The 72,089-nt window shown below is 34.2% G+C and overlaps 5 protein-coding genes across 6 annotated transcripts; 1 reads left to right on the forward strand and 4 right to left on the reverse strand.

Annotated features, from left to right (window-relative positions):
- Positions 1 to 15,276: 15,276 nt before the first annotated feature.
- LOC111984851 (large ribosomal subunit protein eL19y) lies at positions 15,277 to 17,879 on the reverse strand. Its single transcript, XM_024016469.2, has 5 exons — positions 17,670 to 17,879; positions 16,714 to 16,836; positions 16,048 to 16,361; positions 15,709 to 15,779; positions 15,277 to 15,628 (listed from the first exon to the last, which is right to left on the reverse strand). Exons 1-5 carry the CDS (start codon positions 17,779 to 17,781, stop codon positions 15,604 to 15,606), a joined length of 645 nt encoding a protein of 214 aa, XP_023872237.2. The 5' UTR covers positions 17,782 to 17,879; the 3' UTR covers positions 15,277 to 15,603.
- A 1,173-nt stretch (positions 17,880 to 19,052) lies between these two features.
- Positions 19,053 to 23,674, reverse strand: LOC111984895 (ethylene response sensor 1). The gene is made up of 6 exons (XM_024016525.2): positions 23,412 to 23,674; positions 21,394 to 22,321; positions 20,887 to 21,255; positions 20,510 to 20,776; positions 20,043 to 20,170; positions 19,053 to 19,707 (listed from the first exon to the last, which is right to left on the reverse strand). The coding sequence occupies exons 2-6, from the start codon at positions 22,294 to 22,296 to the stop codon at positions 19,467 to 19,469; spliced, it is 1,908 nt and encodes a 635-aa protein (XP_023872293.1). The 5' UTR covers positions 22,297 to 22,321; positions 23,412 to 23,674; the 3' UTR covers positions 19,053 to 19,466.
- Positions 23,675 to 30,747: 7,073 nt separating this feature from the next.
- LOC111984876 (ATP-dependent RNA helicase DEAH13) lies at positions 30,748 to 38,465 on the reverse strand. Its single transcript, XM_024016505.2, is given in 13 exon segments — positions 30,748 to 32,876; positions 33,455 to 34,608; positions 34,611 to 34,689; positions 34,788 to 34,901; positions 35,418 to 35,648; positions 35,753 to 35,998; positions 36,762 to 37,160; positions 37,302 to 37,362; positions 37,509 to 37,558; positions 37,647 to 37,718; positions 37,804 to 37,861; positions 38,006 to 38,082; positions 38,179 to 38,465. Coding segments are annotated over 12 exon segments (3,990 nt in total). The 5' UTR covers positions 38,062 to 38,082; positions 38,179 to 38,465; the 3' UTR covers positions 30,748 to 31,406.
- Positions 38,466 to 48,175: 9,710 nt separating this feature from the next.
- On the forward strand, positions 48,176 to 49,150 carry LOC111984862 (protein EXORDIUM-like 2). The gene has a single exon (XM_024016481.2). It carries the CDS (start codon positions 48,176 to 48,178, stop codon positions 49,148 to 49,150), a length of 975 nt encoding a protein of 324 aa, XP_023872249.1.
- A 1,361-nt stretch (positions 49,151 to 50,511) lies between these two features.
- LOC111984861 (fumarate hydratase 1, mitochondrial) lies at positions 50,512 to 57,226 on the reverse strand. Of its 2 annotated transcripts, XM_065762314.1 has the most exons (17): positions 57,115 to 57,226; positions 56,574 to 56,984; positions 55,882 to 56,031; positions 55,219 to 55,329; positions 54,972 to 55,055; positions 53,653 to 53,751; positions 53,516 to 53,566; positions 53,370 to 53,419; positions 53,007 to 53,088; positions 52,753 to 52,847; positions 52,608 to 52,674; positions 52,462 to 52,512; positions 52,163 to 52,258; positions 51,657 to 51,755; positions 51,517 to 51,546; positions 51,354 to 51,419; positions 50,512 to 51,041 (listed from the first exon to the last, which is right to left on the reverse strand). In XM_065762314.1, exons 2-17 carry the CDS (start codon positions 56,949 to 56,951, stop codon positions 50,955 to 50,957), a joined length of 1,596 nt encoding a protein of 531 aa, XP_065618386.1. In that variant the 5' UTR covers positions 56,952 to 56,984; positions 57,115 to 57,226; the 3' UTR covers positions 50,512 to 50,954. The 2 variants fall into 2 exon arrangements, with proteins under 2 accessions (XP_065618386.1, XP_065618385.1); XM_065762313.1 differs by having other exon boundaries at positions 56,574 to 57,226.
- Between the last annotated feature and the right edge of the window lie 14,863 nt (positions 57,227 to 72,089).

Below are 72,089 nucleotides of genomic sequence, written 5' to 3' on the forward strand. Positions count from 1 at the left end.
GGCTGACACATGCCTAGACTATTGCAGGTTGACGTCTTACTTTTATGTAAACTAGTTTGAAATTTTGAATACTCATGTGATGGTCAATTCTTTACTTATATAAATATTTTAATTTTTAGTACTTAATTCAAAATACTAAAGAGCTAAAAATAAAATGCATGGCATTTTTTTTTTTAATATTTCCACCAAATTATATTTTTCATATCTATTATAAATATAAGAAATTTATTTTTAGAAAAATCAAGAAGTTTATAATATCCAAGAAAAAAAATGTTAATAAAGAAAAGCACACATAAGTATATTATGCATATCTATTATAAAGCACACCATGACAATCTATAGTCCACACAACAATAAATTGAAAACATACATTGAAATGAGAAATTCTACATTGATCGGGTCTACTCTTAATAATAACTTTTATTATCAAAACAAAAAGATCAATTGGTTTTTTGGTGTAGGCAGAGATCAAATTTTAGATCTCTTATTTGACGATAAAAAATTTTACCAGTTGATTTAATTGACAACCACTAATGTATGTATTAATGGAGAGGTTAGAATCAAGTTATATATGGTATTATTTGTAATTTTATACTAATCTATGATTTTTTATAAGCTTCATATTTTGAAAATCCAATGATTTGAGTAAATATTTTTCTATTTTTAATATGCACAATTGTACACTAAATTTTGTGTTAATTGTATTTTTTTTTTTTTTTACTATTAAATCCAAAAATTCATATTTTTGCAAGCATGAAAGATATAAGAAAATAAGATGACCCAATCATTGATTCATTAAAATACTCTTTCAATAAAAATTTATGGAGTTATATCTCTAAAAAGAAAATATATATGAAGTTATGTGATATTGCAAAAAGTTATACCAAGTGTAATTTGAATTTGACCTTCCTTTTGGGTGTCACCAAAAAAAAAAAAAACCTGTTATAATAAATAATATATCCAAATTCATTATCTGAAAAGGTTTCATATTATCAAATTTATAAAATTTTGTTGAATGAATTTTCCTTTTTACCAAAGAAGTCCTCGATCGAAAGCGGTTTCAGATTATATGCTCCATTCTCCCTCACATTGAACCCTGGTTAGCAGTTTCACTTGGACAACCCCTCCAGAAAGCCCAAATTTTAGTTGGTTATCACGGCTCAAAGGCCTAGAAGCCCATAACCTATAAAAATGCTGAGTGTGAGTTTGTGCCATCAATAATAAGGGCCCGTTTAGCTCCCGTAAAGATTGCAACGTTCCATTTTGTCTCACATAAGATTTTAGGTGAAAGTTCCTTTCTTTTCAATTTGAGGCTTTTATATAGAAAATGACATAAATATGTTTATCCACAAGAAAATCTCACTCTCTCTCACACACACACACATACATACATATATATATATATATATATAAAAAGATGGGTAAAACCCATATTTTGCACTATCCAATAAGTGATCACCACATCAGTATTTTACATAAAATTTAATACATCCTACTACACCTGATAACATCTTAATAAATTCTTAATTTTGTTGGATTTATATGTGAGTATTAGAATTGATTTGGTATGATTGTGTTTATTCTTAAATATGTGTTAAGATGATGTGGCTTATTGAGATTGAAGAGGTAAAACATGGGTTTTACACAATGTCCTTATAGAATTTAATCTCTCTCTCTCTCTCTCTCTCTCTCTCTCTATATATATATATATATATATATCCACAAGTAACAAGATTAAAATTTAATGTCTATTTTTATTTGATAATGATATATTAACCAATAGGTACTCTTGTAGTTTGTAGCTCTATTCTTCCATTGAAAACCTTAGGTTAGGTACACTAATGTTTACCGATTACTTTAAGAGAATCAAAACTTCAAAGTTCAATAAATAGACTACTTGACAATACACAAATGTTTTTAGGTACACTACATGCTTGACCAATATTTATAGTTAAAAATTAGGTAACAATATAGCACTAAAACCAAAAATTCTAACAAATTAGAACAAAGTGGCAAATGAGCAATTATTAGGTATTCTTAGAGCATAGTGACGAGGTGCTCCCTCCACTCATATTCATGGTAGATCTTATTAATTAAATTTATAGTAGGATTTACCATGAATGTGAGATAAGAGAGCACCATATCACCATAGTTTGAGTATACCTTATAATTTTTCATGACAAAGTAAGACTCAATAATTGACTCTCCGTAAATACTCCCTACCTAAGGACTAGGACCAATTGATGAAAACTAATACATTAAACTAGACTTTCAAGTAGATAACAAATTATCAAAAGGTTTGATATGGCAAATCCAAGTTGTCAATAATGTATTGTGTTGGCCACTAAACTGGTACATAACTACGTATACCACCTGAAATGTATCAGATAAAATATCAGTTTGTTCAAGGTGATTTTCAAATGTTTCATGCAATACTAGAAGAAAAACAAAGAAGGCTATCATGCTAAACAAATAACAAACAACTACAATAATAGCAGTGCAGTTAAACAAAGCAACAATTACAATAATAACTCCAAGCTGACAAGTAACACCTTGTTACTAATGTATTTAAATTTTCTAAGCAGGCCCTCTATGAATTGTTCAAAAAGATTACCTCGGAATCTCCCATTAAATCTATTAACAAAAATTAACCTCATTTAAATATATACAAGAGTGATTAAAGAAAGAAAACAAAATGTAGGTGAACAAGTGTGTAAAATTCATGTGCATCATATATGATTATTTTTCAGTAATAATAATAAGAACCAAATAGGAACAGTTGATTAGAACAATTTAACACAAAAAAAAAAAAAAAAGGTGACATTAGAAATAAGAAAACAAGATTAGGTGAACAAGCGTGGAAAATGCGTGCATCACGTAAGATTATTTTTGAACATATTTTCCGTTATTTACTTTAAGAACTACAAACAGTTAAAATTGAACAATTTGACACTAAAAATTCTAAGACAACCACCATGCACCCCTGGCGCGATAGTTATTCTACAATTATTAAATGCTTGTATATAGGGTGTGGGAGGTAAGGGGTAGAGGTCAAGTTTTCAGGAATAAATTTTACACATATATACACTTAAATTAAATTATAATAGAATTTCTATCTTGTATAAAAAAATTTAAAAACAAATGCTAAGACACAACAAATATTGATCACCCTGGAAGTCATATGCAAATGCATCTTACCCATGTGATAATCACCTAAATTTTTTAAGATGAACTATTGCCTTCATTCAATTTGAACTCCAACTTATAGACTGAATGAATCCATACTTCAGTCATGGACGATTTGCTGCAAAGGGACATATTCGAAAACAATTGTGGACGACTTGCTTGAACCAGACAAACTCCATGCCCTCATTTATTTTAACAGACTACAGATAGTACAATTTGCAAGTTCTTCAACCTCTAGAGCATTCAGAATGATGTTCTTAAATTGCTAAAAAACTTTTTTTAACAACCCACACCACAAAAAATAAGCTACATTGATGATGCTATTCTTTTTTTTTTTTGCAAATGAGCTGCAGTAAATTGCCTTCTATGGCAATCCACTGTAACTCACAAGTTATAACAAATAATAATTCTTTATCTATTATCAAATAAAATAATATTTCTCTCTCTTTTTTCTTTTTTCACCGTTCCTCTCTTCTCTCTCTCTTTTTTCTGTTTTTCTTTCTTTACCGGTTCCTCTCTTCTCTCTCTCTCTTTTCTTTTTTCTTTCTTCATCGGTTCTCATTTTCTTTCTCTCTCTCTTCTCTCTCATCTCTCCTCTTTTCTCTATCTCTCAATCCTTGTGGGTTTAGTGTTGGTGGTTGATTTTAAGTATTTTTTTTTTGCAAATGAGCTGCAGTAAATTGCCTTCTATGGCAATCCACTGTAACTCACAAGTTATAACAAATAATAATTCTTTATCTATTATCAAATAAAATAATATTTCTCTCTCTTTTTTCTTTTTTCACCGTTCCTCTCTTCTCTCTCTCTTTTTTCTGTTTTTCTTTCTTTACCGGTTCCTCTCTTCTCTCTCTCTCTTTTCTTTTTTCTTTCTTCATCGGTTCTCATTTTCTTTCTCTCTCTCTTCTCTCTCATCTCTCCTCTTTTCTCTATCTCTCAATCCTTGTGGGTTTAGTGTTGGTGGTTGATTTTAAGTATGGGTTTTGTGGATTCTGACTGTGGTGATGGTGGTGAGTGATTTAGGTTGTGGCTACAGGTTTCATTGGTTTGGTGGTGGTGGTTGATTTTGGGTGTAGGTTTCTTGGATTTTGATTGTGGTGATGGTTGAGTTTCATGAATTTTGGTTGTGTTGGTAATGGCGGTTACCTTTGGCTGTGGCGATGGGTTGACTATGATGGCAGATTGTTGTAGTCGGTGGAGATAGGTTGTAGTTTTTTTTTTTTCCTTTCTTTTCTGTGGTGGGTTGAAATTACAAGTGGTTGTAACGGGTGGTGGAAGTGGCTATGGTTAATTTTGTAGTGGTTTTTTCATGATTTTAATGATATGTTTAAACTATCTTATTTTTATATAAAGTGGTAAAAATAAAAAACTTGTGTAAAATGAGTTGATAAAATAAATAAAGTGCTAAAAGCTAATAAATTTTTTTCACCATCATTGCTAGTTGATAGGCCAAAAACAAATTAACCCATTGTGATTAAATTAATTAATTAATTAGTCAAGTTATTAATTAATCAAATTAACTTGCAAACGCATGGTAGCACAAACAAATCACTAATAAACTAATTATGCAGCGGAAAATAAATAACACGATGATTTGTTTATAAATGGGAAAAACCTAACGGCAAAAACCCCACCGGGTGATTTTCAGGTCACTACTCCCGAAATTCCACTATTATCACAACAAACAATTATAAGTAAAGGAATCTCAGTACCTTATACCAACCTACAGTTGAACCCTTACTCCAATACCCAATTTGGCTTATTCTGTAGTGACAATTTTCCCTTTTGATGCACGGCTCTCAAGTACGTGACTAACCAATTTTGCGGATCCTAGTACGCGGCTTCAATTACCAACTAGAAAAGATTGTTGGCAGCAAAATTCTTCAGTTCATCCCAACGATGAAGATTAAGAAGATGCTTGGTCACAAAACCCAAAGGTGCACATACATAGCAATTTCTTCAAGAATGATGAATTAGGGCAAAACTTTGTCTCCGGTCATAAATTGCTTGAACAGACTTTTCTCAATGCTTGTACAACTTGTGTATTCTTTGACGGCTCTTAAAATAGTCATTTTATATATCTAGGGTTAGGAGAAAAGAAAGCCCAAACATATAAACACGGATCCTAAGAAATCATATCAGAATTCTAAATTTCATAAATCTCGACAGATAGGAGGTGTCGAGCACACGGGATTGGAACAGCTTTCTTAAGCTCGATAGATATAACTGTCGAGCTTTAATGAACTTGCAATTTCTCAGCTTGTTTCTTAGACAGACTTGATGACTTCAACACTTGATCTTGAAACCTTATTTCTTGACGTATTAAAAATACCTAGAACTACCCAATTACAAGTAAAATGTGTTTTGTCAAATGATTAACCAATTACATAAACGAATGACATATGTTCTTAACAAGTGAATCACATATGTCCTAACAATCTCCTCCTTTGACAATCCATGACAAAACCACAACAAACAAATGAATATATGAAAGAAGTCATAAATCACTCAACTCATATTCACTTGTTGAACACAATAAAATCTATCCTAACACAAACTCTTGAAAAACTTTGCAAGAAGATAGTTTATGGCAAGTAGACTTTGACAACCTGTATTTCTGAAACACTTTAAACAAAACTCATCAAGGAATCTTAGTGTGAAACAAAAATAATAGATTGCATACAAGTATAAGAAACATGTGTATAAAGAGAAAAAAGAAACAACACATGCAAGGGCAGGTGAAAGAAAAACATACATCCACATATAAAGAAGATAAGTACAATGCATGTCAATAATGATCACAAGACCCAATGTATCTATAAAAGAAAGAAAAGAAAAGATATATAAAATCCTCACTACCCACCCTCATATCAACAATACTTCCTCTAACAAAATGGTCCTACACTAACTCTCCCCCTAAGAATGACTACTCTCACATTCAAGACCACTCCCCCTTTTTGTCACGAGTGACAAATGGTAAGAGTGTCAAGTAGACATCTCATCAGTAGAGCTAGCATCTCAATCATCATCATCAGAAGCATCATCGTCATCGCCATCATCATCATCATCTTTAACTAGAGAATCAGAAGCTATAAGAGGTGGTGGAGGAGAAGACTTAGGAGCAAAACCATCCATGGTTGCCTGCTGTCGTGCAATACGACCAATATGAATGTTCACCTGATACAACTCAATAAAGTGTATCAAGGCGAGTATCCATGCGCTGCAGCTGTGTCATGATGTCTCCTAGAGTCACATCACCCATGGAAGAGGAGGGGGTGGATGTGGATGGAGCAGATCGAGATGAAGGAACCGAATGGGAGGAAGGTGCTACTGACTCCTGTCGCGACCTAAACTACGCCTTACTGTGTTTTACGGTAGCGGCATCTATGGCACACATAACAGTGAAATGGTCGAACACAGGAAAAAGGACCGAAAAATGGCGTAGAATCCTCGTGATAGTGGAAGAAAAATGAGTTTATCACGGGACACCGAATCTAGATGAACATCTATAATAGAGATAATGAAATGAGAAGGAAAATCTATAGTAAGATGCTCAAGTAGGGATAACAAAAATTGAGCACGAGGCTCTGTAATAGAGTTGTAGTGAGAGAGAGGATGGAGTACAAAAGTCATCACCATGTTCAAGAATCTAGGACCTTTAGCAAAACGCCGACATGGTGTAAACTGACACTCACCCCAATCAAAAGGGCGCTCACAGAAAGCAGATATGAGCTCATCCTTGGACACAGTGTTCAGACGCTCATAACTAGGATAGTCAGGAAACTCTACCTTAGGAACCCGAAGCATATCCACAACAAGTTGCGGTGTGACAAGAATGCGTGTACCTCGAACATGAGTGAAGAAAAGAGGTATTGAACGATTAATCCCGTGCATGTTGGAGTAAAACTCCTAGATAAGCATGAGAGGACAGGTGACCGAGACGTCACACAGTGACTCCCATCCCCAACTGTGAATGACATCGACGTCAGCAAAATCCGCCAAAATGACTTGGCGTTTTGAATGAACACCTCGTCTAGAAAAGTTCTCCGAGAATACCTTGTGGGCATCATCATCACAAAACCGAAGAGAGAGAGGAGCAGAATCAGAAGATTAAGAAGCTCTAGAACAAAGAGTGTTCCAATCCGGAGTAGATTTATACTTAGGTGCCATAGACACGACTAACGTAAACAGAAAGAGAGGGAGAGAGAAAGAGAGAGAGACAATCAGAAAAGTTCCAAAGCAATTCAAATATAACAAGCATATTGAAAAGAGAGTACGTATGCATAGGGAATGCATGAACATGTGACATGCAAAAGAAAATTTATCATGGGCTTAGCTCAATCCAAACCTTCCAGCACACAATTAACTTGCACGCATCTAAATGCATAAAAATACTATTATAATGCATATGTGATGCAATGCATGAAGTCTTAAGATCATTGAAGTGTAAACTCATCCCAGAATTTTAACAAACACTCATCAATTTTGAAAAACCCCAAAATTTTTCAAAAACCACAAAACCTAGATTTCAAAACATGAAATGCATGAAAAATGAGAGAATAAAAGCTTACCAAGTGAATAAAGACTTGAAAAAGCTTGAAGAAACCTTGAGAATCAAGATTGGAGTGAGATGAAAGTGTTTGGGAGAGAAAATAGAGAGCTATCGAGAGAGAGATCGAGAGAAATAAGGTTCGGATTGCACGAGGAAGCTTAAATAAAACCTCAGTAAATCTCGACAGATGTAGGTATCGAGAGGTGGCGAGGAAGGTGTCGAGAAATACAACGTCGACAGATTCAGGTGTCGAGGAACAAACCACCAGAACCAAGAATAAAAGCTCGATCGATTGACCAGGTGTCGAGAAGCTATTGAGGAGGCAGGAACTTTCTCGATTAATCCACCAGGTGTCGAGAAGCTGTCGAGATTGAGATAAGAAAAAGCTTAAGAAGCTCGACAGATAGCTAGGTATCGAGGAGGTGTCGAGCCAGCTTTTGAAAACAATTTTTCGAGAAGAGAAAAACACAAACATGAATGCAATCCAACATGCAACTCAACCAATAATCCAATCAACATATTAAGCTCTTAAAATTATCTCTCAATAATAATTTTAAGCACATGAATCTCAAAAACACACACACACACACACTAAACAAGTCTAACCAATTTTATATTTCAAAAACAAGTCAAGACAGTTTAGTGAGTATACATTAACACATGTAAAACCTTGTGATAGCCAAATCACATTATACCTGCACATGTATCAAGAGTAGCAAAGAATATTGCGTGTTGTGTGTAAAAAACATCCCAAGATTGCATAAGTGTATATATGTTATGATGATTTGAGATATGAGAAAATCACTTTAATTTACACACAATCATAACTGTTTGATGGGGACTATTATCTTTGAGGTACATCCTATAACTCCCATATCTCATAGAATACACGCTTGCAATCATATTTAACAACATTTTTGATCTTTTTTCTTTTTATTTTCTTTGCATTTTTTCTTTTTAATTTAGCATATCATGCATGGGCATATAAGAGAGAGAAAATAAATACCCAATGATATTTAACATTCCAATTTTGCTATGCCGAAGCACACAAATGTCATTGACATCATACTTTTGCTATGCCGAAGCATACAGATGTCTTTCATGATTGGCGGACAACAGTGGTGAGATGGTTATTTATGCTTTTCTCTTAGGATTTTCTAGTCCTTCCTATCAAAAAGAGTGATACGAGTGTTAAATCCAAGAGATAACTTAATTTTACTCATCACAAACAAGAGTCACAAAACTCACTTGCTTAATTATGCATAGAGATGCTCATCTAAGTTACAAAAGATACAAAGTTTAGAAAACTTTGTTTCAATGGCCATCCAAAGTACACAAGTACCAATGTACACAAAACACACACTGTTTTTGTATTTTTTTTATTTTTTCAATTTTTATTTTATTTTATATGAAAAACAAAAAAAATATGCAAAACTGAAAATAAACAAACAAAAACATGTTAAGCAAAGCAAAGCATAAAACTAGACTGACTCAAAATAGTAAAGCAAAACACATAAGTAATGCAACAAACAAAAACAAGAAGATATAAGAAAGTGATAGAATCACTCAGAGCCATTTTCCTTCCACACCTTGGAAGAACCTTTATATTGATTAAACCTTTGAATCGGCGGTGAGGGAGAAGAATTGAAACAATTCAAGTTTGAAAGGAATATGAGGGCTTTGAGAAGATCTCCAAGAGCAGCAAGAGAGGATTGAAACTGATTCTAGCTTCCAGATGCTATCATGCCGTTGCTCTGTTGAGTGGCTAACCACTTATCACAATTTGGTCGAGTATGACTGACAGCTCCACAATGATGACAGAGATGCTGCTTTTGAGAGTTAGCCTTCTTAGCCCTAGGGTTTTTAACATCTTTCTTATCCTGCTTAGGAGGTGCTTCTATGATAGATTTACCATTGTCTAAGTTCTCACTAGCTAATTCAGTGTTAACATCATTGTTCTCAATTTCAACATTATTAGCAGGGGGAACAAAAACAGTATTACTAGTAGAAGCAATATTAGAGGAAGAAAGACCATACCCTAAACCTGTTAGATCCAAAGCAAATTTCTAAATGCTAAGCATCTCATTAAACTTTGCACTTGAAGTCCTTTCCAATTGAGCTCTAACTTGAAATAGCTCCATTTCAAGCTTCTTGGTCTTCTCAGCCAAGAAATTGTTTTCAAACCTCAATACTCCAATAGTCTGATTTGCCTTATCAAATTTTGTGGACAGCTCTTCACGATCAAGTTCCACATCACTGAGTTTCTTGGTGGCTAGCCTATATAGTCTCTCATGCTTTTCAGAAAGCTTGTACAGTTTTTCATAGGCTGTATAGATTTCATCTTGATTATCCATTTGCTCACACTTAGAATCCACCAATTCTTCTTCTTCATCCACGTCTTCAACAATCCCTTCAGTAGGATTGACTGTGGTAGTGAAGGCATTCAAGATTTCGTCATCCTCATCATCAGAATCATCCTCAGGCTCAGTGTCACTCAATGTAGCAGCAAGTGTCTTGCTCTTCCCAACTCTCTTGAGATATGTAGGACATTCTTACTTCATGTGACCGAATCCATGACACCCAAAGCACTTAGGTCTTACGAGAACAGTGTACTGACCGCCATCCCTTGCATCATTCTTCCCTTTATCTTGACTCTTGAACTGAGAAGAACTAGATTGCCTACGATCCTTATCAAAACCCTTTCTATTGGCATTCTTCATAAACTTCTTAAACTGCCTTGTAATGTAGGACTTCATCTTAGAATCCTCATCATCTGAAGACTCATCAGTGTCACTACTCTTGGCCTTCAAAGCCATGCTCTTGCCTTTACCCGACTTGCCAATTCTTGATAGCCCTAGCTCGTAGGTCTGTAGATTACTAACCAGCTCTGTCAAAGGAATCTTGTCAATATCCTTTGATTCCTCTATTGTCGTGATCTTGGCATGAAATCTCTCGGGTAGAGATCTGAACACATTTCTCACAATCTTGGGTTCAGGAATGGTTTCTCCAAGATTAAAGGCTGAATTCACTATATCCTTTAGATTGACATAGAACTCATCGAATAACTCATCCTCCTCCATTTTTATCTCTTCAAAGCTTGTAGTGAGCATCTAAAATTTTGAACCTTTGACAGCCTTTGTACCCTCATAGGTTGTTTGAAGGCTGGTCCATGCGTCCTTAGCAATTTCAGTCGATGATATCTTCTTGAAGTCCTCATTGGTGACTGCACTGAATAAAGCATTCAGTGCCCTACTGTTGAAGTTTGCCGCCTTGATCTTTGCTTCATCCCAATCGGTCGGCGCTTCCTTTGGCTTGGTCCAGCCAATCTCTACAGCTTGCCACACCCTCTCATCTAAAGACAGCAAGAAACCTCTAATGTGTATTTTCCAGCATGCATAATTAGTGCCATCAAATAAAAGAGGTATAATTAACGACTGTCCTCTATCCATGACAAATAGGGGTCAATAGATCAACATAGTAAAGATTAAACCTAATCAGAGTGTGCCTGCTCTCATACCACTTGATAGGCCAAAAACAAATTGATCCCTTGTGATTAAATTAATTGATTAACTAGCCAAGTTATTAATTAATCAAATTAACATGCAAACGCATGGTAGCACAAACAAATCACCAATAAACTAATTATGCAGCAAAAAATAAATAACACGGTGATTTGTTTACGAATGGGGAAAACCTAATGGCAAAAATCCCACCAGGTGATTTTCAGGTTACCACTCTCGAAATTCCACTATTATCACAACAAGCAGTTACAAGTAAAGGAATCTTAGTACCTTATACCAACCTACAGTTGAACCCTTACCCAAATACCCAATTGGACTTGTTCTGTAGTGAAAATTTCTCATTTTGATGCACAGCTCCCAAGTACGTGACTAACCAATTGCGCGAATCCCAGTACGTTACTTCAATCACCAACTAGAGAAGATTGTTGGCTGCAAAGTTTTTCAGTTCATCCCAACGATAAAGATTAAGAAGATGCTTGGTCACAAAACCCAAAGGTGCACATACACAGCAACTTCTTCAAGAATGATGAACTACAGTAAAACTTTGTCTCCGGTCACAAATTACTTGTACAGACTTTTCTCAATGCTTATGCAACTTGTGTACTCTTTGACGGCCCTTAAAACAGTCCTTTTATATGTCTAGGGTTAGGAGAAAAGAAAGCCCAAACACATAAACACGGATCCCAAGAAAATCATATTAGAATTCTGAATTTCATAAACCTTGACAAATGGGAGGTGTTGAGCAGCTATCGAGCAGGTGTCGAGCACACAGGGCTGGAACAGTTTTCTTAAGCACAATAAATACAGTTGTTGAGCCAGCTGTTGAGTTTTAATGAACTTGCACTTTCGCAGCTTGTTTCTAGGATAGACTTGATGACTTCAACACTTGATCTTGAAACCTTATTTCTTGAAGTATTAAAAACACCTAAAACTATCCAATTACAAGTAAAGTGCATTTTGTCAAAGGATTAGCCAATTACATAAACGAATGACATATGTTCTTAACAAATAAATCACATATGTCCTAACACTAATCCTTTTTTTTTTTTTTTTGGGTTAAAAGGATAGATTCAAAAACTAACTAGCCAGCGTGGGCTGTGAGTTGGCTATAAGCCTCAAGGAATACATGCCAGCAATGTTTGCATCTAACAAAATACATAGTTCATTTGACAAGGGATTTTCAAGAACTACAAAAGCATCATTCAAGCAACAGCCTTCCCTAGCAAGCATGTTCACGCATTTGTTCCCTTCCCTTCCCTATACACATGCCTGATCCTTATGCCCTGGAACCGGGTGAGCAAGGTCCTACAGTCATTTAGAAGAGGAGTATAATATATGTTAGGGGTATTGCTAGCACAAACTAGGTCTATGACTACTTTTGCATCAATTTCCACTACAATGTTTTTTATCCCCATTTGAGATGCCAATATCAATCCATCTCTCAAAGCCAAAATTTTGCCTCTACACTAGTTGCCATGCCTATCTTCCTCCTGTAACATTTTACCCACTTCCCTTGAGAGTCACGGATCAAGCCTCCACCCCTTGCCTTTCCCGGATTTCCCATCGATGTCCCCATCAAAATTCAGCTTATACCAGCCTATTGGTGGTTTTTGCCAATACACTCGAGAGATAGAGAAGTGTTTTCCTTTTTGCTGCTTGCTCACACAGAATAAGTACTTTGTTGCAAGTTTGATGCAAGAGCGGTGAAGATTAAAATTAAGGGGTTTGTTGTCAAAGGCAACTCCATTCCTATGCTTCCAAAGCTCCCAAACAGTAAAAAAGGAATAAAGTGCTCCATGGAATCCCATTAATTTGAAACTGATTGTTGCATAAACAGTTTCTTTTCAGCCATTCCAACAAATCCAATTGAAATGTACTAGTTAAAGGACTCCAATATGTTCCCAAAGATTCAGTGCAAAGAAGCAATCTTTAAGCATATAAGCTATTGATTCATCTTCATTTCTGCATAAAGGGCATCTGGGATCACAATTAATCCCTTTCTTGGCAATGACCTGTCTGACATGAACACTGTCATGGAAGCACAACTAGAGGAAGGAAGTAATTTTTGGCCAAATGTCAAGCTTCCAAATCTAATGTCCTTCAAAGGTCTGGTTTTCATTATCCTGGGGTCTAAGTAGGGCATAAGCCGATGCCATGCTAAATTCTCCATCCCTTGTGAATTTCCACATCAAGGTGTCTTCTTTATCACCCCACAACTGCATAGGAATAGCACATATTTGTTCTTTAATCTCCTTAATAATCAACTTGTACTCCTCAACCCGTAAGGGTCCTGCCATCAACTCCCTTAAGGATTCACCCTTCACCCATTTGTCTTCCCAAAATTTTAATTTAGAGTTCCTTCCCACACTCCAACATATTCCCTCCACAAAGGTAGGAAATCCTTTCTTCACTGCTGTCCAGCAAAGGGAACAAGGAAGTTTGTCTGGATCTTTTGCTTTTTGCCGAGATTGAGAGCAATATTTCCTTAGCATTACCTTTGCCCATAAGGACTCTTTCTCCTGGTAAAGTCTCCAATTAAGTTTAGCCAGTAAAGCTATATTCTTTGCCCGTGCTGCCTGTATGCCCAAGCCCCCTTCCTCTTTAGATTTAACTACTTTGTTCCACCCAACAAGGTGCAACCTTCTTTTTTCTGCTGTCGAGCCTTATAGGAAGTCCCTATTAATTCTGTCAAGCTTATCACACTGATGTGCAAGTAGAGCCACCCCTTGTATAACATAGTTAAGGATGGCATTCATGACTGACTTGACTAGCACAGTCTTTCCTGCGAAGGACAAAAACTTTGTCTTCCACCCTACTAGCTTCGTGAGCACCCTTTCCACAACAAAATTAAATTGGCCCCAGGTTGCCCCTCTTTACTTCAAAGGGAAACCCAAATACTTTCCAAGATTAGATGTAGCTTGAATGCCGAGATTATCACACTCTTTCTCCTTAAGGCTGGTTGAGATGATTGGGGAGAAGTAGATTTGTGACTTTTCATAGCTAATCACTTGCCCCGATTCCTCACAGAACTTGTCTAATACCTTTTTAACAGCCTCCCTTCCCTCTTCACTCACCTTAGCAAAAAGCATTAAGTCATCTGCGAAAAACAAATGTGAAATTCCAATACTTTCACTCAAAGCTTTCATCGGAATCCACCTTTTCCTGATACACTCCTTCTCAATCAATTGACTGAGATATTCCATACAAAAGATGAACACGTATGGTGACAAGGGATCCCCCTGCCGGATTCCTCTCAAGGGTTTAAAGGTGCTAAGCTTGCCTCCATTGAAGTGACATGATGGTAGTAGAGATGCAGCTCATAATCAGCTCTATCAAACTTTGAGGGAAGTGAAAAGCAATCAGAACCTTGTGTATAAAAGTTCACTCAAGGCGGGATCATAGGCCATAGCCAAATCGACCTTTACAGCCATGAATCTCATCCTACCCTTTTTCTTATCAATAGAGTGAATAAGCTCCTGTGTAATGATAATATTATCCAACCCTTTTCTACCTGGCACGAAGGCAGCTTGGACAGTTAGTCATTCATTTTACAAAACAACAGCCCATTTAATTTAAAATGATAAAACATCGGCACGTTTACACATCAAGCAGGCTCGAACGCATTCGCTAGATGGAATGGACGAAGACTAGTATGAATTGCACTTCGGCCTCAGCATGTAAAAATAAACCCTCGAACCCATCAACCATAAAACCCCAAAAATACTTAGCAACAGGATTTGCATTCATTAGCTTAAATGGTGTCTAGTAATGGTATAGCACCCCAGACCACTAAAATATTAACAATTTTGCAACTAATCATCGTCACCGAAGCAATTTGTCGTCACCCATTATAGATTAAACTGTAAAACTAATGGACGTTCTAACTCATCAACCATAGCACCACCTCAAAGCACTAAGCAATAGGACTTGCACTCATTTAGCTAAAGGGTATGGAGAGGCTAGCATAGCACCATAGCACCCCAAACAACTAAAATATTTTGACAGTTCAGTAACCATATCTGCACTGAATCAACGTGCCATCACACATTAGATAAAACTGTAAAACTGTGACCACATTTCTGACGTTTATAATAAAATTCAGATTAAAACTGGAGACCTCAACGACCAACTCAGATTAAAATCGGAAAAATTGATAAACATAACGAAAGAAACCAAAATATTAACCAAGGTACCAAAATATTAAGCCTCCTTTTATCTAGGACGTAAACTAACATGTTCCAAAACCAACAAATAACACACAGAATGGTCAAAACTACTCTAACAAAGTAACTGAGGGCACATGAACCATCAAAAGTCATACATCCTTCAGCTCTCTTCATAATGGTCTCACTTCTTGGATTTCTTAGATGTCCTGCAATTATAATAAATCTAATTAGATCTCACAAACAGATTGGCCTAATTCACACGTGGAACAACATCTATGATGCTTACTGAGTAGGTTGAGATGCAGAAACAGCAGGAGCAGCTGGGGCAGCAGGTGCTGGTCTTTCTCCAGAAGGTCCCTATAGACATTATGCAATAAACAACAAAGTAAGAATCCTAGTCAATATAATAAATGAAACTCAATCCATCCAATCTTGGTCAACATTTGATAGATTTAAAACAAGATTAATCAAGGGTAGATATACAACATGAAAGACCATATATTTTCTTGTTTGATAAGATAAACTAAAGCTGGATTATCATATTTGCATAATGAGTTTCAACTGTAATGTCAAAAAGAAAAGCTTTTGAAGCATTATGAAATTGACAGGATGCTGAAAACCATACCTGGGCCAGGCGTTCCTCCCTTCTAGCGTGTTTCCTCTCCCTGCTGGCCTTGTTCTTTGCCCGCTTCGCTTCAAACTGGTCAGACAACGTCTTCTCCCTTGCCTTCTCAGCCTTGGACTTGTGGATGCTCTCCATAAGGACACGCTTGTTCTTGAAAACATTACCCTTCACCTTCATGTACATATCATGGTACATGTGCTTGTCAATCTTCTTAGATTCCCGGTACTTGCGGAGCAAGCGCCTGAGAACACGCATTCTCCTCATCCATAGCACTTTGGTAGGAAGCCTAGCCTCCCTTGTACCCTTGCGCTTACCTGACAGAAATTCAGAAATCAGTTTTGGACAATTCAAAACCATTCTGTCATATCATTCATCCACTGTACGCCAGCTCAAAAAAGTAACAAAGGATCACCAGTGCTTGCAACTAAAATACTGTTTTATACTGTTTCTAGTATGTGAGTTTTCTCAACATAGTATAGATGATTTCTCACCCATATTGATAGCTAGGTGGCATATTGATTTATGTGCACACATATAAACAATTTAATGTATAACCACAGAACAATTGTTAAAATGCACAATGATTTGTCTAAATTCTGAGTTCAAGACTAATTTCACCAAAACCAAATTCCTAAATTACTCATGAGTCGAGGAGAAAGAAAATACCATATCCAGAATGACGCCCCTTCCTCTTGGCTACCTTCATACGACGTGCACGAGAACGCGAGTGGATCTTGGTTGGCTTCCTGATGATGAAACCATCCTTAACCAGCTTTCTGATATTTTGGCCTGCACTTAGTGAGCAACAAACATCAATAACCAAACACAACAAAAGAAAAAATAAAATCAACACAAAACCCTGCATAGAAAATGTAGAATACTAGTAATAAAAATTTAACAGCATAGTTGTAACAGCTGCATGAAAGCACAATCTAGTATACAAAATACAAGAAATGGTACACAAGTTCCGTAAAGCACACATGAACAACACTATCCATTGATACAAAGTCCAACAAACCCGAACAAACAAGAAACTCAAAATCAACCAAACCCAATAATTTGAGTAGTTTTAAAAAGTATATTCGGCCCAGAAATTAAAACCTTTCACACATTTCCTGAGCAAACAAAGAACATTTTTCAAGTTAACCACTAAACTTTGTTACCACAAACAGTTCAGTAATAACTCCACGCTATGAAATTATAGAAAAACCGTAAGCAACGAACTATACAAATAATCAAATCAGACAACTCAGCTTCCAGCACAAATTTCATGAAACAATAACGAACTATACAAAACCCTAACGTTACAAAACTAAAGACCCTAGCGATGATTATAACAATCAGATTCAGATCTTAACGCCCCGTTTGGCAGCTCAGAAAAATCACACCAATACAAAAGAAAACCAGTAAAGCTAAAATGTTTGAAAAAGCCAAAGAAATCCATTCCATTTCTAATATTTTTCCGACGGTTTCTCAGCAACCAAACAAGTCGGAAGAGAGTAAGCACAATAAAATCAAATCAATCACATCGTAGCATACAAGATCAAAACCATATAAAACAAAAAAAAAATGAACAGAGAATAAGAAACAGAGATAGAGATAGAGAGAGCGTGCGTGCGTACGAGAGTTGGCCATGGAGATTTCGTTGACCTCATTTGGGTCGAGCCAGACCTTGCCACGGCCACACTTGAGGACGCTCGAGGCGAGCCTCTTCTGGAGCTTGAGCGAAACCATGTCTCCCTCTCTCTCTTTGGATCTCTCTCTTTTTCTTTTTCTTTCTTTGTTGTATGGTTGCTGCTAATGGCAGAGAGGATGAGAGTTTGGGAAAGAGAGGCTTTTATATAACCACCACTCAAATGCGATTTGCCCCCTCTAGGGTTTCTCAAGGGGTTCCGCATTTCTTATTGGGCCATTAATGGGCCAGCTCCATTTTTTAAATATTTTACACGTGTCATGGGCCTGGGCTACTATATTTGGGCTTCTAAATCTGCCTTTAGAACCTGATGTGCAAAAATTGGGTTTTAAAAAAAAAAAATACATATATATTGTTGTAAAATAAAAGAAATAGCAAGGAGGAGTACAGAAAATTTTGGAGGAGAGAGCATATGAAGTTTTAATATTTAAGTGATCAGCCAAATTATAGAAAATTTTGGAGGAAAAATCCAGTTGTTACAAAAAGTGGGGGAGAATGAATGCCAACCATAAATTACAATTCTCTTGATAGAATGGACAATTATTGATTGTTGATTAAAAAAAAATTGGAAAACTATTACTTTTTGTTGTTAAACTATATATCAGAATTTAATTTCATCAATGAACCGTGTAGATTTGTGTCTATTATTATTAGTTTATGAGTTTATGAAGTTTTGAAAAGAGGTTAATGTTATCCTTGCTTTCACCTTTTTCATTTTAATTGAGTACAGCTATAGATTTTTTTATTTATTTTAAAAAAAAACTTTACAAATAGAATTATTTATCATGTAGTTAACTTTGATCTTTATTCATAGAAAACCGCAAAATTTGGAGGAACAATTTGTTCAATTTCAACAATTAACTTATATTGTTAAGAGTCTTGTAGTCCAACGAAGATACTCAGTAATCAAATTCCCCTAACTATCAAATTATATTTTTTTTTTTAAAAAAAAGACTTATATTGCAAGTGGAAGTGGGCATTTAGCTAAAATAATAATAATCACCCTTTTGATGAACAATAATAATCACCCTATATGACAAGTAGGGACATGAAGTATCATTAATTGAACCATATAGCTCGGAATAAAATGGTAATTTGGGGTTTTTTTTCAACCTTGAAATTAATTTTAGGGTTGAAAATGTTACAACAATGTCACTTCCAACAATAATAAATAAACATGTTCACAATTCCCAAACTGTTCAACTGACCCATGTATCAATGTAACCCGTTTATCCTTAAAAACTGGACATGAATTACAACAGGGCTGATGCATCATGCACAACATGTATATATCACAGAAAAGTAGTCCCAATTTGGCAAAATTACAAATCTTTATCCAAGTAAACCACATTACATCAGGCAGGTAATAGTGTATAATACATGTAATTTCCGTTTCTCCATCAGCCAGAATACAATATTAACCCTCATAGCTCAAAATTATACTACTTTATTCTGGAATTATTTCATTGATGATCATGGTCTCTCACTGGGCCTTTCCATACAACACCAAATTAAATTTCAACATATATAATGACCATATATAATATCTATAATAAATACAAGTAATAATGATCCTATTCTTCAGTTGAATAATTAAGCAACCTAGCAAGTTATTATCAAGCTAAAATTGCATCTCTAGGCTATTTGAGATTCTATCAGTGCCATTGCTCCCAACCCCGATTAATATCAAAACGAAAAATATGCTGCATCCCTTAGGCCTTTGCATCTAAAAACTTCTTTGATAACGGGAATGTGAAGAAGCTATATCAACAATATCTCTAAATACAGGTTTATGTCCAGTGAGATCTGCACTTCTGTTATGAGCATAACCTTTGGGTGCAACCTGGCGCACGACTGAATCATTTGGGCCTTCACAAATCCCAAGTTTGACAATGAATGTGGCAATGCTCCCTTTATCAGGGCCCTCACTCTCTATCCAAATATTACCTCCCATGAGATTTACAAACCTAATTCAATCAAAAGAGAGCAAGTCATTTGCTGAAGAGTTGAGTAAACAATGCAGGGGCCATGAATAAGATGCAAGAAATGAAGAACAACCCTATTTGATAGCTCCCATGCTAAATCAATAGCTAGTTACTCAACATCTTCCTAGAAATGATAGCATGAAAGGTCAATGCTCAGTAATGTCCCAAAAGGAAAATGTAAATGCCCAACAGATATGGTGAGAAATATCTCTAAAACACTTCACATAGTTAGAGTGATCAAAAATATTATTAGGGTGGAAAAACCAGAAGTTCTACGTGCAACGTAGTCAAATGTAGGATCTGAATTTTCTAAGTACCGTTTACAAATGGCAAGTCCAAGTCCTGCACCACGATTCGTTTGATTGGATCCACTTCGAAACTGAGTAAATCTGGTAAATAGATGTGGAATATCTTGTGGGAGAATACCACAACCAGAGTCCTTAACCTGCAGTAACAAGGACGTTATGGTTGATAACAAACAAAATGGTATGCAGTAACTATAATACCAAGAAAAAAAAGGGCAGATAATGCATTAGGTTGTAACCAGGCATCTAGCAATAGATGCAGCCATGGATATACTAAACGAGTTAATCATGAAAGTAAAGCACTAGATCACATGGGACAAAAAACATAAATTAAAAGGAGTACCCTGCAATCACCAAAACATCATTTGTCCATAACATGGCAAGAAATACCTCAAACCTCATAAATGTAAAATTTTTAGATTTTAATACTAGTCAATAGAAACAAGCCAAATGAAAGGTCAAAAGAACTATTTACCAACCTGTACTCGTAGGAAGAAGTGACCATCACTTGATACAGGATAAAATTCAGGGGGTCGACAATCTCTAAAGGACTCTGGTTTTGCAATAGATGCTATAATTGTAACATAACCCTCCTTAGTAAACTTCAGCGCATTACCGGCAACATTTAAAACAGTTTGCATAAGCCGTCTCTCATCACCAACAGCACATACAGGTAAATCCGGGGAGATAAGCAAAGTCATGGATAACTTCTTCACAGATGCTATAGGCTTTATCAAATTCATGATCTACAAATTTAAGACAGATTATGCTACCAAGATACCCATATGTAAGTGCTGTACAAAATCAAGATTATTTTAATTCCATTTTGTAAAAATTGAACCACTGGGATAGTCACCTCTTTGAAAACTTCATGAAGGTTGAATGTTCCAATTTCTAATTCTAGGCTTCCATCTTCAAGTCTAGAAAGATCTAGAACATCATTAATAAGTGTTGCCAAAAGGTTGCTACTCTTTAGTACTGTCTCTATCACAACCCTTTGTTCTGGACTTAGCTCAGTCTCTAAAAGAAGAGAAGACAATGAAATCATTGCATGCATTGGTGTCCTCATTTCATGATTCATGACTGCAAGGAAATCATTGCGAGCATGGATAGCCCTCTCTGCTTCTCGTCGAGCTAAATCTAAAGCAACATTCTGCTCCATGAGCTGATCACGGGCCTGCATAGACTCTTCAAGAATAGCAGCATGTGAAAGAGCAACAGCTACCTATATGAGAATTGAAGAACATGAGCTGGTACAAAGTACACAAGGACACAACAATATTATTATGTATGATACACACACACACACACACACACACACACACACATAAAAGGCAGCTAATGACATTTAAAAAAAAAAAACCTGGTCTGCTACAACATCAACAAGTTCCAATTCATGGTCTCGCCACTTTCTAGCACCATCCGCAGGGAGAATTAAAACCATGATTGCATAGCTTTTAGCAGAGAGATCAGGCCAATCATTAATCTGGAAATTCGAGAGATCTAAAAGAGGTACGCGGACAGCAACAACATCAGGTGGTACATATCTTCCTACAAGAGGTCTGATCCTAGCCAGAGGGCAGTTGTATGGTATGCGTATTGCTCGAGCATTATTGAAAACGTCATTGACTATAGAATGGTTTAGTGGCACGGTGGACCCAACTTGTATTTGGTGGTTTAGGGTATGAGAAAGTTGCAGATTCATTCCAGTTCGTGACGGCATCCACAACACACATTCTTCTAGGGCTAAAGTCCTACCTAACTCAACAAGTGTGGTTCTCAATATAGTATGTCTATCAAGCGTGCTTCTAATTTCGTGAGTCAACATCCTAACATGCCTTCCAGTTTCTTCTTGTGTAAGAATAAGACCCATCTCCCTGTCAAGTTCTTCAGCCTTGTTCTTTAGAAATAGTTCCCGAGTTTTGACACTCAACAGATCAGGAATGATGTGAACAAGCATTAATGCAGTTGCACATGATACAATGGCACAAGCAATTTTTGCAACTGTCATCACAACAGCAACTGCTTTAGAGTGCATAGAGAACGTCCACAAACTAATGAAGTGGGTAGCTCCACAAAGAACAATAAAAGCACCAAACTGCATAAGCACCCATCTATATGGGAAGAATGCAGATTTTTGAACAAAATATATAAGCTCCAGGGGTATGGAGAAATATGCTATGGCGATTAAGAAATCTGAGATATACTGATATTTCACCAGAAGTTCATCATGCCATTGTGTGTCAATGCAATCACAGGACTCCATTACCCAATAAACTCTCTCAACAAATCTGAGAACACAATTAAATAATTATATTATTAAACCACTAAACAATATGAGTTCACAGAAGAATTGACAACTAATAATTAAAAATGCCACAGAACATTCATTGCTTGGTGTGTTTCAACAGATGATAATTTAATCACACAATGTGTCGAGTTCAAGTTTTTTTTTTTTTTTTTTTTTTTTTTGGATAGGTACAAATGTGTCGAGTTCAAGATTATATGTGCAAATTCAACATCAATAAGGGACCAATAAAGAAATTGACAACCACCATCACATTTATAGAAACTTGAATTGGTAAAAATGCACAAAATATTTCAACAAAGGGTCTAATTGAAATAGGTGTGGTAATGACTACCATTTAATTAAACGGACCTAAATTGGAGAACGAACTTGAACCTTGAAAGATACTTTCATAACTAATGGACCATTCAATTTCCATGTGATTTCCAAAGATACCTTTATAAAACATGTGACCATGCTTTCATTCTCAATAGAGAACCTACTGCTATCAGGAAAAAAGTCCCTAAAGCAGTAAGTGATTTCTATTATTTCTATTATTTTTTATATCACCTCCCCTCATTCAATTCCTATAATCAGATATTCTGTCTACCACTAATTTGCACTAACACTAGTGTTTCCAAAAAAGTGATGATGTTTAATCATGTTACTATTTATAACAAGTGCCGGGTAATTTTGATCATGATCAATTATATTCAGATAGAATTTTTATTTACATATTATTTTTAAATAACAATCAAGAAATGTTTTTCTTGGTAACATTATCCATCTAACCAAACAAACTCTAAAGTAGCTCAAAACCAACTCAATAATTTTCCTTCAAAAAAAAAAAAAAACCATATTTCCAAATACAAAGATTTAAATAATTCAACAATGATGCCTAACAAATGAGACTAACAATAATCATTATCCCTTTTAAAACAAAAAGTAATACAAAAACTTAAAAAACTCTTCTTTCTCAAATTTACACCAGACCAATCCCCAAAAACATCAAATTACAAAAGTCCCAAAAACATATACAAATGGGGTTTTAATCATTTGCCAAAAAAAAGAAAGGGAGTAGCATTAATTTTTACCAGGCTGAGAAAGAAAAAGAGGATGGCCAGAGACTAATTGCAGAGCTATGTGGGCGTGATCTCAGCTGTCCATTTCATGTGGGGGTTCCATAAAGTTGAAGTGGAACAGTAGCTTCATGGGAGAGAAGTAAGGAGCAATGGAAAACCAGTGTATGAAACTATGAACTAGGAAATTGGTAAAGTAAAGACTTTTTATTTTGAAGGAAGAGACTTTTTTTTTTTTTTTTGATACGAAGGGAAGAGACTTTTATGAGTACAGGGAAGCCAAAAATAACATTCACGGACAAGAAACTAATTAAAAGGGAGATACATTGGTTTCTATTTTAATGGGAGTCACTCGCTCGTGCCTCCACTAGCTTCGGTGTTTTTTTTCTTTTCTTTTCTTTTTTTTTTTTTCTTTTTTCTTTTAAATCGAACCAATTTCATGTGATAGTAATGCCTAAGAGCATCCGCATCAGATGTGGCAAAAATTATGCCATTTTGCCACACTAAAACCCTACTTTATTATTTTACCACATTATTTTACAACATTTCATTTATCAGATGTTTTATACTACAATTCTATATATTAAAATAATATTTCTTACACATTAAAATAATATAAATAACCTAATAAAATAATATACTAACCCAATAAATAACAACCACAACAACCACACACTGCTGCCGCCGCCGCCGCCGCCACCACCGTGGCAGCCACAATCCATCGGAACAAATCAGAACAACAACAACAACAACAAAAAAACCAGAAACCCATGGGAACTCCCTGATCAACCAAATAACAAACAACTGCATTGGAACTCCCTGATCAACAACAACAAATCGGAACAAACAACAAATCGGAAATCAACAAACAAACTCATAGCCCACCAAAACCTTGACCCATAATCGGAAATCAACAACCTCGACCCACAATGCCGCCGACCCAAAACCTTGACCCACAACCCATAGCCCACCAAAACCAAATCGGAAGCCCTACCACCGCCACCGCCACCACCTCAACCACAAATCCCGACAAACCCACCGCCTCCACACCCTCACCCACACCCACTTCCAAACCCAAAACCGTGAAGAGAGGTGAGAATGACAGAGAGAGAAGAGAGAATGACTGAGAGAAGAGAGAGAGAGAGAATAAAAAAGAAAAAAAATTTTGCCACACGCATCCGTACCGTGGCAAATTTGTCACGGTACTGTTCAATGTTGCAAAAAATATGGGATATGACACATCTGATAAATGGGGTCAAATGGTGTTGGTGTGCCAAATGTGCCAAATATTTAACATTTGGCACATATGGCACAGCTGATAAAGATGCTCTAATACCACACGTATTACCGGCACTTTAATAAAGTTATTATCGAGAGCAAAATATATTGATTGAAGCATCACTATTCAAAATAACTTAAGTATACAACTTTTAAATAATATTACACTCTCTCTCTTCTCTCATTAAATATATATTTCTCATTCTCATTCTCTTCCCGGCTTCTCTTCGTTTTTCTTTCTTCCTCCACTTTCCTCATCGTCTCTCTTCTTCCTCCACTGCCAGCCGGTCTCACAGCCCAGCCGCCAGCCTAGCTTCGACCCATCACCGGCGCCAACCCATCTCTCCGATCTCCCCACCCTTTCTGCCAAAAAACCCATCTCGCCGATCTCCATCTCGCCGATCTCCCCACCCTTTCCGCCAAAAAACTCATCTCGCCGATCTCCCACCGTTTCCGCAAAAACCCATCTCGCCGATCAGACCCAAGCTCTGGATTTCGTGGGTTTCATTCGTCGATCCAAGCTCTGGGTTTCATCATTGAAGCCACCGCTTTCTTCCTCCGCCCAGTGCTTTGGTTTTCCGTCGATCCAAGCTTTGGGTTTTTTTTTTTTTTTTTTTTTTTTTTTTTTTTTTTTTTTGCATTGCTTGAATTTGATTGCCGTGGTGTGGGTGTTGCCTGGTGGGTCGGGTGGGTGTGGGCTTGGTTGATTTTTTTTTCTTTGTTATGGGGTGTGGTGGTGGTGGTGGTGGTGGTGGTTGTGGGTGTGGCTGATGGTAGAGTGGGTTTGTTTTGTGGTGCTGTGTTGGCGGTGGTTGTGTCGTGTTTTGTGGTGCTGTGGTTTTTTTTTTTTTTCTCTGCTGTGGACTGCTGGTGGTGGTGGTGGTGGTGGATGTGGCTGTGGCTGAAGGTAGAGTGGTTGTGTTTGGGGCTTTGGTTGTTATTTTTGGGTAGTAGAATATATTATTTTATTGTAGTGATTATATTATTTTATTGTGATGTGTATATTATTTTATTGTGTTAAAAGCTAAAATAGATCCACTGCTGCAGCATGAGTGTAGGTAAAATAGATAAAGTGACTTTTTGTGTAGCTAAATAGTTAAAATTTTGCCTCCACTGCTGTGGATGCTCTTAGTTCTACCCATCTCTTCAGTAAGTGGTCCAATCGACCAAGCCCACTTACCCTTAGGTGGTAGAAGTGAAAGAGACAAAAAGTTATTATTGTAATGTAATTTAAAAATGTTTTATTATATGCCTTATAAATTAATAGTATGTAATTTTTGAATGAAAAAGTTATTAATTTGTGTTTATCATTATATTATTAATGTGTTATTAATTGCATTAATTATTATTTCAGCTTGTAAGTTTTTTTAATAATAAATATAGCAATATCGTCAACATTTTCAACCCAAGAAAAAGGTTGTCCACATTCTTTTTTTTTTTTTTTTTTTTGGGTAAGACATAACTTTTTCCTTTTTTTTTTTTTTTTTTTTTTTTGGGCTAAGTGTAAGACATGACATAGATATTGTTCTTTCTAGCTATGAGAATAAACTACGACAAATTATTGTTTTACTAATTTTGATAAGATTTCATCCTTTTTATTTTTAGCATATAAAACTTTATAACAGCTTAAATTGTTTAGATTTTTAGGATTTTTATGTAAGACATAATTAAGTGAAAAATACTAATTGGAATTATTTTTTTCCTACATAATTAGCTATTCTAATTTTGCTCGCATATATATATATATATATATATATCTTTATTCCCCATTCAAGTGGATAAATTAAAATTCTCTCTATTTTTTAAAAAAGAAAAAAGAAGAAGAAGTAGATAAGTTGTAAAACCACAATAATTGAGTCAAACCATCATTACGCCACGCCCTAAAAGTTTGAATACAAAACCATTGAACTCGGTGGTAATTAAGAAATCATTTTTCTTATAACATTTTTTTTTTTTTTTTTTTTTGGAGTAGAGAAAATTGATGACAAACAGATTGAATAAGTTCAAGTTATAATTGGAAAAGGGCATTCAAATCCCAATTTTTCTAATAAAGAAAAATAAGTTATAAGCTGCAAAGTTCTTACCTAACAATATATATATATATATAGACAAAATTTAAGTACAATACCTTATATGCTATTCTTTAAGTTTTCCTCTTAGAATTCAACCATGTGACTACTTAACATTTAAGTAATGTACCTAAGTCTTGCCCATATATATATATATATATATATATTAAAATTACATAATAGTATAATAAAAAACTTCATAAGACTTTTTCTCAAAAATTATGAAATCTATAGAGCATCCGTGGCAGCCGTTACAAAAATTATGTCAGTTTGCCACACANTACCTAAGTCTTGCCCATTTATATATATATATATATATATTAAAATTACATAATAGTATAATAAAAAACTTCATAAGACTTTTTCTCAAAAATTATGAAATCTGTAGAGCATCCGTGGCAGCCGTTACAAAAATTATGTCAGTTTGCCACACAAAAAGCCTACTTTATTATTTTATCACATCATTTTACAATATCCCATTTATCAAATGTTCTATATTTTTACCATTTCATTTAAATATTATTTCTTAATTCTTATTTTATTCTTTCTTTATTATTTTTTCAACATTAATATTTGTTCCTACAACCATACAATTCTTTTTCTCCCACCGGTGTCTTCTTCTCTCATTTCTTCTTTCCTTCTCTCACTAGTCTCACTTCTTTTCTCTTTTCTTCTTTCTCTCTCTTTTCTTCATTCACTAGCATCCACAACTGAAAACCATGGTGGTAGTGGTTCAGCGAAACCGTGAAGAAGATGAGGTTGAGTTTGTGGTTTGTGGGTCTCTGCTGTTGATCAGGGTGGCTGGGTTGCGGTGGTTCGGCAAGCATGGCTGGGTTTGGGTGGGTTTTGTGATTTGATTTTGGGTGAGAAATTTCAAAAATATGCTCTTTCTAATTTTGGGTCTATGATTTCTAACATGGGTTTGTGATTTGTGGTAGTACTGGGTTTGATTGGTGGTTTTGGGTGGTGGGAATCTCGATTTGCAGAGGTTGTGGGTGCCGTCGGTGATGGTGGTTATGGCTATGCTATGGTGGTTTGTGGTTGGGTTTGTGTGGTGGGTTTGTGGGTGATGGGTATGTGGTAGTTGTTGGTTGCTAGGTGAGGTGGCTATTGGCTATTGGGTGTGGTGGCTATTGGGTTTTGTTATACCGGTGGTGGTGGTGGTGAGTGGATGTGGTAATGTAGAAGAGGGAAGAAGAAAGAGCATGGGAGAGTGGAGATGGAGACGGTGAATACTGAATAGCTAAAGGAGAAGATGAAAGAGATATGAGAGAGAAAGAGGAATAAAAAATTAATAAATCCATATGCCACAACTTGCCATACAGTTGCAAATTTGTGATTTTACTATAGCATGTTGCAAAAAATATGGCATTTAGAACATCTGATAAATAGGGTCAAATGGTATTTGGTGCAGGATGTGTGCCAAATACTTAGCATTTGGCATATATCCCACATCGCTGTGGGTGCTCTAAAGAAATAATAATTGGCTAGAGCATACAACATTCTCATTAGATAATGTAAAACCCATCAAGATGCAATATACATGATACTATTCACAACAAATTCACAAAAACAGCCCACATTCAGTGAGGCATTTTGCATAAATTTTTACAATTTGCTAACGTACACAATCACGGTAGCCTTGTGTAAATGTTTTTTATTCATTTTTATTTTGAATCTCATCTCTTCTCCCTCCCATTGTAGTATTAATAAAGAATGAGATATATAGTTTGTTATAAAAGTGATTATATATAATAAGTAAAATGGCATTTTAGTGAGGTAAAATGGCACTAAATTCACTTTTTTAGCACCATCATCTCATTATGAGTGTTGTTAAATTAACATTGATTATCTAATAAAACCACTATTTTATAATAAAAAAAATTCACAAAAAGTCAGAAACTATAATTCGAAAAAAATAAACAAACAAACAAACAAACAAAAGACAGAAAAATAAAACCAAAAGGGTAAAACTAAAGCGCAATATATTAAGTCCTAAAATTAAATTTAAACAAATAGCTACATTGACTTTAATTTTCATTAGAAATGATAAAATTTGTGTTCTTCATTGTTCATGAAACTTATACCTAAGATTAACTCAAACCAATTAAATTCAATGCAACTATGTATTAAAATTTAATGGTGTGACAAGACTTCTAGATACCACATTTATTTTCATACTAAGAGCCACTCTAATATATATTTGAAATGCTTTGAAATACTTACATAATGTGTAAAAAAACCATAAAGCTCTTTAGTACTTGGGGGAGATACCAACTTGTTGGGTGGTAAGAGCCACTCTGAAGCAATTTGGCAAAAGAAACACTCATTAAGTATTTTAACCACATGACTTATTATTATTAAATAATTTTAAAAAATCACGTAACCATAAAATTAGTCACGTCATTAAAGCCATATCTCAACAATCATTTTATAGCCACCTAATATATTAGAGATTTAGAGGGACTATCTTTCAAATAAGATAACAGGAAAGTTCAGTCCCCCACCAGAATGAACCTATCCTCTCTAAATATGAAATAGGTTATGTACATTGCATTTGGACGATGGTGGCAAAACTGTTGTCCTTTAACACAGTCCAGATGTGACATTTACTCCAAAAAAAAAAATCCTTTTTGCCTCGAACCAAAATGCTTCCTTATATTCAAAGGCTTTGCATACTGAATTGGAACATTACTAGATACACACTGTCGCCCTTTACCAATGGCTGAACAAGACTACTGGTATTAAGTGTGCCTTTGTTTAGCTACGCGTCTGCGCTGAAGCCGGCGTCTGCGTTTTTTGGCTGGTCTCAGACACTATTCATAGACTAGTCAAAGTACAAAAACGCGTGAACAGTAGCAAGTGAACAATGTTTTGCTTTTTAAAAAATATTTTGCTACAGTGTTTTTAGTAATAAGTTTTCAGTTTTCAGCAAATAAGTAATATCCAAATAGACCCTAAGTGTCTTTTTGGCAAAGATTATTTTTGCCAACTTATTTTACTATTCAGCTTATTTTTACTACTATTTATAAGTCTCACCGCACTTTTTGGTAGTATTTATAAGTCCCACTATATTATTTCAACTAACTTTTAACTTTATTTACAATTCTTCTAGCAAAAAAATTTCAGTTTCAGCAAAATAAGCAAATCCCAAAAGGACCTTAAGTATATTCATATGACCTAATGCATCATGAACTTGTAAAGTGCAAAAAACCAGGCGGCAAGAATGCAGTTTAAGAATCAAACAGATAAAACAAAATTATAGTAGTATGATGCTAAAAAAATATATACACTCATAGCAAGAAAAGGTCGTCAGTAAAAACATAAACAAGTTTCACTAAAACTCACTTTTCAGAGAATCTAGAGATAAAACAGGACACTTTAGTGTGTTTTAGCCTTTTAGGTCTTCACCACTTGTCCTAGCACATAAAGAAACCATTTCAAGATGTCAAAAGCTGGTGTAATTTTAATTTTTAACCAGCACTTACAAAAACTCTTCTTTCAGCAGTGACTTTATTTCAAGAAATGTCTGTGCGAGTTCATATGCACAGGTTGTCCATGTCAACCCTTCAAATTCTAGTCAAATTATCATATAGTCATGCAATTCAACATTAGAAGCAAGGGGAAGAAGACGACACCTCACCCTAAAGAATCATACATGAAAAGCACACATCAGCTGACAAACAAAACCGACCAAAGAATGCATCAATGTATGATCATCAAAGAACAGTATAACGCTTCGATGAGCCCAAAGCAAAGAATGTAACAAATACAATGTTGTAGGCTTAAGTCAAGATAACAGGTTTTCAAATTTTTTAAAAAATAATAATAATTTGAGGCCCCAATTAAATAACATATAATAAAATTACTATAAAGTTCACCATAATAGCAAAAATAATAATATACTTCATAAAAAGTTAGTATTTGTCATTTTAACATTCATCCATTCTATGAAGTTCAATGTAAACTGTTACAAAACAACTCAGTTACGTGTTAAAAAGACCTTTTTTTTTTTTTTTTTTTTTTTTTTTTATTAAGTAATAATGAATTTCGTTAAAGAATGTGTAAGAAGTGGCACAACCTAGTAAATGGGACGTATACAAGGGTAGACCCCTACTAAATTCAAAAGATCTAAAAATTCTAAGTTGTGGAAGCAGCCTGCATCCATTCTCAAGACCTTAAAAACAAGGACTTTAATAATTAATATATCTATAGACATCACTTTTACCTCAAAAAGTGTGTGCATTCTTCTCTCTCCAAACGCACCAAATCAAACAAAGAGTGATTGCCTTCCATACTTCGCTGTCATGTTTGCCAAATTGTCCCTTCCAATATGCCAATAAGCTGACCACCATCTTCCGTATTACCCATTTAACCCCAAATTAGCATTACACCAAGCTCCACATATCACAAGGAACATCACACTGAAGTAGTAAATGATCCACATACCCTGTCTATTTTTAACTTCTTTAAATTAAAGGATGAGGAGCTTATAAGATTATCTGACTGCACTAATATCATACAGCATAATGAAGTTTTAGTCCAATGTACAGAGCTTCTATCCTTTTCCCAATTCAGACCTCACTTGAGCTCCTTCAGATACACCAAGAGCTACAACAATAAATAATGATAGTATTCCCTGTCCAGTTTCCACCCAGGAAGATTACTTCTTTCTTTTAACTGTTCTACTTTTGGGAAAGCGTTCTTCAGGCTCTAAAAGAACTTCAGTGTGCATTTGTGACCAAAGCACTTCGAAATGATTGTGGAAACTCTCCTGAAACCAGTCCAGAATTTCTGAATGCAATTCCATAGGATTCTCTATCCAAGCCTCTCTTAACATAGCACAGCTATTAATTAATTTAGTCTTTAACTTGTTTAAAAGATTTCCTACCCTTTTTTGACCTGATGCCTCTGGCCTCAAAATGCAACTAGGAGGGGCTGCCATAAACTTACGAACAGATTTTATGCATGGTAATACTTTGCCTTCAAGCAATGCATAAGCAAACACCGCAACTCGTTGCACATTATCTGTGATTGGCAAACTATGCAAGGGAAGTTCCCATAAATGAGGCCCAAAAGTAGGAATGACGTAACAGAATACTTTGTCAGTATGAGGCTCATAGTAAGGCTTGGGATCTGTAAGGGCCTGGGAGAATGTACACAAAGACCGAGCATGTTTAACAAGCCACTCTGATTTTACACTAGTCACACCGTGCATGTATGGTCGTTTTGTGTGTATCAATTCACTGTAAACCAAGAACTCAGGGGCCGAACTAGAAACAGATGACCAATGATGCAGGAAGACGGTTTCTTTTACCATACAAGATTGATACCGAACAGCATGTGCCTTTTGGTCCCCTTCAGACGGTCTTGAAACTCCTCGAATGCGTTTGGCAACCCTATCTGCCCATCCAGCACAGATAGCTTGGCCTAAGAGCTCTTCCTCATTCAGTAAGAGAGGGGGTTTATTGAAGGAAACCCTCCAAGCATGCTCTATGTCCTCTGGAGTTCCATGAATCCATGAGAAATCCTGCTCAGTGCCACAAAGGCCTTTTTCAAAGACCAGTTGAAGTAGCTGCCTTCGCAGATTGGACATTTCCTCCATGCTTTTCAGGTGTAATGCATTGTCATTGCAGAATTCCACTGGGCTTCCAGAAAGCTCAAAACACTGCAAAGCACGTGCTATGGTCAGAGCATCACTGCTAGGGTTGGAAAATTTAGCACGCGACACTTTTGCAATTTCTTTCAGTTTCTTTCTCCTCAATTTTTCTTGCTTGTCAATGACTTTCTCACTATCTAGGGTACCGGATTTCTCATCCTGCTCTATGTCATCTTTATTAGTGTGTCCTTCAAGCTCCATGACAAATGGATTTGACAAACTCAAAGCTGCAGCTGCTGCAACTGCATATCCTAGAACCAGATTTGCACGAGCATAACTTTTCACCATCCTCATAGTTTGAATAACAGTAAGGAGCATCCTGGAGTGGCGTGGACTCATGGGAAAACGAGCCATGGCCTTCCCTAAGGGTGTCAATTTTCCATTTTTATCAAGTGCTTCAAGAGCCTTCAAGCAATGCTCTGCTTCAACCAACGCTTTGGTATTGGGAGGAGTTGGAAACGGAAAGTTTTGAACCTGGCATAAAAGAAAGAGATAAACATATCAAAATAAGCAAATTTTCAAATTTAAAAGAGCAAAATAAAAGGTAGATCAGGTAGTTGATAATTTCCAAACCACCTGAAGTTCCACAAATCATATCTTCATTTGGTGAAAATATCAACTAAGAAGGCTTAGATATGAACAAAATAACTGGTGGCTACTGCCTATGGACAAAACAGCAGCAGTTCAAAACCACAAATAAAATGTTGGGCAAGAGAAAAGTCAACAACTCAACAAATTTCCAAGACCCAGTTCTAACCAGATAATACAAATCAGTCATGTCATTAATGATTTTCTAACAGTAGAGGAAAAGCATAGAAAGAATAAAAACCCCACCCCAAATATGTTTAAGCAAATAATCAGGTTGACATTTGACACTGGGGATTCCACCAGTAAGTCTACTTTTGCCCAGCAAAATCAAAACTCAACACATGTTATCTAACCAAATGTGTACTATATAGAAAGTCATGCCATAAAAGATTTCAGGAAAAAAAGAAAAAAAAAAAAAAGAAAAGAAAAGAGAGAAGGTAGATCAAGAACCAACAAACACATACCTTATCAATACTCATGGATTTCATAAGAAGGACGACACCGTCAACAGGCGTTTTAGATATTTGAGCAAGAGAAAAGTCAGGAAGTGTATTGGTAAAAACTGCAGAAGAGTAGAGACGGTAACAGTGGCCAGGCCCAGTTCTTCCAGCTCTTCCTGCGCGTTGAGCAGCAGATGCCTTGCTTATCCACTGTATATCATATGTTTCCATGCCATTGGTGGTATTGTAGATCTTCACTTTTTCTCTTCCAGTATCAACCACATATTTTACGCCTGGGATGGTTATAGAGGTTTCAGCCACATTTGTGGCAACAACAACAAGCCTCTCTCCTTCCTTGACATCTTTAAAAACACGAAGCTGGTCTGCGGCAGACAGCTTGGCATAAAGAGGCAGAACACTCAATTCACCAGCACAGAAACCATTGTCTCCTCCCTTTTTCTTCCCTGTGCTAGTGGATTGGTCTAAGCATCCTTCTGGACTAACAGGAAGAGCCTGTTTGCCATCAGAAACAGAGTTTAATGCAGTTTTTCCAGCCAAAGATTCAAAAGCAGCCTTTAGCGAAGCAAGGCTCGCATCCTCCCCTAAAATGTCTACAAGACTATGATCACCCTCTTGAATTGTCTGATGTGATGCTTCCCCATCATCAACATCAAATTCCAGTTCACTCTCAGTTTCCGAATCATATGAATCATCAAAATGATCCTCATCTATATCACACTCATCTTCCTCATAAGAGCTAAACCTGTCAGAATACTGGTGAACTGAATTTCCATCAACTTCAAATGCTTCACTAATATCCTTCATATTTATGTCCTCAACAAAATTTATGTCAGAGACTGCAGTGCCATCATTTTCTGCATCACCCCTCAAATTTTTCATAATCAGCTTCTTTGAAGCTTTACGTAGCTCCTGACACAAGTGATTGACTTCCCGCTGGCCAGTAACAAATACAAGTATGCCCCCCTGTGGCAACCTCTTGTGAATTGCCAAGACCTTTTTATATGCTTGGCCAATGTAATCCACAATCTCTGTTCTCTTTGAAAAGTGTATAGTTACTGGAAACTGTCTAGTGGGAACCTCTATAACAGGTGGAGGATCATGAAATATTCTTCTCCCAGAAATAAAGTCTTCCACTCGCAAGGTGGCACTCATCAGCACAGTTTTAAAGGATAAATCATATTTTCCGGACTTACATTTTGCCCTGAATGAACAATCTGTTGCTGCTTCTCATATTCATGCTGTCATCAAGCACAGGATTTTATAATAAGGAGATAAGATAGAAGAGCCAAGTTTTGATTTTTACATTTACTAATGATAAATACTTATCAAGGTTTACCTGACGGATTCTAATTATACGTGAAAGCATTCCAATTAGAATGTCTGTGTTCAAGCTTCTCTCATGAGCCTCATCAAGAATTATGACAGAATAACGCTTCAACAAAAAATCATTCTGCAGCAAAAAGGGTTTTCTTTTTAACCACATTGGAAAGAAGGTAACTCATTTAACTGAAGTGTACTTGATGTAAAACACACAGGCAAGGGTGGCATGCTAACAGATGGCAAAGCATAATCAATTGAGGTGAAATAGTGAAAGCAACAGATACTGGAATTTGGTCCTCAGCCCGTAGAACAACTATCAATATCTCATGCACAAAGCTGAAAAGCAGGTAAATTCCACAATTCTCTAAAAAATCCTACCCATACTTTTTTTTTTTGAGAAGATAATCCTAACCATACTTAAAGTAATAAATTAATAAAATTTAGGATTTAAATAACCAAACTCCATCAAAATAAATACGCAATTAGTAGCATTGATTAAAATTTTACCAATTTATCAGTTATCACTACTGTGAATGCAAATTCTTCTCATGAAAAGAAAAACATATTAATGTCATGCATAAGTATTGTCAAAATTGATCACTTTTATGCATAGTCGTTCACATCATAACTAGTCAGGAAAGCAAACCTGAACTTCTCGTAGTAAAATTCCATCTGTCATGAACTTGATCGAGCAACTGTCTCCAATCTTCTTGTCATACCTAACTTGAAACCCAACCTCTTTACCTAGATGGAGACCAAGCTCATATGCCACTCGCTTGGCTGTGGCAAGGACAGCAACACGACGTGGTTGAGTAACTCCAATAATACCACTTTTACCACCCAACTGGCTTGAACCAAAGCCAGCTTCATAAAGAAACTGAACAATGCCAACAAAAAATGCAGCATTAAGATTGTCAATCAAGCGGAAATATAACTTTAAATTCAGGTGGCAAATCTAACTAAGCATCAAGCAAAATCCACCTGCGGAACTTGAGTGGTTTTACCACACCCAGTCTCTCCACATATGATAACAGAGGCATGATCATTTATAGCTTCCATTATCTCCTGCTCCATCATGACTATTGGAAGATCCTTCCTAGTGTTCTGAACCTCATTGGGCCTAGAAACGTGCACTACAGTTGGGGCAATTTGAGGTCTCTGCACAGGAAAACCTTGTAGATTGATTGTACTTCTGTAGCTGGCCTTTTGGCTCTCATCTTCCTTATCCTATCACATGTCAAATGCCCAATCTTCTGTTAGTAAATAACAAACATACATAAAAATTAACAAACAGATATCATGTCAGTTCTTATTATTCTGTTATACATAAAATTACATCTTAAGGAAGGGGGCTTTTTAAGGTGATGTGCAAGAGTTATAAATGAAATTATAATTTCATGTGAAAGATACATAATGCTGAAAGCATAGTATCTTGATTGAATTCTGGTATACAACAGCTGTAAAATGCAACCAAAACAAATTGTATCTGCAAAGCTTGATTTATTTAAAATATATATATATATATCTATATTTTAAACTTCCATTCTGATTATCATCTTAAACAATCCTAAGATTATACAAATTCTTTTTGAAGACTCTTTTAGTTTCTCTTATTCTTCCATTCAGAACTGGCCAAGTGGGCTGGGAGATAAAGCATTACAATACTCACTCAGTTTGGTGCATGTGCAAACAAAGACAAATACTTTTGATACTTCGATAATTGGTGGGGGGACTTAAACCCTGGATGTCTCCGTTGGAAACACTAAGAGGTGCCAACCAGTGAGCTACAAGGCTCTTGGCAACAAAGTCACTGATACTAAATATCAAGGTTTTTTTATATACTTTTAAATTTTCCAACGTTTAACAATCCACAATTTTATGACCATGAGTTCAATTCATGCTATCTAAATGTCATGTATAAATCTTAACCCTTTACTCATATATCCATTCTTTAATATTTAACCAATTATAATCTGAGTATGAAGCATACCATTAACCTAGAGCTTTCACTGCCATCATCTATGCATGAACCGGGCAAAGAATCTAGATTTCCATCTTTTTGCATAGAAGTGCTGTTATCTTTTTTAAAAACTTCTTCAGCTTGTAAGCCAACAATGGATCCACTATTTTCATTGCCATAAACTGGCCCTTGAGATGATTCCAAAGAAAAAGATGCATTCTTTAGGGCTTCTCTTTCTACTATCAATGGTTGCAATGAGTCATCCTCACTGAAATCCTGCCCTGATGGAATTTCATCTATCTCGGGTCCAGTTCCAACAGCATCATCATCATCACCCTTCCTCTTGAATGGCTCGCTGCTCCCTGGAACTTCTAATCCAGCGTTAGAAAATTGTACAGCCCTCCTACGTTTTTCCTTCATGGTTTCAGGCTACATGAACATGATACTGTCATGTCAATACAATCCCACAAGAATTCACCAAAACATTAAAAATATCATCATTTTTCATAGTTTCAGCCTAAACATTCAATTACAGAGCACCAAAAACATCACTGATTTAACAATACAAACCTGACCAATATCTTGTACAGACTGCAAAAGAGGAAACGCATTCTCCGGAAGCTTGTACTTTCTGATAGTACAGATTTTAAATTATACATTAAAAATTCCACAAACTACTCAGATTAAAAAAAATTTAAAATTAAAATTAAAATTTTAAAAAAAAAATTAAAAAAAAAAACTAGAAAACAATCAATTGAGGAAATCATAACAACATACTCTAAGGTCTCGATGCTTTTTGACAGAAGAAGTGTTTTCTCCTTCTCCTCCTACACAAAACAAAATCTGAAGTCAATTTCAATCTACCACACACAAGAACCAAAACAAAAGTCACAATTGAATTACTCATGCAAGCACCTCCAACTTCCTTAGCTTTCTCTTTTGAGAGTTGCTCAGCTTCGGTTTCTTTTCCACTACAACCTTTTCGCGCTGTACAAACCAATTGCAAACTTTCTAAAAATTCAAAACAAAATCTAAACAAAAAACAAAAAACTAATCAGTTCAATGTGTATACCTTTTTATTCTTTTTCTTATCCGGCAAGATTAATGCATTGCAATCGCAACCTTCCAAACTATCAAATGGAATCACAAAGAGTATAAAATTCATTATACATACAAGAATTGTTTCTGTTTCCAAATATCAAACTAAGCTAAAATAGCTTAAGAGTAATCAGTATTTTCTCCAATTCATTGAACATTCAAAAATTTAAACTTACCTCCATGAACGTTTTCTACTATTCGATTCTGGCAAATTTTCAACAGACACCTCCATAGGTGCTCCTCTTTGAATAACCTTCAACAGAAGAAGAAATAAAAAAGCGTGTAAGCATTGTAATGAATCCTAATTTTCATGAAAACAAAATCCAAAAGAATACTATTCGATTTTTACTCCAATTTCAAAGTGAAGTTCTTGTTCGGAGAAGAAGATTCCAGAGATTTTTACAAGTTCGAGAAATTTGCTATTCAAAGTGAGTTTGAATTTGAGTTTGAGGGTTTGTGCATTACTGTGTTCGCGACGGCGCGAATATGGAGATTCTGAAATAGGTTTTTTCTTTTCTTTTCTTTTCTTTTTTTACAGTTTTCTTAAGTTAGGGTATAAAACCATTAAACGACCGTTGTTGCTGAAAACGACAGTGCGTATTTGGCGCTTAACTTTCTCAAAACGACTATTTTTTGGGTGAGAGCAGTAATACGGCAACAAGAGAGAGAAACTCACGAAGGAGAGGAACCAAACGATGATTCCGGTGGCGGTTGATTCTGCGGTTCTAACTGATGTGCCCTATACGGTGTAAAGGTGAAGCTATTTATTTCCCCTTTTTAGACAGATGAATGACACCTGGAAGCAAACTGATCCAACGATTAAAAAAGAAGAAGCCAACTTGGATAAATACAACAGAGAGTCAGTGACCTACATGCAATTGTTTGTGCAGCATCACCACACCACTCTGCAACTATGCAGCATCACAACGCCAAATTGAAAATGTTGAGCATAAATGGAAAGCCCAAAACCGACCATATTAGTCAAACTAAAGTCCCAAACCATCTGTGAAAAGTTAAATCTCACCATTGACGACCCTATCGTGTGCTTGCAAGAAAATCAATTGTTTTCCATTTTCGATTTTCAAATCAAGTTCGAAATCAGTAAGCTTTTTCGTCTGCATGTGTTTTTTCTTCTCTTTTTTTGCTTTTCAGATAGTGAAAATCGAATTTCTTGTTGTGTTTATTTCTCTAGTTTTAAAATGATGTTCAACTTGAGGAATTGAGAGATTTGTGAATTTTAAAAACCCCTTCAATCTTTAAATCTTCAACGGAGCATAAATAAAAAATCTGAATAAAGATTTTTGAGAGAGAGAGAGATAAAGGGAGGCGCGAAACAAGAGAAGAGAGACTGAGGTGAGTGATAGCCCAGAAAGCTCCATAGACGGATGGGTAGCTGTAGAAAGAGATAGAAAAAGAAAAGGGAAAGCAACGCACAAATTGAGAGAGAGACGTGGGCTTTTCTTTACCTTTGGATGGTTGGTGTGCCAGATGTCATTCATCTGTCTAAAAACGGAGAAAACAGGAGAAATAAAAACGGGAGGTGAGCCGCTTCCATTTAGTGCTTAACTTTAAAACCTGTTATGTGGCAGCATATTATTGGTGGGTGTAAACATCTAGTTTTACCCCAATACTTATTGAATTTTAACTCAAAGGGAGATGTGGCAGTGTAGTATTGCTGCGGCAAAAACATCTTTGTATGTTTTGTTTCGTTTTATTTTTTGTTTTTTGTTTTTTTATTATTATTATTATTTTTTTTTGCCAAAATGCAAAACTTAATATCTATTTCACTAAAATTCATTATAGTACCCTAATTTTGCTTTCGTTTTCTAGCTTTCAAGTTTTTTCTTTTTCTTGGAGAATCAATACCAAGCAATTTTAGTACTAAACTGGAAAATCAGAAGATAACAACAAAAAAAAAAAAAAAAAAAATCAGGTGGAATATGCTCCATTCAGACTAACAAAGAAAAAGATGACCTCGCTCTCTTAGCTAAAAACATGGGCTACAAAGTTGTCATACTGCCTAGTATGAGAGAGAAAAAGTTTTAAGTGAATTCGCAATAGACAATGTGTCTTTTACAAATGAACCAATTGAAGAATGCTGAAAATCTAAAGCAGCTAACGCCTTGCAAACCACCTCAAAGTCTCCTTCAAAAATGGTTTGCTGGATCCTAATTCCACAATGAATTGGACTGCTCTTCTTACAACTAAAACCTCTAGAACTTCCACATGATGGGGGCAAGGAATTTTCTTAGACATTGCATCGATTACCTCTCCACTAATATCTTGAACCACCACACTCAAACCTGCTTCGTCAGTATCTGTGAAGATGGCCCCGTCGAAATTTTTATATACATTTCACTCGAAGAAGGTCTCCACCTAACCAATTTCAATGATGGTAGTACTGTGTTTATCGGATTTTTTTGCTGAAATTCTGAGAGAAAATTGCAAGCTGCTCCGAAAATTCTATTAGGTGCTAGGCTTGATTCATGAAGCCTCAATTTGTTCCTACAAGACTAGATGAACCACACCACTATCGCAAACACTTCTAATCTTCTCTGCTGCTACCTAATTAGTTGAACAAGTTCCTGGAGATTTTGAATATTTGGGAAGTCTTTCAAAATCCATTCAAAGGCTGGAAACCAGGTTTGTTGTAGAAACTCACAGCTCCAAATGGCATGAAGAGTGGATTCCTGGGCTGTGAAGCATATATTGCATCCCGAGCCTTCCAATATTTTCCTCTTCTTCAAATTTTCCTTGGTAGGTAAGGCTTTTCCATTAAGGCATTTTCATCAAATTTTGTTATATGTTGTGGTTAATTTTTAAATTTAAAAAATCAATTAATGATTGAAAAATATTTTCCAGATTTTTTTTTCAAAAATTTTAACAAAAGTTGACCGAAATACCTTAATTGAATAGATTTGAAACTTGTTTCTCCAAAAAAAAGAAAAAGAAAGAATAAATTTGAAACTTAGAAGACTAAAATAAATGAAAGCAAAATTAGAGGACTGAAATGAATCCTGAAGAAATTTAGAGGGTGAGTTTTGCGTTTTAACCTTTATTTTATCAAAAACTTTTAAGGGTAAATTGAAAATTATACCCCAAAATGTTGGGGGTGTTTGGGTTTTTCACCCTGAAATTTCAAAATTTTTAATTTACCCTCTGAAATTTGGAGTTGTTTGGATTTTACACCCTAACGTTTCAGAATTTGGATTTTACCTTCTAAATTTTAGAGGTATTTGGATTTTCCAAACACTCCCAAATTATAGGATGTAATTTGCAATTTACAGAAATTTTAAACTCAAAGGAAAAAAAAAAAAAAAATTCTACACCATTCAAGAATGTTTTCATAATACTTATTTTTTTTCTTTTTTTTTCATCACAAATCACAATAATAACAAAAGGAAGTATTATTTTTCTAATAGCTTTCATTGTGTTTCATAAATTAATCCTGATAGGTCGATACTAGAATGCCACGTTGACCATCAATGTAATGAATGCAAAAACACAAGCCATGGCAACTAATGTAGTATCGTAATAATAACGCCAAACACTAAATATATTAGGCTCAAACTCAAAAGGATGCAAAATAATGGCATCATTCATGTTAGAATCACTGCAAAAATAATATTAATTCTGTTTTGCACTGTTGCAATAAAGTTTGATTTTTAATAATTTTAAAATTAGGTTATAGCAACAAAATAAATCGTTACAATAATTTATTGCAACATAAATTTTGTTGCAAGAGGTTGGCCATGGAGAGCTTTTGGGACTAGATCATCCAATTCATCAAGCTCTATCGTAACAAAACTTTCGTGGCAATAATTTATTGCAACAAAAAATTTTGTTGCAATAAGGTATCGCAACAAAAAATTTTGTTGCAATGGTTATTGCAACAAAAAATCAATAAATTTTCGTGCAACATGACAAAAGAAGCATGCACATCACATGACAAAACCTAAAATTTGGCTTCTATAACCAACAACAGTATAGTAAGGCTTTTAACTATGTATCAAATATAATTTATAAACCATAGTTAACTTATGCTACCATATGTATGAGCTTAGTTATAATAGTGAGCCTATACAAAAGCCAAGAATGGTGCAAATCAACTGTAGTGGAACACGTGCCTGCATGGTGGAAGACTTGACAACTCATCTCCATCAACAAAGTAAAGTAGACAAATACAACACTTTTTCATGTAATAGGGAACATGAGATGCATCATGAAACAAAATCATAGGGATCCCCTTAGGAATGGGAGGAGGGTCAATTGAATATCCAATCCTAATAAGTCGATACCGGTATGCCACATAGACCATCAACGTGATGAGTGCAAAAACACAAGCCATAACAACTAATGTAGTATTTTAATAATAACACCAAACGCTAAGTATCCTAGGCTTAAACTTAGAAGGATGCAAAATAACGACATCATTCATGTCAAAATCACTACAAAAAAAAAATACTAATTTCGTTTCACATTGTTGCAATAAAGTCTGAAAGGCTTGGTCATGGAGGGCTTTTGGGACCGAATCACCCAATTCCTCAAGCTCTATCATAACAAAAAAATTTGTTGCAATAAGTTATCATAGCAAAAAAATTTGTTACAATAAGGTATTACAACAAAAAAATTTGTTGCAATGATTATTGCAACAAAAAATCAATAAATTTTCTTGCAACATGACAGAAAAAGCATACAAAACACATGACAAAATCTAAAATTAGGGTTATGTAACCAACAATAGGATGGTAAGGTTTTTAACTATGTATCAAACATAACTAATAAACCATAGTTAACTTATGCTACTATACAGGAGAATGTAACACACCCCAAAAAAAAAAAAAAACAACTAAGAAGCATCCTTGCCCCATCATTTGGAAGTCCACTCAATCGTCTCCAAACGAAATGACACCTCGACAATAGGAGCATGTAGAGGTTGGAGCCAAGTATTTTTTGAAATTATCCGTGTATAAACTATCAAGTACTACTTTATTTACAATTTTAAATGAGGTGACAACAAGGACGGACCTAAGGGGGGGCCAAGAGCGCTCCCCCCCCCCCCCCCCCCAAAAAAAAATCTTTTTAATAGTTATATATATATATATATATATTTTTAGAGTTGTGCCTCACTCTTCCAAAAACTTAAACTCTCTCCCTTTTAATTACTCTCGCCCAACTAACAACCACCAAACTAAAAAACTTAACAAAAACAAAATTTTAAAATAAAAAAAATCACAATTAACCCAATATTAGAGTACTAGCATTAGATGTTCTAAATGGTAAATATTTAGTATTTAAAACACCAAATACTAAAAACACTATTGTATGAGACATTTCAAATGCTATGTAGCAAAAGTAAGTTTTGGTTTGTGAAAATAATATTTTTTTTGCAACTGTTGATGCTCTTAAGAAACAATATTATTTTGTGTTTTTTGTCTTTGTTGGTAAATGATTGCATCTAATGTATTAAGAAACAATGATTTTGTGTATTGATCTTGGTTGATATATAGTTTGTTAGTACTATATGGATATCTATTTGGATTTTTTTTTTCTTATACTTCGGCTCCCCCAGCTTAAAATTGTAGGTCCGCCCCTGGGTGATAATAAATACATTTTTAAATTTGTAATTAAAATTTTAAATAAAGTGACAATAAATACCTCTTTACATTTGTAATATTTAATGTAAACTATAAAATTTATTTATTATAAAGGGAGATGATCCTTTTCTGCAATAATAGAGATTGCAAACACTCTCCTAGCAAGTTAAGTAGGGCCATAAATGAATAAATTGTTCATCTTGATAAAAAGGGTCATTCATATTTGTTTGCTTATAAATAAGCAAAGTCTGAACCTTAGTTTTAAGCTTATTTAATAAACAAGCCGAGCTCAAGTAAAAAAAAAAAATTATTTATAAACAAGCACATGAATATTAGGACTTGATACAAAGCAAGCTAAGCATAAACTTGTTTGTATGGTTTGGAAGAATGATCCCAACTCCCAATTAATTAAAGTCTTAGTAAAATCATAGGCTTGATAATGAACTTATGCTAGATCCTAAGCTCAAAAGCTTGATATTGAGCTCGAGTTTAGATGGACTAATTAATCAAGTAGAGCTAAGTCGAGTTCAAGCTTTTAGACTTTTTAACTAGTTCGACCTTGAACTTAAACATTATTTGTAAGCTTGGTTTGAGCTTGGCCTAAGTTTTAATATTTTACTTTTGCTATTGAGTTGAGCTTAAACATTCATTACTCAATAAAACTTGGCTCGTTTACGACCCTAGAGTTAAGTCATAACCCAAACCTTAACCCAAAGGTTTGAACTCAAGAATTACCCCATCAATAAGTCTAGAATTAAAAAAAAAAAAAAAAAAAGACAATTATTGAGGTGGCAAGTTATTATTGGTAAGTAAAAGGGTAATGTTATTGGTAGGTGAAGATAAAAATTAATAAAAACTTGTCAATTAAGTTGTTGTGCATATATATCATTACTATTATCAAATACTAAAACCCAACCATGGAGGGGTAACCCAATAAAATAAAATAAAACAATAAACCTAATGTCATAATAATTTTCAGTAATAAGTATTTCATAAAGATCAGAATGACAAATTAAAAATGAGATAATAAAATGACGTTAATGGTAAACCCAAACATCTCTAAAAGTTGGGTAACATCACGGACACTTGGAACTCTACCAAACTAGCTTTTCCAACAATTTCTAGTTTCTGACAAGTCGAGCTAAAGAGAGTCCTAGCCAAAAGATGTCCTAGCCTTTTCAGTCACTGATTGATCCCTAACTAGCAAAATGTGATACCTCTGACCACCAATAATCAAACAGATGTCAAGTCATAACTAATGCCAGTGACAAAATTATTGTCAGAAAGTGATAGAGGTACAGTCATCCTCATATATATCTGCAGGACTATGAAAGGAAATTCTCATCATGTCGGCCAATCGAAATCAATTTTGAAAGCTAAACACCAGCGGTTGGTGCAGTGTCATCACAGCCCTCATATATGGATAAGTTAAAAAGACTCTTGCTTAAACAGCTGCGTTTGTGGTGGAATGTGAGTGTTTGAATAAACAAGCACAGTTGTTACAAGTCCTTTCCACACAATATATGCAACAACTAATCAGGTTCCTAGAACCTATACTTGATGTTGAACTTAATCAATTTGCTTGATAATCATGGGCTATAAGCCTATAACTGTAGTTATCCCATGCATTAATAATTTGGAGCCCACACAATTCGGCGAGTTCAATAATCATTTCACACAGCATGGTGGCATCAATACAATCAAATGATTTTCAATCATCATGCAGATGGGGTTGGTATTGATCAATTTCACGCAGATAAACTTCACGATTTAGGCAGCAAATAGATTGAACGCTCCAAACTGGCCAAATACTTGTTTGAGCACCAACCAGTTTTTAGTCACTCTAGGTGATTAGAAACCACTCAAGGAAAGATAATTTGACTTCGCGAGAAAGGAAATAAGTTCGGTACAACCTGACTTAATAGGACTTCTATATGAAATGCACAAGTTCACGATGAGAACAAGGAAAAGTATTTTTATTATCAAGCCTAAATTACAACGCCTATATTACAAAGCCTGACGACACACTTTCAAGCATTAAGCTATAATCCTACTTGATAAATCTGATACAAAGAGAGAGTCAATTCGCTAGGTTTTGGTGTTTGCATGTGAGCCTTGTGTGAGAACATTTCTCTCTATTTAGTACCATGCCATTATATATAAATCCCAAAAAAATTATATATATATATATATTAATAGGTAAAACTAAAAGAAAGTTCAATTATAATTTTAAATAAGCAAGACTTAGGTACAGTGCTTATGTCCTGTTCCTTAGGTTTTTTTCTTAAGATTCTATCATGTGGATTTTTTATCAAGAGAAGGAAGTGTAGTTTTTAATTAAGTAGTCACATGGCTAAATCTTTAAAAGAGAACTTAAGGAACAACACCTAAAGTACTATACCTAAATTTTGTCCATTTAAAATTATAATTCAATTTTGCGCTATGCGTCTAAATTTATGTGGAGTTATACTATAATTATTCACTTAAGTTTTTTAATATTTGTGCCAAGTGAGTTAATAGTGTAAAATACTAAAAAATCACATTTACTAAAAAAAAAAAAAAACTAATCACATAAATTCAATAAAAAACATCATACAACAAAGATCATCTCACATTCTATCTTATTAAAAATAAGAAGAAAATAAAAATCATAAGTAGTATTAAATTTGGGTTAGAATTTTAATATATGATTAATTATGTTTACTTAAAAAAAAAAAAAAAACTTGACTAATTATATATATTTTTATGATAAAAATTGTGTTTAATTTTAAATGTATCTATATGTATGCATTTGTTATATGCTTTTATTTATTTATTAATAATTTGACTAATTATTTATATTTTTATAATAAAATTTGTGTTTAATTTTAAATGCATCCATGCGTATGCATGTGTTACATACTAATATTGTAACGATCCAAGGAAAAGCGCTAGACACACCTGCGTTATACTTCAAAAAGACTAGTCACAATTGAGACTCCTTGTAGTTGTTAATAAAGTCCAGATCTACCCAGTAAATACCTGACATGGGACTCATCACATACCTACACACATTACACAATCAATCAAATTAAGGCATCACAATCTTTTATGTAACGACCCAAGAAAAAGCGCTAGTCACATCTGCGCTATACCTCAAAAAGACTAGTCACAATTAACGCTCCTTGCGGTTGTTAATAAAGCCTAGTTCAACCCAGTAAATACCCAATGTAGGACTTATCACACACCCATACACATCACACAATCAATCAAATTGGAGCATCACAATCTCCCCCACTTAAATCCCTAACGTTCTTGTTAGGGCCCACTTTGTAGAGTAATGTCTTCAAGCCACACGGAGTTACCAGGCCAGCTCTGATACCATATTGTAACAACCTAAAGAAAAACGCTAACTATATCTGCGCTATACCTCAAAAGGATTAGTAACAATTGAGACTCCTTGTAATTGTTAATAAAGTCCAGATCTACTCAGTGAATACTCAACGTGGAACTCATCACATACCCACACACATCATACAATCAATCAAATTGGGGTATCACAATCTTCCCTACTTAAATCCCTAACGTCCTCGTTAGAGCCCACTTTATGGAGTAGTGTCTTTGAGCCCACACGAGATTACCGGGACTCTGATACCATATGTAACAACCCAAGAAAAAGCACTAGCCACATCTACGCTATACCTAAAAAGGACTAGTCACAATTGAGGCTCCTTACAATTGTTAATAAAATCCAGTTAAACTCAGTAAATACCTGATGTAAAACTCATCACCCACACACATCACACAATCAATCAAATTAGGGCATCACAAATATAACTAAATACTTTGGTACATTTGGCGTTGACACATGCACTGTTACTTAATTAAATATTTGGCCTAACAATATTAAGCCAAAGTAGACCAACCCAAATGTTCATATTGCATTCAGAAGAAATAACCCCGCTACAATTATACTGCATTAGAGTCCGAGAAAGTTGTATAGAATCATCAATCATACACTAGGGTTGAAGTGATGTCCTAACTCCTCTTATGACAAATTAGCAGCCTATTATTGAGCATAATTGAAACTAGCATTTGAAAAATCTTTGTACAATCAGATTTATATATAACATACTGTTTCTAATCTTCAAACAACCGCTAAACTTTAAAATTGATATTCAACAGTACTAAAGAACAGTTTGGAGAAACATAATAATTGCTGTGCCCTGTATCAACTACCTACTAAGGCCAATAGCAGATTGACAATAGTGTGATTAAAAGATTATAGATGGAATTATTTGTCCCATTTAATAATTTTGATTTGAAAGGTTGTGATTAGTAGGCAAATAAATTAATTAACTAATTTATGTGAAAGTAGGAATAAGCCTGTTCAGTCTCTTAAATTTGGTAGCAAAAAACTGGAATGTGTATTAGTTACTAGAAAAAACTAATATGTTCCTCTTATTTTACTTGAAATAAAGAGAGTTCATTTTACGGTTAAAATTTTACATTTTTTGTATTCAAAATATGACATGACACAAAACAACAATTGAATTTATAGTAAGTATGAAATGTATCTATTTTAAATGAAAATAATATTTTACACGGGATCATATCATCATAGTCCTATAAGTTTATAACAATAACGCATTATTGAACTCATAATTTGGTAACTGGAGAAGTAGGACCTAGTTCCATCTATAAAATGGACCCTTTTTAGGCTTATTGCAATCATACTCATCATCATTTCAAACATCTTAAACTAAAAGAATGGTCACCATGTTTTTGAAGTCTATGCTCTTCCCCCTCATTTTTGCTTTGGCTTTAGCTCCAAGGTCACAAGGAGTGAGCCAAAGCCAAACCCAACCTTCTTTATCCACCACGTTCAATGAAATCAAGTACCATGGAGGCCCCCTCTTGACCAAACCAAATAGCATCAACATCTACCTCATATGGTATGGTGCCTTCTCTCGAAACGACAGAAGCTCCACAACCGATTTCTTTGCTTCTTTTAATCCTTCTAAGGGTCTAGTACCCCATCAAGAACCCACCGTGGCAACATGGTGGAAAACAATCCAGACATACAAGGACAAGTCCGGGAACTCAGTTTCCAGCACTGTTAAACTTGTTAAACAAATTGGTGACATATATTCTTTAGGTAAGAATATTAAGCGTGCCCAAATAGCAAACTATGTCAAACACAAGATAGAGACCAAAGTATTACCATTTGACTCTAATGGAATATACTTGGTTTTGACTTCTAGAGATGTGATTGTAGAACGATTTTGCATGGGATCATGTGGTTTTCATGATAACATAGTGGTGTCTACAAAGCGTACTAGGTTAGTTTATGCACATATAGGAGACCCTCTGGTGCAGTGCCCTGGATTATGTGCATGGCCTTATTCACTTCCAGCTTATGGTCCACCAGGCCAGCAAGCCCTTGTTGCACCAAATGGTGTTGGGGCTGATGGCATGGTCATGAACATTGCAACAATTATTGCAGGAGCTACAACTAATCCTTTCAAGAATGGGTATTTTCAAGGTGACCCCTTGGCTCCATTGGAGGCTGTCACAGCATGTCCGGGGATATTTGGTGAAGGAGCTTATTCAGGGTATCCTGGAAATTTGATGGTGGATAAAGTCAGCAAGGCAAGTTATAATGCGTATGGTGCTAATGGAAGGAAATTCCTCCTTCCAGCTATATGGGAGCTGACAAGCTCAAAGTGCAAGGTCATCCACTAAGGGGCATGAATCAATTTTTACATACAAAGGCATTGCTATAAGCAGGGCTTGATAGACAAAAGTGGATATTTAACTTTAATTTTCAGTTTTCTGTTCGGTTAATCATATTTCAAGTCTAAATATTTGTGTGCTATATATTAGTTATATGTGCAAACAATGCAAAGTTAAAAAAACAATAAATAATAAAGTGATGCCACATCATGTGTTTGTGTTTGGGGAATAGTTGATTGCTAGGCTACAATTACATTTCTGTTGGCTACAAACCAAACATTGAACAGAATCTCTAGCTCACCAAATTTCTCTTTTTTTATTAACTTCACCACCTTCACCCAATTAATTGCTTGGAATCATGGAATACATGAAAACATATATGTTTTCGCCAAGAATTAAACTCAATTAACACTTCTTAATTTTTCTAAGAGATGCAATCAATGGACCGACCAACAAACCATCGACATAACTGAATGCTATTTTTACTTTTATAATTTTTTTGCTATCTTTACTTCTCATTCGTCTTGAATTATTTAATGAGTTTATGATAGGTACTAGATAGTACTTTTAAGATAGTACTCAGCATCAGCATTAGAAAAAACAAAGAAACAAAGACAGTACTTTAGAATAATTCCAGAGCACACACAAAATAATCCCAATTTAAGTCTTAACACAATACCATAAATTCTATTGGTTTCTTAGATACAATCATGGTTGTCAAAATTCTGATCTGGATCTTATGATCTTACGATCTCACCTGCCCAAAACGATTCAGATCTTTCAAGGATCTTTGCGATCGTTCAGGATCGGAAAGATCATACGATTCTGATGATTTCAAACAATCTTGGTTTCTTGTAAATTGATATAGAGGTGTATTGTAAACCCAAAGACTCAGTTAAACCCAAATAAAAAATAACATCCTAATAGAGTATCACATTTTGAGGCTTTTTACCTCTTTAAATGATGTTTACAAATTGATATAGTGGTGTATGATAATTACATTAAATGGATGCAAATTTATGTGATTATTTAACATACCAAGTTTTTTTTTTTTTTTTTTTTTTTTAAATAATGTAAGATCTTAGAAATGGATATAATGATGTATTAAATTTATGTGATTATTTAACATACCAATTTTTTTTTTTTTTTTTTTTTTTTAAATAATGTAAGATCTTAGAAATGGATATAATGATGTATTGTAATTACATTAAATGGATGCAAATTTGTGTGATTATTTAATATACTAAATTTTTTTTTCTTCAAATAATATAAGATCTTACGAATCACGATCCGATCCTATGATTAATGATAACAAATACTGAATATATATAAAAAGAAATCTGCAAATAAGTAAAAACTCACAGACCAAATGCGTGAAGAATGAATGATTCAGATCAAGTCTTGTGTTTGACACAATCTCCTTAAAGCAGATTTTGCCCCTCACACAATCACTGTGGTGCTTTGAGATTCACCCACCTCTCAAGATCCTACGTAGGATCCCGATTTTGATAACCTTGGATACAATCACTACAAAATGGGGGAGGCTCTCCACTCATTTTCCCAATCAACTGCTGTTGTCACCCTGCCAAAGACCCAAGCCAGCCATGGAGAAAACCTCAAGAATATTGTTTTTGTAAGTTGAAAAAAATAAATCTACCGAGTTTCTTCTTCTTTTATTTGTTTATTTGGGTTGCTGAAGATCAGATTTCTAATTCCTATTCAAACTGATTGGGAGAAATAATGCACAAAATGAAGTATCAGGCAATTAATGCTGAAATCAAATTTCAGGAGCTTCAAGATCTTGATAATCTCATCAATCAGATGGGCCAATCATTTTCTCTGGCACCACAAGAGTATCAAATTCTTCACTGGTTAACACTCCTAGGTTCAATGCAGCTTCCTGCAGAGTTAAGTATTGGTTAGATTAGATGATTCAGCAATCCAAAGTTTCAAGAAAACACACTGAAGAGAGCATTAAACACGCCACTGTAAACATGATTGTCTCCCAAAAGTCAAACCCATCATTCCAACCAAACACAAGCTGAGAGATGCATAAGTCCAACAAGAGGATATTATATATTATTACAGCAGTTGCTTTTAGCATCCTTAGCCATCTACTCAGGAACTAATAATAAGTCATTCCAATAGATTAAATGAATGTCACAAGAGACCAAACATATTGAATTGCATTGACAAGAAAAAGGAATCATACCTTCAGAGTACTTCCTTCCTTGTGTGCTTTTTTGGCAACCGCAGCAGCATTGTCATAACCAATTTTCTGGAATAAAATCAACAACAAAAGTTATAACAAAAGCACGGGAAACTATAAGGAAAATGTACACATGAAAACAAGTGAAACACAAGTGGAAACTTACAGGGTTCAAAGATGTGACAAGCATCAGTGACTGCAACACCATGCAAAATGCCACATAGCAACAACAGATGATAGATTAGCCTGAAATCTAAAACATAGAAGAATATAAAGATTTATATTTTGTACCCAGTATCAACTCACCTCATGCAGCAATTTAGAAATTCTTTCCCTATTAGCTTGAATTCCTCTCACACAGTTCTTTTCAAAGGAGGCAGATGCATCTCCAAGCAGTCTCACAGACTGTCAGGAATCAAAAACACTAGTTGAATTAGAAGACATAAACACTAGTGGAGCAAGATTGTAAAGTGTGCGTTTCTTGGCGAGCAGGGCATTAAATTTTGCATGAAGATATCAAGAGATTATGAAATTTCAAATGGCATCCTAATAAACTATTCTAGACAGGTCCACAGGACCACCACATTATACTTTTTTATTATAGGACTTTACAAACTCCCAGATAGCTCTTTTCAACTTATGGTTTGAAAATTACAAAAGCATAACAGCCATGCTTGCTAACTTCTAGCCCAAATCACTGCCAGATAGAATAAGATGTATCCTACCCAATCATGGCCAATTGATGTTGAATAATGGATGCACTTGGGCACCTCCAATAAGTATAATTACAATAATGCGACAATAGAACATACGTGTAGGAGACCACTGGCAATCAATGGTTTGTACACATTAAGTTCGAAGTGACCGTTGGAACCACCTATTGTGATGGCCACATGGTTTCCCATAACCTGAAAGATGTTAAAAATAAATAAATATCAAGAAAGGTCTTTAAATGATACTTAAAAATGAAAACCAATCATTATAGAAGTACACTGCAAGATTGAATTATCTACGATACAAGAACTTAGAAAGTCTGATTTCTACGCATCTTACTAGTTACGACTTGCAAATAAGTCCCCAATTTAACCAAAATTCAAGACACTAAACTTACCTGAGCACAGACCATAGTGAGAGCTTCACACTGAGTAGGATTGACCTTTCCCTGAAACAGAATAGATTCAGTTAAGTGACAAAATTTGGGTTTTTAGTTAAAAATAAATAAATTAGAAGAATTGTGGAATAAGATGGGGGCTTTACGGGCATAATACTGCTGCCTGGCTCATTTTCAGGAAGAATGAGTTCACCAAGGCCACAACGTGGACCACTGTACAAGAGAAACACAGGGAGAACCTTAAAGAGCGAACTATAAATAAAAAATGCAAGTCACACTAGGCATACAAACCTTCCTAATAAACGTATGTCATTTGCAATTTTCATCAGAGAAGCAGCAATTGTGTTAAGGGCTCCACTGGTTTCAACAAAAGCATCATGTGCAGCCTGCCAAAAATGAAACATATGAGCATACAGCCCTACTTGGTCTCAAGTAGGACAAGATGAAAAGCACGAATTGCTCATATAGTAAAACATCCACCCTTACAACACAAAAGGGATAGAAAATGAACAGATAAAAGCGGAGTTACAGGATCGGAAGCTAACCAAAGCTTCAAACTTGTTTTCTGCAGTAACAAATGGTAAGTTTGTTTCCTCAGCTACTGCTGCAGCTATCTTCACATCAAACCTAAATTATAGAAGAAAACTACTGTCATAGTAAACATGAACAGAAAAACAGAAGCAGAAAAGCATTCTTTCTGAATAATATTTAGAGGAAAGAATACAGAATTCATGTTCATTATTGCCAAATCCATGAAATGATTTACAGTTTTATCAGAATAATTTTCTGAAACAAATAAAGATAAAACAAGTCCATCCTGTGCAATAAAGATACTTGTATTTAGAGCAATACACGTCACAAAATACCAAAAGAAGTAAAATTGCTTCAACCTTAAAGCAATAACATACCCTTTCTTTGTGTTCAATCCAGTGCCTACAGCAGTACCACCCTGTGCAAGCTGCTCAAATAAAGTCTCCAATCAGTCAGAACTAATAGGAGAGAACAAAAGAAAAAAAAAAAAAATTAAAGATTTAACACTTTATGAGTTTATAACCTGATACATCCGAGGTAGAGTACAGAAGACACGGTCAATTCCATATTTTACCTGCACAAAAAGCTCAAAGCAATCAGAAGTCCATCCCAACAAACATTAAGCTCGGTCTATCCTTCCTACCAAATATGTTATCTTACTTGTGTAGAATAGCCACTAAACTCTTGCCCAAGAGTCAAAGGTGTAGCATCTTGAGTGTGAGTGCGTCCGATTTTTACAATATCTTTGAATTCAACGGACTGGTAGAAACAAAATAAGCATTAGAGGCATTATGGTAGTACAGCTAAAGCAGTACACAATGCTAATAATGGATGCATAAATAATAACAGCATGTACATAGCAACGTTGTGTGGGAGACACTAAGGAGATTTTTATTTTAATTAGTATTATTTACTTTTTCAAGTAAGTTGTATTTTTTTTTTTTTAAGGTCCTAGCAGTTTATTAAGCTATTAGTATTTTAAAATTTGTAAGCAAGGTTATTTTTGTAATAAGGCAACTAGGGTTTCCTATGCCAAATAGAATTAGGGATTAGTTTTCCTATATAAGCAAACTATTGTACTCCTTTTGGAGATGATTTTGATGGAAGAAAGTTTCGTTTGGTTTTTGGTTTGGTGCCAATTCCAGTCAAACCTAGATTCTGACTCCTAGTGGTTTTCTTCTGCTTGGTGTTGACTCCAAGCAAGCCTAGTTGCTAACTCCTAGGTCATATCCTTTTATATTCTAGTCTTTTAATTTCATTGTTCTCCTGAGTCAGGGGTTGGGGGGGGGGGGGTACATTTTAATGTTACAGTGTCACGATTTTAATTTCATTGTTCTCCTGAGTCAGGGGTTGGGGGGGGGGGGGTACATTTTAATGTTACAGTGTCACGACAAAAGAAGAATATAGTAACCAAAAGCCATCATCTAGTCAACAAGAGCACTACACATCAAGTGCAGCAATAGAAGCTAAAAGCACAGATAGTTGAAAACACATTAAAAGCATGTCAGAAAAGTTCAAAACTGTACTGAACTTGTTATACTTTTTACTGAATACTTAGTCACACATGCAAATGCACATAAATTACTTGATAATTCATAAATGCAAAATTAAGGTAAATCATGAGAGAGAGAGAGAGAGAGTCAGTGAATACTTTTATGCATAGAAAATAAACAAGAGAGAAGGCATCTTTTGAACTTCAATAGTTATAAAGTTAGGATATGTATGTCTCTCCAAGATGGTTAATCAGGCCACCTAGTGTAGCCAAGTTCACTTCATAAAAGCAACAATAGAATGAATCTAATACAAAGTCAAACCACATGACTCAAAGGGCTGAATCCAAGTGTACAACTCAAAGTTAAAAAGGATATCCAAATATGAAACATCCAACACAGTGTATAAGATATGGAGCAGCAACAACTGTCTAATATGGCCATCATGTTTCAATCTGCTGTTTAAAAAGGATGAAATAATCATCAAACCTTTGAATTTAGTGAGGTATGCAAATATTTCAAATTTGGTATCAATCTTGAATTTATTTCCATTGCAGCTGCAATATGCATTACCTGGATACAAGAAAACCGCATTACTTAACAAAAGACAGCAAGAAACCAGTTGGTTGGACAAGAACAAATAAAAACAGAAGGGAGGAGTGATTCCTTCCAAGTGGTGAACGAGTTAAAAATAAAATCAATTAAGCTTGGTCATAAAAGAATACAAAATACTTACAGTGGGGAAGGTGTCATTAGAAGATTGTGATCTGTTCACATGGTCATTAGGGTGCACAACCTTTTCACCACGCTTATGGCCAAGGATCTCTGCTGCTCTATTTGCGATGACCTGGAATATTACATGATTACAACACAATTTTTTTTAGAAGCAAAAAATCATGTTGAAGACCAAACACAAGAAGTCAGAAATTCTAGACCACCCAAACACTGGTAAAATCCACACTGTGCATAGTTTGCTAAAGGTGTATGCTTAATAGAAGAATAACTATATGCTTCAAGGATAAACCACACCACATTTGTCACATCCATGATGATATGATATGAGGACTTACAAGGAAGCTTTGAATTGTGTGTGCGCACATATTCATTGGTCTAGAAAATCTCCTGCATGGAATATCTTGTGCACTATCAAATGCACCTTCACATTTATTTTTGACAGGAACAATCAACATGAAAGTTAACCGATGCATCTCTCTCTCTCTCTCTCTCTCTCTCTCACATTTGCTCACTGTTACTCAATGAATATTACCATCATAACCCAATGACAATTACTTTCTGGACAAACGTGCTTAATCAAATTATGAAAGCAATTTAAATAGGGTGCCTACAGCATACATACTGAAGGTACAAAAACCAATAAACTACAAAAACCAGCACCAACCTCATTGGCATTCATGTTGCTTTGGGTTCCACTTCCAGTTTGCCATACAACAAGTGGGAAATGATCGTTTAGCTTTCCCTCTGCTACTTCTTGGGCAGCTTGCATTATCGCTTTTGCTATCATTGGGTCAAGACCATACTCCATATTCACCTGGAACATAACTTGTTAGGTACATCTTAACAAAACCCCCTACGCTCAAAAACCACTGAAAATATACACTAAAGAACATTCTTTCTTGCAAATGTTTACATTTAACATAATGTTAAACCAACCAAAACTATTAGCTACACTAAAAAATGCAATCTTTGCACTATAAATTCAAAATAATAAATTAAACAAAAATGAAAGAGACCCAATTGAACGAAACTCAAAATGTAAGTTCAGGAATCAATTTTCAATTACTTAACAAAGAAATGGCAGTGAAAAAAAAAAAAAAAAAACTCCTATGCAAAAACCATTGAAAACATATACCAATGAACATACTTTCTCGCAAATGTGTACATTTAACATAATGTTAAACCAACCAAAACTATTAGCTACACTTAAAAAAATGCAATCTTTGCACTATAAATTCGACTAAACAACAAAATGAAAAAGACCCAATTGAACAAAATCAAAATGTAAGTTCAGGAATCAATTTTCAATTACTTAACAAAGAAATGGCAGTAAATTAAAAAATAAAAATAAAAAACCTTGGCAGCGCATCTCTTAAGAATACCAAAGGCACGAATAATTGGTTCAGGCATTCTTTCACGGTCGCCACCAATATCAAAGTTCTGCAACGATCTTTGAGTCTGTGCCCCCACAACCTGAAAAAACCAAACTTTCACGATTAAGAAAAAGACCCAGAAAAAGAAGAGAAGGGAAGTAATTGTTTTGCTTCCAAAACCAGTAAAAGCAGTTTGAGAGACGAACTTGTCAGAGGGAACGAGGATTGGGCCAAAAGTGTCACGCTCCTCTCGAAAGGAGGTGGGCAAAGGTTTCAAAACAGTAGTAGTAAAGTAACGCAGAGCACCGATCGCTGATCCACCAGAGATTGAGAGTCGGCGCGACACCGCGTACATCGCCATTTCTGAGGAGGGTTGTTGTTGCTCGACTTGGTCCTGAGAGACGACAATTCAAAGAGATGAGGAGAAAAGGCAGAGAAGCTAGCTCAGCTTCGTTCTGTCGAGGAACAGAGATATGGTATAGAAATGAAAGCTAGTTTGGTCTGGAATCGAATTGAATCATTACTATTGACTCTTATGGGCGGCGCGCGGCACGTGACGCCGGAGTAATGGGACTCTCTTGGACTTGGACTGTATTGGGACCCTGTTTAACCCTTTTTGGACAAAATTTGGTTACAGTTTCTTAGATTTAGAACACTGACTAGATCAATATATATATCACAAATAATATTGAATTCAACCTCCCATAAAAAATAAAAATAAATTTTTTTAAAAAATTATGAAGTTTTACACTATGTAATAAAAAATTGACATATAAAAAATTAAATACATCATACCACACATAGTAACATTTTAATAAATTCATAGTTAAACTAGTCGTTAACCCGTGCTATGTACGGGACCCTACCTATTTATGAGATAAAATCAAATAATTTTATAAAATCTTAAATTGATTAAGAAACTATACTATTGCATGATTTGCTTTTGTATGATTTCAATATCTGTTACAATTGGATGAAGAAGCCAATGCTTGAACGTGCAATGACTTACAAAAAAATTTGTCAAACAATTTCAGATACTGCAAAAAAAAATAACTCAAAAATTTAGATATTAAAACTTCTGAAAGACAAAAAAAAAATTAAAGAATCAGATGATTCACTACTTATAAATTATTGAAAGAAAACAAAATATATATAACTAAATAATAGAGAAATATAAAAGAAATATGAGTTACATTCAAAAGAATAATTTCAATTATTGCAAGTTTTTTTATCTTGTAAAAAATGGCTAAAAAGAGTTTGATGGTTTATGTACAAAAATTACTTTTTAAAAAATACATGAAAAACCATAAAATAGATTTTTTTTTTTTTTTAACAAAGTAAAGGAGAAAAAAATAACATAAGAAGAGCTCATACCCCTACTCGTCTTTTTTTTTTTTTTTTAATAAAAAAAATGGAGTTTGCATTGCTTTTATAGTGTTCATGATTAACCTCGCAAAGTTTGAGTTTAAGTTGGACTTGTTAGAGAGATAGAGTTTCACTCCTTATTAAGTTTGGACTAAATAAAAATAATTTTGTCTAAAAAAAAAATGATAATGATGCCTACCAAGCATCTTAATTACTACAATGTTCTATAAGAAGTTGCAGTAGAATTCTTCTATTATCCAAAGAATTTGAACTTTATCAATAGTTGTTGTTTTTTATATTTATCCAAATAAAGCCATGTTTAGGATGATCTCAATATAGGATTTATTCAAAAAAAAAAAAAAATTCATCGACGTTTGAGTTTGAATTGAAGTTAGATTTGTTAGAAAAATAGAGTTTCACTCCTTATTAAGTTTGGACTAAACAAAATAATTTTGTTTAAAAAAATAATAATGATGAGTTTGAGTTTAAGTTGGACTTATTAGAGAGATAGAGTTTCACTCCTTATTAAGTTTGAACTAAACAAAAATTATTTTATTTAAAAAATAATTAAAAAAAATGATGAGTTTGAGTTTAAGTTGAACTCGTTTGAAAGATAGAGTTTCTTAGAGAGATACAATTTCATTCCTTGTTAAGTTTAGACTAAATAAAAAATTTATTTAAATAAAATGATAATTTTATTTAAATATTGTGCTGATATAAAAAATTGTGGGAGATTCAGAGATTTCGGTTATATATATATATATGTGTGTGTGTGTGTGTGGAGGTAATTTTTGTTTCAAAGGCCAAGGGCTAGACCACGTTGTAACCTTAGGCAATTTTGTTTAACCAAGCTAGTGGTACTCTTTCTCATTGGTTCATCCTTAATATGGCATGAAGAGGGAGACTTTCTTTTCCATGTGGGACAACAAAATTGCCTAAAGTTACAACATAGTCTAACCTTTGGCCTTTGAAGCAAAAATTGCCCCCACAATATATATATATATATATATATAGATTAGATTTTCAAATGGGTATACCAAGCTAGTGGTACTCTTTCTCATTGGCTCATCCCTTATATGGCATGAAAAGAGAGGTTTTTTTTCCATTTGGGACAACAATTGCCTAAGATTATAACATGGGCTAGCCCTTAGCCTTTGAAGCAAAAATTGCCCCACACAATATATATATATATATATAGATTAGATTTTCAAATGGGTATAAGATTTTTATTTTCTTTTTGTTTTTTAGAATCAATGAGTATTAGAATTAGTTAAGTGTGACTGTGTGATTGTGCATATTATTTAATATGTAATATGAAGATGTGACATGTTAGAATTAGAAGATAAAAACTTGGATTTACGTTACATCCTTATAGAATTTAAATTATTTTTAAATAAATATTATGTTCACAATATTTTTATAAGTCTTTCATAATAAATTTTAAGTAACATATTTTTTATTGGTTGTTATTTGTGAGTAAAAAGTAATTTTAATTGTAAGTTCAAATTAGAATTAATAATAACTTACTACCTATAATTTTGTTGTGAAAATGTTATGGATGTAGCATTTCTCATTTTTCAAAAAAGAAAAAAAATAAAATGCAATCCAGTTATGTGTAGGAGCTATACATAAATTTTAGGACAAAATTTAGTTACAAACTTTGTTATAGTTTTTTTTTTTTGTGTATCTGATAAATCCACCATTAGATTATGATTTTTTTCTTATATGCTTCATGCTTTCAAAAAAAAAATTAAATATTAATAATTATGTCATCAATTAAATATTTAAATTTTAAGTTTTTGTAGTCTAAATAAATAAAATAATAATTTAATAAATCGAATAGTATATAATATCAGATTAATACAATGATTAAGTTTTCACAATTTGATGTGATTGTTAACAACATAAAAAATATACAATGCAATAATTAGATTATCAAAACACGTAACCATGTTAATTTTTTAATCATTGATTACGACAAGTTTATAGTAAAACATGTTTCTTGAGTAATTGTCAAAAACACAAAAAATTTCAGCATGTTTCAAAAACATGCATCCTCCACCTCACAAGAAATACCTTCTCCTTAAACACATTGTTTTACACACGCAAACCTACACCAACCCCATTTTACGCACGCAATTTTATACCACGTGGGGTAGATTTGCACGTGTAAAATGGTGTCTCTTTGCCATTACTCAAATTTATCCTTTATTTTATTCAGAAAAAAAACAAAAAAGAGTCTGCTTCACGTGGACGTGGTTGTGCGGGCCGGATGGGGCCGGAATTGATATATATTCAGAAAGATATATGATTTAAATAAAAAAAAAAAAATCAAATAGGTAAATGAGAGACTGGCGGCATTTTTTATTTTAAAAAAATCGTAGGATACATCATATACGTCCAGCAAATAAAAGAAATAGGATCTTTCTGTTTTTGAAGGATCTTTATAGGATCTTTTTACTCATTATACTTTTTTTTTTCTTTTTATAGGATATTTCTCATTATATACTATAACTTAAAGCGGTGAATATTTAGAATTCGTTTGAGATTCGCTTATTTTATTGAAATTGAAAATTTTTTACTGAAAATATTATAGATAAAAGTAAAAATTAGTTGAAATGGTACAGTAAGACCTATGAATAATACTAAAAAAATACAATGAGACTCATAAATAGTAACAAAAATAAGTTGACAAAAATAATTTTTGCCAAACTGACACTTATTATTCTTCCACTAACATTTTTTTTGTTAATCTTTGGAAGTGGTATGCCATTAAGTATACAACTTTTCAGGTGTATTACTATACTTTGACCAACCTCGCTTTGATTTATAGAGTTTTGAGTTTAGAACTCTCTACTCTAAAACTCTGTAAATTTGTTTTAGTGACACAAAGTTTCATGAAAAATACATGTAAACTACTATATATAAAATTTGGATATTAATTACTTGAAAATTCCATCAATATGATTTCATGGCCATCCCATCATGGTAAATATTAAAAAAAAAAAAAAAAAATGCAGGAACTCAACCCCACAATCAGTCAAAATATGTTACGAAAATGACAGCAAGCAGCAGGTGAATTTCAATGGAAAAAAGAAAAGAAACAAGTTTTGTAAGGACCAATGCTGCGAATCAACAAACAGAGAACATACAGTGCTGGGTAAAGAAGAGCCAGAAGAAACAGCAAAACATTGAGGACATGTACAACAGTTCTCCCCCATGGCGATCAAGCTGCTTATCCAAAATCCAAAACAAACTGAACTATATTGTGTACCCGAGCAAAACCTTACAACCACACCATCATATTCAATTAGCAAAAAATGTTCTGAGAGATTTTCAGTACACTATTTAGTCATAGCCAACCCTAAAACATGTATATAAAGTAATTCTTGAGGATCTTCAAATGACTTACCAGTCAATTTAGTCCAAGATAGCTAAAGTCTGCACCCACAACCTGCATATAAAAAAGAAAAAAGAAAAAAAGCATGTTAATAAGCGAGAGATGCAGTAAATTTATATATAAAACTTTAGCTATGGAACAAAACACAGTGTTGACAATCTGCAACAAAGATCTTGGTACATATTTTCTCCTCACTATTTATCAACTTTAATGCAGCACAATAGCTTGGTACGTATCTAATTGACCCAACCCCTTGTCTTTTTATAGAGGACCGTTTGAAAATAGTTGAATAAAAAATATAGTTGGAATGTACGTAATCCAACAATAAAAAAAAATTTAACACAATTACTCGGAAGAATTTTTTTTTTAATTTTTTAAGAGATAGTTTCAATTTAGGACGTCCATTTTTTTTAATTATTTTTTTATGATTAGACTAAGATATCAATTAGTTTTGACAAAGGCAGAACCATAAGTTTAAGTAATGTTACACCACACAATATTTTTTTTTTAATTGGATGTAAATTTTGAAAAATCCACTAATAGATTACATTATATTCATATGTTCTCCATGCTTGCAAATTTTCAAGGTGATCAAAGATTAATAGTCATGACATCAATCAATCATTTAAATTCAAATTTTTGTAGTTTAAAATAATGCATAACAACTAATTGACATGGAAATTGGTATGGATCGAATAATAAATAACATCTAATTAATATGAAAATTGGTATGAGTATTAAGAACATACATATCATGTAATTCAATAGTGAGAATTCATATTTTGAAAATCTCACCATTGGATTACATGATCTGTATGTTCTTAACACTCATACCAATTTTTATATCAATTGGATGTTATTTACTATTCGATCAATAAACTTATCTTCTATGCATTATTTTAAATTACAAAAACTTGAATTTAAATAATTGATTGATGATATGAATATTAATATTCGATTACTTTGAAATTTTGAAAGCGTAGAGAATATATGAAGATAATGTAATCTAACAGCGGATTTGTCAAAATTTGCATCCAATTAAAAAAATTAAGTGGTATAACATTACTTAGAGTTACACCAGGTGTAACTTGAATTTAACCCATATATATATATATATATATGGGGGCCATGACTGATGACCCCCACAAGCTTATGCTTAGTTCTGCCCCTACATTTTGGTGTAGGTGAAAAAAAAAAAAAAATCTTACAAGTTGAGTTAATTGGAACTCACGGTTACTAAAAAGATAGTCATTAAAAATTAAGAAATTCGACTAATAAAACTTATAACCACCATTTGACTAAACAAAAACAATTTGCAAAACCAGGAGAACTTTAAAATCACAACCAAGTGTCGGTGGAAATTAACCAATTTTGTTAGGTTTATTTTCATTTGAATAAAAGTTCAAATGTATCTAAAAAAATATTAAAGTTTTAAGAACGATATCTAATTAAATTATAAAATAAGCCAAAACAAATAGGCCCTACATTAGTAGGCTTTAAAAAGCAGCAGATATAAAAAATTTGCATGACAAAGAAAGCAAGAAATGCAGCATGCATCGCACGGCTATGACAATCTCAAGAATAAGAAAATAAGATGGCTCAGATCTCTCACAACCATCACGCTAATTAAGTCAAGGACAAAATCAGGCCACAACTCAGAAGGCAAGATATATATATATATATATATATAATTTGGTATTCTTTCATGTAAATGTAATAGGTAATATGTCAATATTCCTTTGGTAAATACCATTTTTAAGATATAATTTTTTAATTTTTACCTCGTACTTTTTGCGCGATAGTCACTTCATAAGTATAAGTACTTGTTGGGTATGGAGAGAGCAAAAATCGAGGTTCAAATTTTCAAGAGAGTGCTTCACACACATACATAAATAATTATAGAGTAGACCTGAATTCTATCTCATATTTCATCTTTCCCGTTCGTCCCTTCTTTGTAGACGCCCTTGATTAGAGTGACGCGTGGGGTTGACTTCCATTCTCTCAGCTCTCCTCCTTTTCTTAGCTATGATTGCATCTTCTACATTCATAAAGTTTTGGGCAGAGTGGACGAGTTCAGCCATGGACTGGGGCTCATTTCATACAGCTTATGAATGAACAAATCCGAGTTAACCCCATTGTGGAAGACTGCCAATAATAGCTTGTTGTCCACCTCGTCCACTATCAAGGCTTCCCTGTTGAAGCGCGTGATGAAGGAACGCAGGCTTTCATTCTCCCCTTGCTCTATAGTTAACAAGCTAGATAAGGAACGCTTGTGTCTCTGTTCCCCAATGAAATTATTAACAAATAATTTGCTTAACTCCTCAAAAGAACTTACAGAATTCGGGGGTATTTTGCTGAACCACACTCGCGCTGGTCCCTTAAGTGTGGTAGGGAAGGCTCTGCACATAATCTCGTCCAGAACCCCTTAAAGATGCATNAAAAAAAAAAAAAAAAAAAAAAACAACACAACAACAACAATAGGCAAAGTCAAGAATTCCCAGAATATTGATATTAAAACCATTGTTATTAATACCGTTCCGTTCCGGCGGAAAAATTTCGTACAGTCCTTAAACCGGTACGATCACCCTCATGTTCCACCTTGGACCAAATTTGGTTCGTTTCGGCCCGTTCCGGCCATATCGGCCTGTTTCGGTGAATTTCGGCCATAGACATATTTCGGCGGGTACCGAATTTGCTGATAAATGCAAAAAAATTTGCCTTTTCAAGTTTTAATGGCTATTACCTGAATAGAGCCCCCATCGCAGTTCATCTTACAAGCTGAATGGCTCACAATTGTCCCTTTACAGCAGGTTTCCACCACGTTGACGGTTACCGGAATGAACCCAGGCCATGGCAGAGGTAGCTCTGCGCTGCTGCTTCTTCTTTTTCAGTTTTTCTTCTTTCTTCTTTTTCTTCTTCTTCTTTCTTTTCGTCTGCTGGTCCTTCTTCAATACTATTTTGAATTTTCACCGCCTAGTTTTGTGTTTTCTTTCTTGTTTTGTGAACCTAGCACGTGACCAAGTGTTGGAAATGACAAAGAGACTTGACAAAAAGCTTTAGGCTTTTGTTTGTTGGTTCACACGAAATATATAAATAATAATACTATTTTAATATTTAACTTTAGCTTCTTTTTTTACTGAATATAGTAAGAGTACTTTAGTTTTTAATAGTAAATTTTTTGAGAATATTTTAATAGTAAAATTGTTTTAATAGTATTTTTGTTTTTTGAGAATCATAAGTATTATTATAATTATTGGGTAGATTTTTAGACTTGAAATTGGTATATTATCTAAAATATAGACTTATAATTTTAAGACTCAATAAATTATATGGATTTTGACCAATAATATATAAGGAAATATAAGTATATAAAACTTTAGTAAAAGGCGAAAGAATAGTTCGCTCTGTGCTCACGCGTGGCTGCAAGTATATAAAACTATAAATAAAAAAAAGTACAAAAAAGTAACTTCGAAACAGTATACCGAAACAACCCGATACCAATCCGGTACCGAAATATTCCATTCCAATAGACAAACCGAAATGAGCACTGAAACAGTATTCATAACAATGATTAAAACAATATATATATATATATATATATATGAGATGGTTCAAGTTACACCTGGTGTAACTCTTATAAAGTTACACATTTTTTACACCGTGATTCATAAGAGATCTAACGGCTAAAAAAGTATCATTAATGCTATTGGTTTTTACCTCATTCATAATTAATACTAGCATTTTCTCTCTCTCCTTATTTATTGTTTTTCACTTATTAAAGAGTAAATTGCCATTTTTAACAACTTGTAGAGATTTTTCCTTAAAATCTTCCAAAGCCATGAGGTATTTCTCAACAATTTATAAGGTATTCGAGCACCAGTCACAATTTCCACTCAAGGCTTTGGAAGTTTTGCTGCTTTAATCATTATCATCGTTATATTATATTGCCATCATTATCATCTCTAGCAACTTGTTTAAGTTTTTCCGCTATACTTTCAGCACAACTAAGAGGATGAAATTTTATTTTTGTTGCCAAATGTTTTATAAATAGCGATGAAATTTATATATAACTCTTTGGTGATAAAAAAAAAATCGTTACTAATATTCATCACCAAAAATACATTTTGATTTTGTTGCATTGCATGTTCATCTTTGCTAAATCACTATCATGATCATCAAATTGATCACTTTCTCAAGACATTTCTTATCTAAAAATTCAAGAATTGGGAATTTGTTTGGTTCAAATTTCCAACTTTTTGATGTTATGCCTCGTTCTAAGGCAAGTAGATTTTGCCTGTGTGCAACAAAAAGAATCACTAGCCCTTGAACTTTAACATGAGTGTGTATTATAAAATCATTAGGCTAAATTGTAAGTTACACTATTAAATTACTTTTTTGCCCACCCATAATAACCAATAACAATTTATCACTTAAAATTTGTTGTGAAAATATCATGGAAATAATATTTTCCAAATATTAAAGAGTATATTGACTATGGAATCAAGTCTATTGAGCATAGACTTGTTTAATTTTAGTGCTATGAAATACAATTATAAAAACCGTTGAACATGAATCTTTTTTCATTTTCAAATTTCAAGAATTTCTTGTTTACTTGTCATTTCCCATGGTTAGTGAATACTTAATTTAGAGATTGGATAGCTAATTTAGTAATTTATGATATTTATTGGAAAAAAGTTGTTTTCTAAATAATAATTCTTCAATAATGCAAACAAATGCAAAGGACTTGTCATTGATGTCGATATCTGCTCTATGTACTCTTTCAAGAATGAAAAGCAGCCCAAAAATTAAAAGCAGTTTCTGTTTTTCTTTAGTATCAGAGCCTTATAAATTGTTGAGAAATACCTCATGGCTTTGGAAGATTTTAAGGAAAAATCTCTGCAAGTTGTTAAAAATGGCAATATGCTCTTTAATCAAGTGAAAAATAATAAATAAGGAGAGAGAGAGAGAATATACTAGTATTAATTATTAATGAGGTGGAAACCAATAGCATTTAATGATATTTTTTAGCCGTTAGATCTCTTATGAATCTACGGTGTAAAAAATGTGTAATTTTATAAGAGTTACACCAGGTGTAACTTGAACCCATCTATATATATATATATATTTTTTTTTTTCCCTACCACTTTTTCTGATGCTCTGTGCTATATTGACTTCTTAGTTAAGTTCTAGCTATATACTTTAAAAAAATAATTGAAGTGGATCCCAGTTACCATCATAAAAAATAGTATATGGTAGATTCAATACAATATTAAAATTTGAAAAAAGTCCACTATGCAAGTTTCCCAAATATGTTTGTAATTCTGTTAATAATATTAATAAGGCTCCTATTAGTTTGTAATGAAGTTAAGGATTTCTCCTGTTTACATCATGTGTTCCTATGCACCAGGAAAGGTTTTTTTTTTTTTTTTTTTTTTTTTTTTAAATGTCATCTATCAAAGGCTATGAAAATAAGATTTATTATACAAATGACAATTATTAATGGAATAATAAATTTCATAACAGTCAATTTTCCTGTGTCTTACACGCTTAATACAAACCAAAACATTAATTAGAAGTTTCCACTTTCATGATTAAATAAATCATCTTAATTGACATGTTATAATTTTCACATATGAAAAGCTCAATTTCATCACCGACTATGAACTATAATTTTGAGTTTGCAAAGAAGTGATTGTGTAACTAGTTTTTCTGGATTTGTGTTTCCTGGACCATGTACAGACCTCCAGGACTAGCTTTCTAATTTTCCCTGAGCTTGCTTTCTTTCCTCATATCCATATAGCTATTCTATATTTTTGTGGAATCATTACCTATAATCACAGTTTTTTTTCCTTCAATTTCAATGGTACATGACATACTAAAAAGCTTCTTTCATTTACACGTTCAATGCAGGAGGTCAATTTTCCAATGTAGTTGTGTTTATCTCTTGGTGATTTTCTTGAAGGATTCAGAATCTCCCACTGAATTTTTCCATAAGTTATGTCATATCCCGATAATTCTCACATTGAATTCTTCCATCATGTACAATGAAATTTATTTAGTTAGTGCAATAGAACTTGAATACCATTTTCTTTTGATGTTTCTATTTATTTCTTTTCATAGAAAATTTTTAGTTACGGTGAAAATTTTCATTAAGAAGCTGCATGTTCTCTAAATTTAAACATGACTATGCATTCTGTTAATAACTTGACAATTACTCAAATAGCTCGCTGCATCTGAAAATGGTTGGTTTTGCAATCATTGGAGTTGCTTGAAATGATCAATTGAACTCGTCCAGAACCCCTTAAAGATGCATTGTAGTCTTGAAAGTAGCGATATGATCGAAAGGATCGCCCGCCCCATCATATGAATCTAGGGAAGGCATTTTGAACTTTGGAGGCAAGGGATGGCCATTGATGGAAGCCGTGAAAGGAAAATCCGTTCGGTGAACCAAATCCTCTACGGGATTCGTCCTTCTCATGTTCTCCTTCATCTCGTCCATAACCTTCCTCATCTGATCCATCTCTTTCTCCAAGTGTGGCGCCCTTCGTGAAGTGATGCCCCTTGACTGGTTCTCGAACTCAGCATTTTCCCTTCTATCTTCTTGACTTTGGGCTTGTTCTTCTACATGTCCTTCACGACGCTACCTCTCTATCTCCCTAGTCAACTCTTGATTATGATGAGTAAACTCCGCCATGGCAGCTGCCATGGACTGTATCTGTTGGATGGAAGGAGGTTGCGTGACAGGCGCTAATTGGCGATCTCGGTTGGGATGGCTGGAAGCATCCCTACTCTCTTGGTGGCCTGGGCTAGTGGCCCTTGATCTAGTTCGAACCATACAGCCTTTTGTCAAAAAAGAATAAACTATCAAACTTAAAGTTTTCACAGATAATTTCTTTCCCACAGACGGCGCCAACTGATGGTGAACAGAATCAGTAGGCTAGACAACTTGGCTTCGATGGACTGAAAGTGGTAGTGAAGGCCTGAAAGGTAAACAAAATATCAAAGGGGACCAGGGTGGATCAGCCTGAAACCCTCCGATGGCTAAATTAGTATCTTCTCACCAATGGAGTTCTAATTGTATTGGGAGTAAAAATTTCAGTATTCCATACCTTTGCTTGGTTCAGACCGGTCCCTATATAGGAAATTTTGGGCGATTATTGGTTCAATAACTTCCCCCTGATTTGTGGAATCCAGATATAACTTCCTCAACGGCTATAGAAATTATAACCGCTGCTGGAAGTTACATACTTGGGAGGAATTGGTGGCGATGAATACGAGTTGATTAACTGCTCCAAAATTTGCTAAGTGCTGTGTGGTCGTCCATGTGCAATGCCTATGGACGACTCTTTGTCAGACTGTTGTGTGGTCGTCCATGCGCTTTGCACATGGATGACTCTTCCGATCTGATTCCCTGAGGTTTATTCCATTGATCCATACTCAAGGACGACATATCTAGACGAATCAGAGATGGTCTGGCCGTTTGGCTAACTGGTGATCATGGACGACTCTTCTGGACGAATCATAGATGTAATTTTTGCTATCCCATCAATATATATCATCACATTTTTTTCTTTTATTAAGTAATTTTTTTTTAGAAGAAGGCAAATGAAATTTTGTTTTTGACTAAAATCTTTTTGGCATACTGAGCTTGGTAGTAGGCCTTCTAAGTTCTAACCACTTATCTAATTCAACAAAGGATCTTTTCAAAAAAAAAAATCAACAAAGGAAACTCCCCTTATAGTTAGGGCATGAGCTAGAGCATTACCCAATCTTCTTACATGTCTAAAGCTCATTGAATTGTGTTAACTAATTGCTTCGTTTCTTTTATGATGAGTGAATGAGGTTTATAAATAGAGTTAGAATTTGATAAGGATGAGGTGTAAAATTCATGGTATAAAGATTGACACATCAGTTTTTTATTTAAAATTCAATACATTACAGTTACAGTTAAGTTGATTTTTAAAATAGTTATTAGAATTAATTGAGTGTGGTCATATTTATTCTTTAATATGTAATATGATGATGTGGTATGTTGAGATCGAAGGTGTTAAACTTGGGTTTTACACCATATCTTTATAGAATTTAATCTCTTAGACTTATAAATATTAGACTAAAATAAAAAACTAACCCTTTAAGTTTCAACTTTTGTCATTTCAGTTTTCTAAATTTCAGTTTTGTCATTTTAATCCTTTAAGTTTCAACTTTTATCAATTAAGTATTCCATTAAGTTTCTGTTAACTCTTTTTGTTTACTAACCAAAACAACATCGTTTTGGGGTTTTTTTTTTTTTTTTTTTTTTTCTAACTCTTTCTCCTTCCCCCTCTTTCTTTCTCCTCAATCTCCTCTAGTAGGGCTAAATCGTATTGTGATTTTTTGTTTTGTTTTCAATGACAGGGAACAACATCGTTCCCCTTATCTACCCTTTTTTTAAATTTTATTTTAAATAATAGTTTTTCTTTTTTCTTAATTACAAAATTGAAAAAAAAAAAAAAAAAAAAAAACNCTACTAGTCTTTTTTTTTTTTAGTTGTAAATTGTTTTTGCTATTTTAAAATTTAAAAAGCTTTTCTATTTTTATTTTTTGTGAACTATATTAGTTGCTCGTAGTTGTAGATTTGTGCTTGTGAGCTATATTTATTATTTGAATTTGTGTGTCGTGCTACTTTGAACTTTGGATTTTACACAGCGATCCATATCGTGATTTTTTGTTTTGTTTTTAGGGGCAAGGTCGTTCCTCTTAGCTGCCTCTTTTTTCTTGGTTCTCTTTTTTTTTTTTTTTCAATAACAGTTTTTCATTTTTCTTAATTATGAAAAAAAAAAAAAAAAAAAAAAAAAAACCTCAAAACGGTGTCATTTTGGTTAGTAAACGGAAATAGTAACAGAAGCCTAACGGAATATTTAATTAACAAAATTTGAAACTTAGAAGACTAAAATGACAAAACTGAAACTTAAATGACTGAAATGACAAAAGTTGAAACTTAAAAGGTCAATTTTGAATTTCAACCTGGATATTAATTCAAGCCACCCTTTTAGTAGGTAGAAGGAAGACGAGTGAATGAGATTTTATAAGCATCAATTCATGCCAACTTAAAAGGAGCATCATTACCTATAAGATAACGTAGACACTTAAATTTATACATTCTTGCACTCCTTAACAATACGAGCAAACTTAATCCATTAAACTTTTTTTTTTTTTTTTTTTATAGAAACAACTTAATCCATTAATCAAATATGAAATATTCACATGAAAAATGAAAAGTATCAATTAATTTATCGGATTTTTTATTTTGATAAATAATTTATTAGATAACAGATACTAGCGTTTATTGTCAGCATACAATCATCTATTGAGATTTAAGTGTTAATAGCTAAAAATCTATCCTTTTATTTTTATTTTTCCCTTCACATAATTAGTAAGCCAAATGCTGTCATCTCATCTATATATATAATAATAGGTGAAGCAAAGAGAGTGTGAAATTGAATTCCAAATTAGGATTCTAATTTTGTGCCATGTGTCTAGAATCCTGAAATTGAAGTTGAATTTTGCATAATGTGGCTAAATGTATGTAGACTCATTCTTATTAAAACCACTTCTATGTATCGGGTCAAGTGAGCTACTGTACTAATTAAGTTTTTCTTGATTTTGCAGTCAAACGTGAAACTAAAGAGATTAATATCGGTGATAAGAACTCATCATGTGGTTAAATGTATGTGGGTTCATTCTCATTAAAACTACTTCTATGTATCGAGTCAAGTGAGTTACTGTGCTAATTAAGTTTTTCCTTGATTTTGCAGTCAAACGTGAAAACCAAAAAGATTAATATCGGTGATAAGAACTTGGTTTGGGTACATTGCATAATTTCCAAAAAGATAGCAAAGCCAGAGTTTGCATCTTTACATTTACACTGAGTTTCGGATTAAAGTGCTTTCTTCTTGGTTTTGACACTGAGTTTTGTTTACTATTCACTTACAAAGTTTGCATCTTTACANTTTGTTTACTTATTTCACTTACAGTGTTGCATCTTTACATTTGTTATAAATTTGCTAATATGTGATTAGATACACATTATGCCTAAAATTCACTATCCTTATATTTGGCTTTTTATTCAGGTTTGACACCTATAACAATGAAAAAAGCACTGCTGTGGACCGATGGATGATATTTTTTGCATGCTGCAAAGGAACTTAGTGATCAATAGAATCTCATGCGAATTGGAGAGGACCCAGCTGTAGATGTCTGGATGGCAGATGTGAGTCACTATGTTTAAAATTTTCAGTGAAGGTAAAGGTTATGAATAATGTAAATTTTCCGGAGAGAGATTTATTATTCTATATTTAGGTAAGTTTGGTCACCTTCTTGGAGTGGATCACTCCACCCTGTCTTTCTACTGGATTTTTATTCAAATTGTTACAATTTAATCCGAAATTTTATTTGAATTTTTCTATTGTTGTTACTATCATATATTATTATTCAATTGTTCAATTAGAATCTGAAATTGGAGTCTAATTTTACTATACACGTGTACAATCTAATTATTTTTAATTTTGCGTCATGTGCAAAAGCGAATGAAATGAAATTAATAACGCAATAAACACTCATGTTTTGGGAATCAGTAGTATCAATTTAAATCCATTGGACCTGCTTCGTGATAATACAACTATGAAGGATGTATAAAAACACGCACAAACCCATCTCTCTATAAAAAGAGATTGGAGAGAATTTCTTTTATTAGCC

Source organism: Quercus suber, unplaced genomic scaffold, assembly GCF_002906115.3.
Source record: "Quercus suber isolate HL8 unplaced genomic scaffold, Cork oak 2.0 scaffold_451, whole genome shotgun sequence".
NCBI classification, from domain to species: Eukaryota; Viridiplantae; Streptophyta; class Magnoliopsida; order Fagales; family Fagaceae; genus Quercus; species Quercus suber.

Excerpts from the sequence above, each read along its gene's own strand:
- LOC111984862 (XM_024016481.2), top strand. The coding sequence starts at position 48,176 with ATGGTCACCATGTTTTTGAAGTCTATGCTCTTCCCCCTCATTTTTGCT.
- LOC111984861 (XM_065762314.1), bottom strand. The coding sequence starts at position 56,951 with ATGGCGATGTACGCGGTGTCGCGCCGACTCTCAATCTCTGGTGGATCA. Across the intron at positions 51,420-51,516 it reads TTGTCACATCTTTGAACCCT|AAAATTGGTTATGACAATGC; the intron begins GTAAGTTTCCAC and ends ATTTTATTCCAG. Across the intron at positions 51,042-51,353 it reads AGGAAGGAAGTACTCTGAAG|GAAGCTGCATTGAACCTAGG; the intron begins GTATGATTCCTT and ends TTAACTCTGCAG.
- LOC111984851 (XM_024016469.2), bottom strand. The coding sequence starts at position 17,781 with ATGGTTTCGCTCAAGCTCCAGAAGAGGCTCGCCTCGAGCGTCCTCAAG. Across the intron at positions 16,362-16,713 it reads GGGGCGTCATTCTGGATATG|GTAAGCGCAAGGGTACAAGG; the intron begins GTATTTTCTTTC and ends AATTTCTGTCAG. Across the intron at positions 15,780-16,047 it reads GGGAGGAACGCCTGGCCCAG|GGACCTTCTGGAGAAAGACC; the intron begins GTATGGTTTTCA and ends TAATGTCTATAG.
- LOC111984895 (XM_024016525.2), bottom strand. The coding sequence starts at position 22,296 with ATGGAGTCCTGTGATTGCATTGACACACAATGGCATGATGAACTTCTG. Across the intron at positions 20,777-20,886 it reads TTCATGAAGTTTTCAAAGAG|ATCATGAATTTGATAAAGCC; the intron begins GTGACTATCCCA and ends TTAAATTTGTAG. Across the intron at positions 19,708-20,042 it reads GGACTTGCCATTTGTAAACG|GTTTGTAAATCTCATGGGAG; the intron begins GTACTTAGAAAA and ends TGATTGAATTAG.